Source organism: Danio rerio, chromosome 20 (genome assembly GCF_049306965.1).
Source record: "Danio rerio strain Tuebingen ecotype United States chromosome 20, GRCz12tu, whole genome shotgun sequence".
Classification (NCBI taxonomy): domain Eukaryota; kingdom Metazoa; phylum Chordata; class Actinopteri; order Cypriniformes; family Danionidae; genus Danio; species Danio rerio.
The window spans coordinates 54545813-54617901 of record NC_133195.1 but is presented as its reverse complement, the minus strand read 5'-3'; the positions used below and the strand labels follow the sequence as shown (position 1 = coordinate 54617901).

Genomic DNA, 72089 nt, shown 5'->3' with positions numbered 1-72089 from the left:
GCGAAAATAATTACAACCTACAAAACTTCAACTAAATATTTTATTATTTTTGCTTCTCTTGATTTTTCCTCTTTTTAAATTTGTATTTAATATTTTTCTATAACATACATTTGGCTGTACTAGTTTTTGGAACATTACTGTAAGTTATTTTGTTAGAAAAGCTCCAGATTTGGTTTCAGTACTGACTAATCTAATGTATATGCACAAATGCAATATTGTATGGCTTCCTATTACAAATAGGAATTTAAAAGGGGTGTTTATATCAACAAAGGCTCATTCTGAAAACGTACCTCTACATTTCAAGAGCCTGCAAAATACGTCTCAGGAGTTATGTATTTTTGCAGTTTTTGTTTTCGGGAATCCATGTAATCCATGCCGCTGTGTAAGCTTTTTCATATCTCAAATTTCTCTCGCGAGTGCCATTCACACCTGCTGTTCATAAACCCACCAGAGGCCGCTGTTGACTTACTGTTTGACTGACTGACTAACTGACCGAACTATCGACCGACCCACCCTCCTCCTTCCCTAAACCCAACCAATTTTACCGATTCTCAGGTTTCTCGCCTTCAGCTGGTCCAAAACGCTGCTGCTAGATTTATTTGTAAAAGCAGAAAATATGACCACATTACCCCTCTTCTAAGAAGCCTTCATTGGCTGCCTGTGCAATTCAGAAATGATTTTAAAGTGCTTTTACTGGTTTATAAATCCCTCCATAATCTTGCCCCATCCTATTTCTCAGAGCTGCTTCATCCTTACACTCCTGTTAGATCTCTTAGGTCGAGTGAGCAGAATCTTCTTTCAGTTCCACAGTTTAGGCTGAAACGTTGAGGAGACAGAGCTTTCTCTGTGGCAGGTCCTCGCTTGTTGAACACCTTGCCCCTTGAGATCAGAATGGCTCCATCATTATCCATTTTTAAATCACTTCTTAAAACCTGCCTTTTTAGCTTGGCTTTTTAAGATTATTTTAATAGTTCATTCTATCGCAATTTTTTTTACATTTTTGCAGATGTCTCTCTTGCTTTATTTCCATGTTTTTATATTCTGTCTTTTTATTTTTTACCTTGTCTTATGTACAGCACTTTGGTCAGTCTTGTGACTGCTTTTAAATGTGCTTTATAAATAAATGAACTTAAACTTGAACTTTATTGACCCGCCCACTCACTTCTCTAAACCCAACCAACAATTTTCAAAGGCAATCTTAAAAAAGAAAAGCCTTCGCCTGATTTTTACCACGTTTTCAGATTTCATCACTTTTTTCACCCTGTTATTTACTTGTTTACTTAATTTTTTTGGATTCTGTTTTTGTCTCGCCTGCTTTCTGGAACTGTTTTTCATCGGACTCTAATTCTGTTGTCGTGGTCAACTCCTCTCTGTGTCTCAAGTCTGCCGACGTGCATGACGAGGACAAACTGGTTACAGCCTTAAAGCTGTCCAAACGGAAGTAAGAAGTCAGCTGCTAAGCGCAAAAAGGAACGACATCATACCGCCACGTAGCGTTAATTTAAAAAATGAAATGCAGCCACAGGGTTTAACGCTAAGGATTTTTTCTACTGGCCTGATCGGACCAGTGGTTTAGATTTTTACTTGCCCTGCAAATATTTTCACTGGCCCTACCGAAAAAAAAAAGTTAATAGCTATTTCTTAGCCACAAATAAAAAAAAAATGTGTCAAAATGTTTGTTAATTGAGAATTTAAATATTTAAAAAAGTTAATAAATGCATAATAAGCAAAATTCAAAGTTATTTGCAAACAAAAGTAGTAAAATGTGCAGGTATTTTATTGCAAAACAAAAGATGGCTGACCTGCCAAACTGACGACAAACATTTTTTAGTCGTGGTGTATTCTCGTAAATGTCTGCTTCCATGACGTTAGAAACAAAAGTTTTCCATTAGCATCATCACTTGATGTTGCCGCCATGTTGCTGTCTCTACGCTGTACTGGTTGTTAAGAAAAAATAACGTTCTCACAACATCCAATCAGATAAGAGGAACTGAGAAAGTAGCATTTGACGGCTTAAAAACACAAACTGTTTCTCCATTCTGACTGTATTTGCACGCAATTGACAAATAGTCACAGGCAAATTAAACTTTAGTGACCGGGCATCAGTGGCCCGATTGGGTCAGTAATGATCCTGTCTACTGTCCCGAGAATCTCACATGCTGGCTCCGGGACATCGGGCAGTCCTCATTGTTGAGCCCTGAGCCATACGTACTTCTGGCTGCATTATTTGCGATCTCCAGAGATGTATATAGGGCTTCGTTTTCAGAATGAGCCTATGTTGGTTTATATATGTCAAGCACTGTATTTGTGAATTATTAAAGTACAAGATGTGATAACCTGGAAAGTCCTCTGTTTATAGCGTACATTTTTACTTAGTTGGTTGTTGTACATAATAAGAGTTTCTTGAAATGTATGAAGAAAGACTTTCTGGTTTTATTTCATCAATAAAACATAAAAATGAACCCCAAATTAGTGTTTTAAATAATTATTTTGTATTATTTTCATTTTCTTTTTACTTCTATTGAATGCACTCAAAAGAAAAACATGAATGTTTCTGCGTGCAACATAGAATTTATTTTTCCTCCTCTTGTGTGGAAAATGATCCAGGTTTAAAAAATAAATCTCATAATTGTGACCTCGAACCACAAAACCAATATTATGTTGCATGGGTTTGTTATTGGAAATAGCCGAAAAATACATTGTATACACTACCTGACAAAAGTCTTGTCATCGATCTAAAAGCAACAAATAATAACTTGACGTCTGGTTGATCATTTGGAAAAGTGTCAGAAGGAGGATTTCTCTGATGAATCATCTGTTGAGCTGCATCCCAATCATCACAAACACTGCAGGAGACCTGCTGGAACCAGCATGGAGCCAAGAATCTCACTGAAATCAGTCAAGCTTGGTGAAGGAAAAATCATGGTTTGGGGTTGCATTCAGTATGGGGGCGTGTGAGAGATCTGCAGAGTGGATGATCAACATCAACAGCCTGAGGCATTTGTGCTGCCCATTACATTACAAACCACAGGAGAGGGACAATTCTCCAGCAGGATAGCGCTCCTTCTCATACTTCAGCCTCCACATCAAAGCTCCTGAAAGCAAAGAAGGTCAAGCTGCTCCAGGATTGGCCAGCCCAGTCACCAGATATGAACATTATTGAGCATGATGGAGGAGGAGGCGTTGAAGATGAACACAAAGACTCTTGATGAACTCTGGGAGTCCTGCAGGAACACTTTCTTCTTCATTCCAGATGACTTTATTAATCAGTGATTTGAGTCATGTCAGAGATGTATGGATGCAGTCCTCCAAGCTCATGATGGAGTCAGACACAATATTCATTCTGTCTCCACTGCAGCAGGACTTTATATTCTACACTGGACATTATTTCTGTTCTGACTTTTTTAATCATGATCATATTTTATTTTGCCAAAATAAGCGTAATCTAGAGGCCTTTGCCTTTCATATAAGACACTTCTGATACCAAATTATCAACTAGAAGTCAAGATATTATTTGCTGTTCCTAAAACTTGCATAGGCGACTTTTGTCAGGTTATGTAATTCAAAATTATTGATTTTTCTTCTATGCCAAAAATCATTAGAGTGTTAATTGTGCTTCAATAATTAAATTTTGCTCCATTAAGCCATTCAGTAAATTTCCTAATATAAATATTTATTTTTAGCACTAATATGAACTAATTAATACAGATTTAAGAGCATTTTTCTCAGTATTTAGACTTTTATGAACCCTCAGATTCCAGATTTTCAATAGGCAAGTTTATTTATATAGCATGTTTCATACACACTGGCAATTTAAAGAGTTTTGCTCAAACCAAGAATAAAAGAAATCTAAAATACAAGTATAAGAAATAAAAATGATAATAGTTGTATCTTGGCTAAATATTGTCGCATCCTAACAAACATAAATCAACAGAACGCTTTCAGATGATTAAAATTTGACTCTTATTATTGGTTTTGTGGTCAGTGGTCACATTTGACAACCTCAGTTTACCAAATTAGATCTCCACTTAGACCATATTAATTTATTATTTAACTTTATTCTGTCACTTTCTGTCCACTCTGATATTTACAGGATGTTTATATGTCAGAGGTCATGCAGAAGAAGTCAAGTGGGGCTTTTATAGATTATTCACCAATGCTTTATACAAATGACTTTTAATACTATGAAACGGCTATAAACGTTTTAGAGAAGATGTATTCATAAACTGAAGCAAACATGTTTCCTTCAACTTGCTGTTTCATGATTTGACAGCACAGGAACATCTATATTTATATTTCAGATTCATTTTGAACATCCAGGGTGTTATTTTTTTTCTTGCAGGGGTTGATCTCATGCACAAAACTTCTATTACATTTCTTTCACAGTAACTTGAGAAACATATACAAGTGCAATGTCAACACATAAGCTTTATAAATAATTAAACAGGGGCACTAAAATAACACTGAGGCACTTACATTCCTATAAAAAGAAGAGGTAGTTGTAGACAAATGTAAAATCAGAATAACTGGAATGATTTATTCGATGCGAAACGTACAGATGACATATTTTCTGAAATGAAAGATGATGCTCATTTCTTATCTAGCAGGATTTTCAAAGATGATGTGTTTTGTGTGAGGTTTTTAGGTCCTTCAGTCTGCATGATTTCAATTATTTATAGCACCGACTCTGTTTCTGTAAATAGACCAAAGTGTTTGGAAATAGTTTTATAGATCATTTCTGTTGTAAAGCATCTTTTTTTATTAAAAGTAATGTAGGAAAAACAGGACCAAAGCCATTTTTTCAGATGCAAAAACCTTTACGTGCCATCTGATTTTTATGTCTAAAATATAGATTTTTCTCTGCCTATATGTTTATGATCAGTTATCATTTATTACCAACCCAGGATCATTCTGATTAGGTACCCTTATATACATTTCTGGAGAGTGCCAAATACATCCCAGGCGGTATGTTTTTTTTTGTTTTTTTTTTGGCAGTTTTTGTTTTTGCAAATCCACCAGAGGCAGTTGTGTACGCTTTTTGACACCTCAAATTTCTCTCGAGAGTGCCATTTGCACCTGCCCATCTCACATAAATCCACCAGAGGACGCTGTCGACTGACTGATCAACTGACCCACCCCCCTCCTTCCCTAACCCCAACCAATAGTGTTTTCAAAAGCACCGATCGACAAGCTCACTCCCTTCCCTAAACCCAACCGACAGTTTTTTTTAAAAACACCAATTGACAATCCCGCTTTTCCCTAAACCCAACCGCTAGTGTTTTCAGAAGCACTGATTGACCAGTGCCCACCCACTATCCTAAACCCAACCGACAGTGTTTTCAGAAGCAGCGATCGACAAGCCCACCCATGATCCTAAACCCAACCGCTAGTGTTCTCAGAAGCACTGATTGACCAGCACCCACCGACTATCCTAAACCCAACCAGTAGTGTTTTCAGAAGCACCAATTGACCAGTGCCCACCCACTTCCCAGAACCCAATCGATTGTGTTTTTAAAAGCACAGATTGACCAGCGCCCATCCACTTCCCTAAATCCATCCGGTAGAGTTTTCAGAAGCACCGATTGACCAGCGCCCACCCACTTCTCCAAACCCAACCGATGGTGTTTTCAAAAGCACCGATTGACCAGCGCCCATCCACTTCTCTAAACCCAACCGATAGTGTTTTCAAAAGCACCGATTGACCAGCGCCCATCCACTTCTCTAAACCCAACCGATAGTGTTTTCAAAAGCACCGATTGACCAGCGCCCATCCACTTCTCTAAACCCAACCGATAGTGTTTTCAGAAGCACCAATTGACCAGCGCCCATCCACTTCCCTAAACCCAACCGATGGTGTTTTCAGAAGCACCGATTGACCAGCGCCTATACACTTCCCTAAACCCAACCGACAGTGTTTTCAGAAGCACGGATCGACCAGCGATCACTAACTTCCCTTACCCCAACTGGTAGAGTTTTCAGAAGCACTGATTGACCAGCATTTTCACAATGAACCTGTGTTGGTTATTACACATTAAAGGCAACGAAAATAATAATAATCTTTGCCATAAAAGTAAAATTACTGAACCTACACACAGGAGCTTGAAAAAAAAAATGTTATATGGCAGTGAGAGGTTTTTGCATCAGGCCTCTTTATAAATATTTGATCTGGTTTCTGTTAAATATTGGGATATTTTCTACTTTTTTCTACTGTTTTTAAATACATTTTAATTGTATATAATAGCCCTGCTTCTTCTTTAACGTATTTTAATGTGAACGATTTGTTGCTGCATGTTACTGCAATAAAAAGAGTGGTTTTGATGTCTTTTCTATCAGTTTGTGCCATGGATCCAAAATGTTATATTTTTGCAACAATCATTTAATAAATTTTTCTTTGAATAATTAATTGAGAGTCATCAAGGTCATCAAAAATGGCATTTGGTTTGAAGCTTATGTAGGCCTACAGTTCAACATTCATGTTATTGAATAAACAGTAAGTAAACACAAGCACATCTTATTGAACATCATTTATTTTCATCACCAATTATCACAGTAGAACAGCTTCTCAAGCAGTTTGTGATGCTTTTTGGAGACAGGAGATGAGCCCCTGGTCTAATGCGCCACCTGGTTTGATAAACCCGTTCTCAAAGACTTACTTTTAGTCATTATTTAGGTAGCACACATATTCTGAATGCCTTCAGCAGAATTCAAATGAGCCATTTTAATCTAGATTAATTCCAAAATTACAGGGAGATTAATCTTGATTTAAAAAATTAATCTATGCCCACCTATAGTTTTAATACATTTATAATGGTGTTCGCGTTTTACGTTCATGCTTTTTCAAAAAACCATATAAAAGAACAAAACACTAAATTTGGCTATTCATAATCCCTAATAATAACCCCTGTATAGCAGTCCCACAACATACCTTCACATGTGTCACTCGATGACACTCAAGGTCTAGTGACTGGCAATGATAGCCTAGTGTCAATCAAATCAAGCCTAGTGAATGGTTAATGTTGTTTTGGTGTGTTTACATTGATGAATATGGCCACAGTGTAAATGCACAGTACAGTTACCATCTTATTGCCACATTATATCGTTACGATAACCTGATATCGCTAACTCCAGTGATTTCCTGAAGATAAATACCAAAAAATTACACAACTGGAATAACTACAGCAGTCGCCGTCATCGATCTTATATGAAGTATGATGACGTGTGCAGCTGTTGTAGTGCTGTCCCATTCCTTAGGGGTAAATTTGAAGCCCTTCCTACTCTGTTTCAAGGGCCAAAAAAAGGATAAAAAATAGAATTGGGATTGGGCCCAAGTTTGTATTATGTTCTCTTTTGCGAATGCTATAACGAAGTCTCCACACAGGACCCGTTGCGATGCAGTGAATGGTGATCATGAGCAATGCAGCCCTCGTTTCGATGTATAATCAGCACTGGGAAATACAGCGCGTCCTGATAGGCTGGTGGAGAAGGCGGGCTCTCCTCATTGGCTAGACATCTTGTGCTTTCCGTTGGACATCCAGGATCATTTAGGCTACTACTGCGACTTTGCCACAGACAGCTGCGCCGCGAGCCATACAAGCGGCCTAGGGAAAACCGGCTGCTGCTAAATGCTAATCGTGGATTGCTACTATTGCAGATGCTCAACGCGCTGCGCGAGAATATCGACGAGCTGCTGATGGAGCGATGACATCGCTCGCAGTTTTGTCGGTATCCACCAAAACCATTTCCGCCCGCTGCACCAATCCCACGAGCCGAGAATGTGTTGCAACTTGACTGTTGCGTTAAATTCATTAGCACTGCTTCAGAGTAACTAGGAACTAGCTGTTGGTTTGAGCGAATATGCCACTCGAGCTCTGTGCTATCGATTGTGTTCACACGCGGGATGTGTCGACAAAATGGCCGCTCTTGATCCAGCGGCGTAACTGAGACATAATCAAACCCAAAAAGCTTCTCCACGTGATAATGAAGATACGCCGTACGATACTCCGTCAACACCCTCAACGGCCACGATAACGTAAACGCCGCCGCCAACCAAAAGCTACATGTTGATGCATACCAAGGAAGACGATTCGGGTCAGCAAACGCAACCATGTACTCCTTAAATTCCACATTTTTAAGATGCATTCCTTCACGCGCCTCCATGTAATCGTCCAATCCTTCGTTCTCAGTGAAAAAGCGAGCTCGCTGCGTTAGGTAGGAGTTCTCGGATTCGACGTTGGCGAAGCTAAAGCACTTTGTGAAGCGTAGCTTGGTCACTGGGAAGCCATCCAAACCTGCGAGGTGTTTCGAAATATCCTTCACACCGCAGTTACCGTAATCGAACTCCGCTTCAGCGACGTGCGTGTTTACGCGTTCATGGTAAACCTGCGTGCTTGTGTACGCATCTCCATTTCGGTAGCGCGTTACTTGTCTCGTCCGTCGTATGTAATGATAACTTATAGCCTTCCACCAGATGCATGGCGTAGCTTGTTGCATGCGCTGCACACGTTCGGTGACGCTCTCCAGGTCCACTTTAAATTGAAGTTCGTTGCGTGAGTAGCACTGCCAACATTCGACGAGGTAAACCACGTAGAGCATGACGAGAAAGGCCACTGGGATGTAGATGTAGCCGTTGGAGCAGGGGCTGTCGTGGTATATCATGGACTTTACCTTGAATGTGCTGTCGAAGCTGAGACGCGTGACTTTCGTGACTTGGCACCAGGTCATTGCGATCACACAGCAGTACATTAGCAGAGACAGAAGCAGACATTTCCAGTGCGACTCGCGACACAGGGACTTGCTCAGGGACTGCTTCAGGGGCCGCTGCTGTAACGATATAAAGGATAAAAAGAGAACAAATATGACTCAGGGTTCTTACGGGTGCTGAAAATCCTGGAAAATGCTTGATTTTTAATATAGTGTTTTCAAGGTTAGAAAAGTGCTTGGATTTTGGACAAAGTGTTTGAACCTGATTAAATTTGAAATTGCAAGGCTCAAAATTGTGACTGTTTTCTTGGTTGCATATGCGCAGTTTAATCTATGTAACCTTAAAATATATTTGCGAGCATATGTGCGAGTGCATAAATTGTTGTCGTGCGTGTTTTTAATGCAAAATGTTCAGCGCATGCGCGTATTTATGGAGCTAATAATAAGCCAAAACAATCTGAATTTGAATTGTGTTCAAAGTTAATAATACTGATTATGTCCTATTAGAAATGTTTTGAATTTGTATTTCTTAACTTTATTATTGAACTGAAACTTTATTTTTTATGTCAGATTTTTATAAACATTTTTAAACTTCAGTTGTTGTTTTTTTTGGTTCTGAATTCAAAGACTGCAGATATTCGGGATGTTAAAATACAGTTTTAAGTTTTTAAGAATTCAAATTAACACGATTTAAATTCAGATTGTTTTGGTACTATTAGCTTCATATGTATTTAGTAGACATTCACCCAGAATGCATCTTTAGACCTGAAACGTCAATCTAATGACTGTAAAAAATAACGACTGGTCAGGAAAGTTTGGTACAACACCCAAACAAAATCTGACTGTAAGCTCAGTTCTTGAGATATTAACTTTAGGTAGAAAGAGACCAAACTTAAAAATATACTTCATCCATTAACTGAACTGAAGTCTAAAATACTCAACGATTTAAGTTGAAATGTCATATTGTTACTTAAAATAGCACAATGGATTTAAATGTGAAAAAGTACATACAACATATATAAACATAATTAACCGTGGTTATTAGGTGCTATAAAAGCATACAAATGCACCTCGAAAGTGCTTGAAAAGTGCTGGACTTTGAAGTTGGAAAAGGTGTAAAAACCCTGATGACTGTTGTGTGCTAAATACAAGTGAATTATTTTTCAAACATTTTCCAAATGATGTTTAACAGAGCAAGACATTTTTCACAGTATGTCTGATAATATTTTTTCTCTTCTGGAGAAAGTCTTACTTGTTTTATTTTAGCCAGAATAAAAGCTTTTTTAAACCATTTTAGGGTCAACATTATTAGGCTTCTTAAGTAATATTTTTTTTGACTGTCTCCAGAGCAAACCACTGTTATACAATGACTTGCCTAATTACCCTAACTTTACCCTAATTAACCTAGTTAAGCCTTTAAGGGTGCTTTCACACTAGCACTTTTGATCCGCACCTAGGTTCGTTTGACGTCGTAGTATGGTACGTTTAGCTGGTGTGAACGTGTCTTCTGAACTCGGCTGCGCACCTGTGAACCGTACCCGAGTCCGCCTGAAAGAGGTGGTCTGTGGTATGGTTCATGCAAACTCTCTTCTGATGTGAATGCAATCGTACCAAATCACGGAAGTGAACAGCCAACTGTACAACAAACTATCATTTTCATAACATTTGTTCGTGTGTGTCTGTGTCACGTTTCGTACCTTGGTGACACGCGCGGGACTGAGCCAGGGCAAACACAGTGATACACAGTGATGTCTGCTTGTCTCCTCCAAAAACAGCCTCTGCTGGCACTCTGTGATGTTCTGAATGTTTAAAACATTTTTGCGGCAGATGGACACATGTCGCTTTCTGTATGTACAAAAGCTTCAGTTTAAGCAGAATGACTGTGATGTGCGCTTGCTTTTGTGACCGTCACCTAGCAACAGCCGTAAACAAAACAGCAGCTGGATGATGCAAGTGTACCGGGGTTCAGAAGGAAAAAAGACAGTGTGAACACAAACCAACCGAGGAGGTGGCAGGGGGAGACAATCGCACTTGGGTACGCTCCAGGCAAATGAACCAAGTGTGAAAGCACCCTAAATGTCACTTTAAGCTGATTACTAGTATCTTGGAGAATATCTAGTCAAATATTATGTGTTGTCATCATGGCAAAGAGAAACGAATCAGTTTCTAGAAACGAGTTAGTTAAAACTATTATGATTAGAAATGGTCATAACCCAATATTTCAACACAGGCTCATTCTGAAAATACATTTCTGGAGAGCGCCAAATACTACCCAGGAGGTATGCTTTTTTTTTTTTGGAGTTTTTTAAGCCACCAGAGACCGCTGTGTACCCTTTTTGAGATCTCAAATTTCTCTCGAGAGTGCCAATCGCGCCTGCTGTTCTCGCGTAAATCCACCAGAGGCCGCTGTCGACAGACTGACTGATCAATAACCTTACCCAATCCCTTCCCAAAACCAAACCAACAGTGTTTTCAAAAGCAATCCAAAAAAGAAGAAAAACCCTCGCGGCTGCCTGATTTTTACCATGTTTTCAGATTTTACCATATTCTCACCCTGTTTTTTGCTTATTTAATTTTTTTGCCTTTTTTTACCTGCTTTCTGGAACTGTTCTTCATCGGATTTGTACCTTGTCATCAAGGTCCACGTCACAAGTCCACTGATGTACGGGGCGAGCCACTGAGCAAACTGGTAACAGTGGGAAAGCCGTCTATGTGGAGGTAGACGGTCAGCTGATAAGCGCAAAAAGGAATGGCATCATACCACCCTGTACCATTCATTTTAAAATCGAAATGCAGCCATACGTAGCTCTGGCTAGATAATTCACACTCTCCAGGATTGTGTATAGAGCCACGTTTTCAGAATGAGCCTGAGTTGCAACGTTTGGTTCAGTTTTAATTAATGCTGTCAAAATTTGTGCGTTAACGCATGCGATTAATTTGAAATAATTAACACGATAAAAAAAATATTACGCAATTAACGCAGTTGCAGTTTTTTTTTTCCTGTTGTGGCCGTGGTTGTTTCAACATACAAAGAAATGTAGATAAGACCACGGAGGCACTTTTTGAAGGCAAGTTTCAGTATACAACAATTATTGTCGCATCACCAGACTCTCCAGCGTTTCCTCCAGAGTTTCATGCAATTTCAGGTGTGTCATTTTTAACTTTCGACTTCTGTTCAAATGGAATTTGATACCGCATGGCGAATGGAAAGAAAAACCTCAGCATTTCTTGACTAGGTGGTCCTTTAAGGTAATTAAAAATTGCTGCTTACATGGTAGACTGTTATTAAGAGTATTATCTTAATCATATTAAAATCGGAATAGTCGAGAGCTGTCAAAGTCAGTCTTTCAGCATGCGCCCTCCAATGTTTCATTAAGTTTGCCGTGTTTCATGCTTTAACGCAAGTTTTGTAAAGTGTCTGCTTCGCAATTAATTTTCAAAAAATGTATTAAAAAATGTGATTAATTAGTTAATTTTTTTAATCGATTGACAGCGCTAGTTTTAATATAAAATGTATTATTATTTTGGTAACACTTTAGAATAACTATCCATTATAACTAGGTAATATACCATTAATAAACTGGTAGTTAACAAGTTATAAATGACTTATTAAATAAAAGTTAAAGGTTTGTTAATTATTTTCAACTGTGCCTTATAGGTGGCTAATAGATAACTTACAAGCTGTTAGTTAACAAGTTGTAAATGACTTCTTAACTGTATTTTAATGATTTAAAAATATAACTAATAAATTAGTAATAGATCATGAACAAGCGCTTAATAAATAACTTAATAAGACTTGTTAAGTATCAGTTAATAGTGTATATATGTTATTGGGACGTTATTCTAACGTTGCAGCTGTTTTTAATTTATTAACTGTTAGTAAATGAGGAATAGTTGCAACTTTAGAATAACGTCCCCATAACATACGTAAGCTATTAACAAACGCTTAACTAATATATTTACTCACACTTTACAGAAAAAATTCCATTTCATTTCATTTTCCTTCGGCTTAGTCTCTATTTCTGAGGTCGCCACAGCGGAATGAACCGCCATCTATTCCAGGATATGTTTTACACAGCGGATGCCCTTCCAGCTGCAACCCAGTACTGGGAAACACTTATACACCCTCATTCTCTCTCACACACACTCATTAAATAAGGCTAATTTAGTTCATCAGTTCCCCCATACCACATGTGTTTGGACTGTGGGGGAAACCGGAGCACCAGGAGGAAACCCACGCCAACACAGGGTGAACATGCAAACTCCACACAGAAATGCCATCTGACCCAGCAACCTTCTTGCTGTGAGGCCACAGGGTTAACCACTAAGCCACCGTGCCGCCCAAAATTAAATACATAAACTATAATAATAACGAGACTAAACTTGCAGCATGTTTTTGCATATGCTTTACAGATCAGAATGACTGAAACAAAACCAGCCATTTCATGCTGAGAAATGTCTATATGCTCCTGAGCATGCAACCTCATGCCTGTCTTATATATGCCCTTAACATGGCAGCTGGCATTAAATAATTGATGATGCTCTTCCATAATTATCCGCTCTGCCTTTTTAACCGCGGCCCCTGAAGCTCTCAGAGAGAGCCGGAGCACTTATGACAAGCAGCCCTTATGAAGTATTTCTCAGCCATTAAAACGCAACGCATAATACTGTCAGCATGCTTTTATAGCCGAATTTCTTTGTTGGTTATTTCAGGGGATTCAATTCTAGGGGATCCTAAAGAGCTAAAATTGTATATTTTATACATTTATTTATATGACTTGTGAGTCAGCAGGCATCTCTTGTTTTCACAAGTCTTCTATGAGGAAAAAGTATGCGAATAAGAGATTATTTTAGCCAGAATTACATGACTTTTCAGGAATTGATGAACTAAATTGGTCGTAGTGTATGACTGTGTGTGTGAATGCGAAAGTTTATGGGTATTTCCCAGTGCTGGGTATCTAAAAGAGCATCCACGGCGTAAAACATAAGCTGGAAAAGTTGGCGGTTCATTCCGCTGTGGCGACCCCTGATAAATCAGAGATGAATGAATGAACATGACTTGTCTTTAAAAAAATTAATACATTTGATTTTTAATAATATTGAGAGTTAAATAAATCACAAAAAAATCCTGCACAGGGAGATTTTAGATATAAATGTTTGTCCATGAACCACAATTATGTTTACCAAACACCAAAGAATAATATTTGAATGTTCTGAAGTGTATTTGAAATAATTATAATAATAAATAAATAATATTAATAATTATGAAGTTTTTGAACAATACATTATCTTGCATAGTGCATTAAACCAAAATACTCCCTAAATACTATTATTATTGTTCATTAAAACTGTGAACTTTGTAAATTATTTATAGCTATAGCTAGCTGTTCTTTATTTTATGCACAAATATTGAACGTATTAAAAACCAATAGACAAAAAAGATAATAATAAAATCTAAATAAAGCAAAAAAATCAAACTGCAACCATTTTTCTAAAAGTTTAATGAACAACAAAAACTTTTTTATTTACTTATTTTAAAATAATAAATGTGAAATTCATATTTCTGTAAATAAAGATTAAAAAGAATAATAAATGCAAAAATAATCATAATATATTTGCAAAATCAGATTAGAAAAGAATAAAAAGAATAATAAATGCAAAAATAATAATAAATAATAATAAACTTTATATAATACAAACTAAATTGAACTGCAACCACATTTCTAAAACTTGAATGAAAATTACAACAAAAACTGATTTTAAAAAGAATAATAAATGTGAAAATAATCATAAATAATAAAATTTAAATAATACTAAAAAAATAAAACTGCAACAAAACTTCATGAAAGTTGCAACAAAAACTGATTAAAAAGAATAATAAATGTAAAAATGTGCATATATTCATAATAAAATCATAATATTTCTTCAAAAACTGATTAAAAAAGATTAATAAATGTATAAATAATCATAAATAATAAAATGTAAATAATACTTAAAAATAGATCTGCAACCGAATTTTAAACGTTTAATGAAAATTACAGCAAAAAACGATTTAAAAAGAATAAAAAATATTAAAATAATCATAACTAATAACATTTTAATAATAGAAAAGAATATAACTACAACAAATTTTCTAAAACTTTAATGCAAATTACAACAAAAACTGATTTAAAAAAGAATAATAAATGTAAAAATAATCATAAATAATACTGAAAAATTATAATAAACTTTAAATAATACAAACAAAATCGAACTGCAGCCACATTTCTAAAACTTTAATGAAAATACAACAAAACTGATTTAAAAAAGAATACATGTAAAAATGTGCATATATTCAAAATATAATTATAATATTTCCTGCAAAAACAGATTAAAAAGATTAATAAATGTATAAATAATCATAAATAATAAAATGTAAATAATACTAAAAAAGATCTGCAGCCGAATTTCTAAACGTTTTATGAAAATTAAAACAAAAACAGATTAAAAAAGAATAATAAATGTAAAAATAATCATAAATTCATAATATTTCTGCAAAAACAAACTAAAAATAATAATAAACATAAAGATAATCATAAATACTTCATTAAAAAAATGTAAAGAATGCTAAAATATAGAACTGCAACCACATTTCTAAACTTTTAATGAAAATTACAATAAAAACAGATGTCAAATGTCCAAAATATTTTACAATTGATACTAAAATAACAGCACATCCAATTTATTCTGCTACCAACTGATGCATTTGTGCTTAATACAATAAAATAAGATGAAAACCATGCGTCAGCTGCTTACTAAACATCAGGGACCTCCTTTTGTCTTTAAGAAAGAAACGCTGTTTGATTTTGTAAACACTAATCACTTTCTTTGACTACACAAGTGCTCCAGCCAGTAATTTCTTGTCACTTTGAAGCGTAATTACCCAATAAAGAGCTTTCATTGACCCAGAGGGGTTTTTATGCACGAGGAAATAATGATCAAAGCGGTTAATCAGCATCTTTCAGCAGCCAGATGATGTGTAGAGAGAAGAATAAGAAGCTCTTTGCTAACAATCTGTCTTTGCAATGGGAGATGAAGTGTATTAAAGGGGATCGCTCACCCAAAAATTAAAAATGACCCCATAATTTACTCATCCTCATGCCACTAGATATGAACACGACTTTTTTCTTTAGTAGAACAATAAAGGGGGCAGCGCAGTGGTGCCTGGGTAGCAGTGCAGTGTCGCCTCACAGTAAGAAGGTGGCTAGTTCGTGTCCCGGCTGGTCAGTTAGTATTTCTTCACTTTTACTCGAGAGCTTTTTGCGTCTGGAAATGGTTCGCCGCTCGTCTCCTTTTAAAAAAGACGTGGCTCCAGTTGGTGTTGATTGTCCTGCCTCTACAGATTTAGTAACCGATCAGTGCTGTTTGTTTGTTTATTCAGAGGCAAAGTTAGTCTGTATCGTCAGCAGTACTCTTTCAGTGTTTAAAGACAGACCTTAGTCACAATGATTGAGTTACTACGTTTACAGTACGTTAATATGACTACAATATTATGGACTGAAAGATCCGCGGTAAATGCTGCTCTGCGAGTGTAAACATGTAAACATCTAAATTAAACTACTACCGTTGTGTAGGATTTTCGCTGCATTTTGTGACAGGAATAACACACACGGCTTTCTCACGCTACCTACCGAGTGCATCTAAGGTATCGAGAAATGCGGAGGGTTTTATTTTTCTCCCATTCGCCGTGCTGTATTAAAACTACTCTACCAGCAGTTCCTCACATCCAATATCTCGTTTGTTATATAAAAACATCTTTACTGCTTGGTACAAAAGACGGCTTTGGTGCATATAGCCATGATTAACCTTCATGACAACTGTGAGGGGGAAGAATTTTCATCCGTTTCGTTTTTATTAAGTTATATTAAGTGTGCATAATTAAGGGCGTGGCCACTTGAGTGACAGCTAGGTCTCGCTGCTCGCTGTCTGATCACCTCAGCTGATTCCGGCTGATTGTTAGCTGAACTCGGCATATACATCGTATTTTTGTGTTGGTTAGTGTTTCTTCACGCAGTCAGTCGCCATTTGGGGTTATTTCCAACAATTATCAGATGATATGGCCTGCTGAGTGCACTTAATTGTGCTCACAAACCATTCACGTGGCCTCTGTTTCCCTGGTGAGTGAAATTATATACTTGTATACCATCTCTATACGTGTATTCATTTTATTTAAGATAATTCATAATGTTCTTTAGAGCTGTAATACTCTCTAGAATCTGTCAGATTGATTAGCTGTAGGCTCTAGATCAGTCATCTGAAGTGTTGTCATACAGTGTTATGCTGGATTTCATCAATAGTCCTGCATTTACCAACACAGACTATATCTGAAGTGTTTGGACCAAGCGGCAACCTCCCGCTCTCCCTCAGGAAGCCAATACGGAAGTAACTAAAACTGCAATTCATCCGAAATTCCGCTAGTCCTGGCCACTCCTGGCTCCAAAACAGAGCAAATTTCAATTGAGCCCACTGTTAGAATGGCCAACTTTACAGCAGAAAAAAAGGTGTTTACAGCCTGGTACAAAAAAGATTTTGGTTAATACAGCTAATATCACCCTTCATGACAACTGTGAGGGGGTGATTTTTTTTATAACTCATCCGTTTCCTTTATATTAGGTTATATTAAGTTTGCATAATTAAGGGAGTGGCCACTTGAGTGACAGTTAGGTCTCGTTGGTCGCCGTCACGTCACCTCAGCTGAATCCTGCAGTTTAGCCACTGAACTCTGCATATTTATCGTATTTCTGTGTTGTTTTATGTGGCTTTACACAGTTGACTGTCTTTTGGACTTGTTTCCTACATTTATTAGATGGCATGGCATGCTGAGTGCACTTAATTGTGCTCACAAACCATTCACGTGGCCTCCGTTTCCCATGTGAGTAAAGTTATATACTTGTAACAACTACTTTTTTTTGAAGTTACGGTAAAGAAATTGAGAGACCACAAAACAACTTTCAGAGATTCATGTGTATTTAGAAATGTATATGACAGCAGGTATGAATAATTATTGTTACACACTGGGGATATGAAATGATCAGCAGTCAACTCATTAATGATCACTATTAGACAGAAATAAGCATTCGATAAGTGTCTTTCTCATTGAATCTAGTATTTATAGCAATCCAAAAAAGATACCAACAGTCCTTAAGTGAATCACATGAAAGATCAAGTTCAGCAAACAGTTCATCAATGGCTGGCCACAGAATCAGTAGGAAAGTGGATGGAAAAAGTCTGTGGATATGAGGATGGATTGTCCAGGTCCTGTTTTGATGACTTAAAGTGGATACCAAAAAACCCTATCTGAGATAAGAACAAAAATGTTCCTCAAATAAGTGCAACAAACAACAGCGCAGTGAAGAAGCCTTTCCATGTGCTAGGCACCATACTTCCTACCTACTGCTTCTTCTCTACCTCCTTTTAAGCAGATTGGAGACTTACTACCTAGATCGCCCTCTAATGGGTGAGATAGCTACTACAGGTAGAATTTTCAAATAGTAACAGGAAAACTGTTACATACTTATATACCATCTCTATACATGTATTTGTTTTATTTAAGATCATTTATCGTTTATATTTATATTTAGAGCTGTAATGCACTTCAGAATCTGTCAGATTGATTAGCTGTAGACTCTAGATCAGTCGTCTAAAGCGTTGTCATACAGTGTTATGCTGGATTTCATCAATAGTCTTACATTAACTAACACAGACTATATCTGAAGTGTTTGGAAGTAATTTGCGTTTTCCTCCTGTTAAAAAAAGTCATAAGAACAATGTTTAGTGGCTCAATGTATTACAGCAGTGTTTTTAAAAGACTAAACACTTTATTGATATAGTGTACAACCAAGCACAAGTGGTCAGAACACAAACGAGTCGCAGGTGATGAAGTATTAAGCGTTCTCCCAAAGTAAAATGTGTCTGAACCAGGTCCAAGCTAAATGCCAGCAGGTGTCTGTAGCTCCGCCCACTCTCCGCCTCTTTGCCCTTGTTTGTATCCCACCGTGGGTGTAATGACGCGCGAACATAATGGCGACGGTTGGCCACGCCTACTTGTAGCTTCATTTGCGCTCTTCAGAAACCTATGGGTGACGTCACCGATACTACGTCCATATATTTTACAGTCTATTATTTGAATCAAGTCTTACTCATTAATCAATGCAGCACACTCAGAAACGTAATACGGGACTCTCAGGTACAGACGTCCAGTCTACACCCTGGAATACACGCTAAGATCTCATGACCGTGATGCAGCTTCAAAAATTTGTTTCAAACCGGAAGTACGAACTTGCTAGAAATAACGCAAAAACAACCAATTTTCACCTTTTAGTGAGATATATTTATCCTAATAGTGTTTTTAGCAGTGTGGGACACATATACGACAGCTCAAAACATGTGTTTAGGTGTTTCGTGACCCTTTAAAGCCTTTATTCGTGTTTTTAAGAGCACGAAAGAGAGTTTGTGCTATACATGCAATATAGGGATGTGTGTTCCCACCAATGTCAAGAGCAAATTATTATTATTATAATTATTTTTATTATTATTATTATTATTATTATCATAACCTTTATTTTGCCAGGAAAGACACATTGAGATTAAAAATCTCTTTTACAAGGGCGTCCTGGCCAACATTAGGTAGTAAACAAGTCACATGAGTCCACCAGACAACAAACAAATAACAATTACCAGTTAACATGAATCACACTGACAAACTATTCAAAACATCTACAAAGCTGTGTTTCAACGTCTAAATCTTTCATAGTCTTTTTAAAAGCATGTAGTGAAATCAATTCTTCAAACTGCAACTGTGTTTGCAGATTAATCCATGCAAAAGGTGCTGCATACTTAAAAGCCTTTTTCCCATCTCAGTCCGCACTGTAGGAACAGACAGTATACAAACATCCTGTGACCGAAGGCCATAGTTAAGAACAGGCTTTGTACAAATGTAATTCTGTAGATACTGTATGATGGGAGTAAACCCAGTATAGATTTGTAAACGAGGATATGCCGATGCTTGAGCCTACGAATGGACAAAGCAGACCAACCTACCCTAGTATACAGCACACAACAATGAGTAAGGGATTTTACATTAGTTATAAATCTTAGTGCACCATGGTAAACAGTATCCAATGCATGCAGACTTTGAGATGAAGCATGCATATGTAACGGAGGCCAGCTAGTGAGTGCTGTGCAGGTAAACTCACTCCTCTGACCTCTAATGGTGCTCTAGCGACCTATGCAAGAGACCATGGTCTTTAGCCTCCTTGTTAGAGCGACCGACTCCCATGCGGAAGGTCACTGGTTCTTCAATACTAGCTCGGGGCAGGATGGGCGGTGTTAAACTGGCGGGGTTACACATATAGATAACATCACTGTAGTCCAATATCGACATGAATGTTGCATCAACCAGCTTCTTTTTAGCATCAAAAGGCAGATCTTAATTCTAAAATAGAAACCTAAATCACTTTTAATTTGTTCACCAATTGCTGAATGTAAGAACCAAAAGAAAGTGTATCATCAATTGAAATTCCAAGATATTTGTACTGGGACACCAATTCAATCTCTGCACCATGGGTAGTAGCGATAGGACCTAGCTTTTGCTTGGCTTGTTGTGAATTTGAACATGACATGAGTTTTGTTTTATCGGCATTTAAAAGCAGTTTTCACTCAGCTAGATTTTGTTGAAGTACATTGAAAGTGATCTGTAGTTGAGAAAGGGCCAGATTAGGTGTAGATGCAGCCGTGTTTATAACCGTATCATTCGCATAATAATGAAAATTGGCATTTATGATATTTTGACCAATATTATTTATATATAGTATAGTAAAAAGAAGAGGCCCCAATACTGAACCCTGTAGAACACCTTTAATTACATTTAAAGTACTAGAAACAAGGCCATCTAAATCTACCAACCCAAGCTCATTCTGGAAACGTAGCCCCGCAGACGTTTCTGGAGACCGCGATTTACGTGGTCGGAGGTACGTACGGCCGCGTTTAGTTTTTTTTTTTTTCGAGCGAACGCTACGGGGCGGTGTGATGCCGCTCCACTCCTCCTCTTTGCGCTCGCCGGCTGACGGCTCGCCTCCATGTGGAGGGCTTTCCCGCTGCAACCAGTTTGTCCGCTTAGCTCGCAGCGTTACGTCGGCGGAGCGGAGGCCTGGAGGAGGAGGAGCCAGCCACGGGTACAACAGGGATTGAGTCGGGGGAAGAGTGGTTCCAGAAATCAGGTAAGATGAAAAACAGAATCCAAAAAATAAGGGTGAGAACGCGGCGAGATCCGAAAATGCGGTCGAAATCAAAGACAAGGGCTTTTGCTTTTTTTTTCTGGACGGCTTTTGCAAACCGTCGATTGGGTTTAGGGAAGGAGGAGGAAGAGGAGGGCGGCCGAGTCGGCTGATTGGCCGGCTGCCCGGTTGATCGTTCAGCCAGTCAGTCGGACGGACGGTCGCTCCACAGCGGCCTCCGGCGGCTTTTCACGCGAGAACAGCGCGGGCACGAACGGCGCGCGCTCCTGAGAGGCGTTCGAGACACGAAAAATCACGCACAGCGGCCTCTCGCGGATCCGCAAAAACAAAAACTGCTCGAATCCGCTTGTTAAGTCATGACGTGTTTGTGACGTATGTAATACTGTTTCCGGGTCCAAGTGGCCATTCACTTGAGTGGAGAAATCCTTCGTTTATGATCACTTTTTATTCCTATCACACATTAAAGTTAATTTTATATAAAGTCATAGTGTACACAACAATCTCTGGGCTTGCTGCATAACAAATACCAATATTTTAACAATTTATAAAACAATGAATCACTTTCTGGCCATTTGATATTAGGCATGGACATATATATTGCGATCGTGACTTTCGAAAGTATTAAATCGCTTTGTAAACGTTTATTATTACCATTTCGTCAGTCTCCCCATTCAGTTAAATAGAGCGCTTGGACCCGGAAGCCGCTCCGCATGACGTCACACTTAACAAGCGGGTACGTACCTCCCGGGACGTATTTCGTGGTCTGCAGAAACGTCCGCGGGGCTACGTTTCCACAATGAGCCCGGGTTCAAATCTACACAATTGCCTTTAATACAAATAAAAGATGCTGTATGTTTATTTTTGACTCTTCTAAAGCATGAAAATATCATAATCTGTTTGCAGACAATTAGGAGACATGCTGAACACATCTGAAAAATGATGCTAAAGTATGAAGCCAGATCGGTCTCATTTACAAAACTAAATTTACAAAATAAAATTCATAGACTAGCAACCTGATTCACAAAATCTAATTTCATAAATCCATAACACGTATGACAGCACATTATATTAGACTAGATATTCTTCAAGACACTAGTATTCAGCCTAAAGTGACATTTAAAGACTTAACTAGGGTAATTAGGGTAAAGTTAGGGTAATTAGGCAAGTCTTTGTATAACAGTGGTTTGTTCTGGAGACAATCCAAAACTAATATTGCTTAAGCGGGCGAATAATTTTGACCTTAAAATGGTTATAAAATAATTAAGAACTGCTGATATAAAACAAATAAGACTTTCTCCAGAAGAAAAAAATATTGTAGGAAATACTGTGAATAACTCCTGAATCTGTCAAACATCATTTGGGAAATATTGGAAAAAGAAAACAAAAATTCACCAGGAGGGCTTATAATTTTGACTTGCACAGCCATAATGACGTACATCTTCAATAGTCTGAGGCTGAGTAAATCAACTGTGCATTTACACTTCTGGATGAACTCTCCCTTTAATGCGAGTTCAGACTGCGTGATTTTAGCCTTGATTTTGGCTCGCCGACAGGTTTTGAGAAATCGCAGACAAATGCCTGAAATCACAGGCAAATCGCTGCTCGTGCACGTGAGTGACAATCACACAGTATGAACGATCAAAGACGCGATCTGAGAGAATCGCCGATGAGTCGCCGATGCCTGTGAGATATTTGGCGTGCTGAATATCTGGAGCTGTCGGCGATTCAAATCATGCTGTGTGAATTGAGTTTTGACTGAAAATAACATCAGCGATCGCCTACAGCCAATGAGAGAGCGGCATTCACTTGTGTGTGTGTGTGTATACCTGCTGCAGGCCAGCGGGAGGCTGGGGGAGAAGTTAAAAGCGATCATTTTCGTTTTTTTTGGATCCACGAAATGGAGGAAAAACTAGTGAAGGTTTGACAGGACTCAGGAGCAACCGTGTCTGTTTGACGTTTCACACAGAAAGAAATTAGTTTATTATCAACGTTGAGGAGAAATGGCTAATTCCCTTTAAACCCAGGTGAGCAAACATGTACATGTTCTACCCTATTAAACGATTCTTTCTCATTATGTAGTTAATAACAAAAGATATACGACATGTTTTTGGCTGTGAGACGTAGTTTGGAGGAAGTTGTCGGCGATTCTTCCTATAGTAAAGTCATGCAATGTGAAAGTCCCTGTCGTGTAAACAAAGCAGTGACGAAACGCTGGCAGAGATAGTCATGCAGTGTGAACACATCGGTGACACGACTACTCTGAACATCATGCAGTCTGAACTCGGCATAAGACTGAAGCTCGAGCACTGGGGATGAATCTGTCCTCTTAACCCTTAAAGACCGAGACAGCCGCCCGCGGCTAAAAATAAGTATTGCTCTTAAATGTTTAATAACTTTTGATCCGCTGATCCGATTCATACAATTCAAAGATTGGCATAAAGAAGAGAATCTCAGCTTTCCAGCGCTGTAACATAGTACATTCGCGGACTTTCAGAGGCTCCGGAATCAGTGCGGTTACGTCATCAAAATTTGACAACGCTGATTTGACAAAGAAACGCTCGTCACTGTGTCTCCGGACAAACCAGACATGAAACATTGATGCATTGTCCCTCCTCCATGCCCAGATTGGTTCAAACTCACAATCTCTCAACCAATAAGCATAGGTTTCGCTTTCTGGACCAACAATGAGCTTTTTGAACAACACGGAATGAGAGATAGGCTGTACATTTACGCGCGGCTAAATAAAACGCAAAAAAAAAGTTTTGCATGAAATAATTCTCATACTAAGTACTTTTGCATGCACAGCAGCACAGAAACATGACAAAACAGTGACACAGCAAAGACGAACTGCTGTTTTTGCCGTTTTCAAAAGACGCAAATGAAGGTGCGGCTGTTTGTCTGCATTGCAGACAGCCATATCCATATCCATAGACAATCATGTCCATGCTGGCACATAAAACCTAAGGATGGTCCATATTGAATCTAGTTTAGTTATGTAACTATTTATAGTATAGTAAATATTTATATCCATTTTTTTACTGAGGATTTGCACCATGTTTATTTGGACTTTGACGCATTATTTATTATTTTCTTATTTTTTTATTTGTTCATTGTAAGTGGTGTTGTTTATAGTAACTGAGAATATATTATTTGGAAAAAGTCAAAATTGCTTCACTGTTCTGTTATTTTGTAACATTTTTTTTTCTGTTTAGTTCATTCCCAAAACTTTTGGGCAAATACATTGTCAGTAAATAAATGCATTTTTTCCCCCATTGAAAAACGCCTTGGAATAACATTGAAATAAATTGCTATAACTTGCTCAGGGAATGGTGGATGTAGACAAAATTTATTTTGGAAGTATAAAACATCATAGCATGTATTTCTAAAGAAAGAAAAACAAACTTCATAAGGTTTTGTTTGTAACAACTAGAAAATGCCACTTTTTTAAAAATCGTTTCTGGAAAATTCTGGAATATTTTCTGTCTGTTCATATGTTTTTGGACCAAAAAATTTTTTAGACTGGACCTTTAAATGATACAGATTAAAACTTCAGGTTCTCCTGTTTAAAATGATATATGACACTTGAGGTTGACTGCTAAAATAAAAATAAAAACTGCTTTTAAAAAAATAATAATATAGGCCTATTAGGTGCCCACAAAATACCTCTAGGTCTTTAAGGGTTAAGCCCTTCAGCGGTGAAGTAAAGCCAGTGTAAAGTGCTGAAGGCCGAACCCCGAGGCTCTTCCAATATACTGATATACTGAGAATTTTCTCTGCTGCTGTCAGCCTGTGTGTTTGGGGACGTGAGCGCGAGGCGGCCCACTTTCATTCTGACTAATTTTAGTGCTCAGGAGCTTGTCATTTTAGTAACGTGACATAACAGACTGACCTCACCATCACTTCAGTGGCTTTTTAGCTACGCAGCGGGTCTGTAACATGCACTTTGACTTTACTGTATACATATAAGCATGTGAAAAAGTTTGGACACCCTAATAAATGACAGATTTTACAGACCCAGCCATTAGTTAAAATGTGACATTTAATTTAGTTGAGAGGCAACATGGTGGCTCAGTGGTTAGCACTGTCACCTCAAAGCAAGAAGATCGCTGGTTCGAGTCCTGGCTGGGTCAGTTGGCATTTCAGTATGGAGTTTGCATGTTCTCCCAGTGTTGGCGTGGGTTTCCTCCGGGTGCTCCGGTTTCCCCCACAGTCCAAACTCATGCGCTATAGTTGAATTGGGTAAGCTGAATTGGCCGTGCGTGTATGTGTGTGTGTGTGTGTGTGTGTGTGTGTGTGTGTGTGTGTGAACGAGCATCTATGGGTGTTTCCCAGTACTGGGTTGCAGCTAGGTGGACATCTGCTGTGTAAAACATATGCTGGAATAGTTGGCGGTTCATTCCACTGTGGCGACCCCTGATAAATAAGGGACTAAGCCAGGGTTGTCCAAACTCGGTCCTGGAGGGCCGGTGTCCTGCAGATTTTAGCTTCAACTTGCCTCAACACACCTGCAAGGATGGTTCTAGTAAGCCTTGTAAGAGCTTGATTAGCTAGTCCAGCTAATCAAAACAAATTAAGCCTATAGGCAAATGACAAACTGGCCAGCGCATTAAGCTTTCTTCAGTCAGAATTTGGTCATTTGAATAATAAGAAAAATCTAAAATAATAACAATCCAACGTTTGGTGTTTCGAACCACCAGAACTCTCTTGGCTACGAAACTTAATAAAAACTGAAACTTAATAAATTGTATGAAGAGAGGATTAATTATTAATATATATGCATATATATACAGTTGAAGAATTATAGCCCCCCTTTGAATTTTACATTTTTTTATATATTTTCTAAATGATGTTTAACAGAGCAAGGAAATTTTCACAGTATGTCTGATAATATTTTTTCTTCTGGAGAAAGTCTTATTTGTTTTATTTTGGCTATAATAAAGGCAAATTATTATTTTTTTAAACAAGATTTTAAGGACAAAATTATTAGCCTCTTTAAGCTATATTTTTCTTCCGATAGAGTCCAGAACAAACCATCGTTATACAATAACTTGTCTAATTACCTTAACATGTCTAGTTACCCTAATTACCCTAGTTAAGCCTTTAAATGTCACTTTAAGCTGTGTCTTGAAAATATCTAGTCAAATATTATTCACTGTCATCAAGGCAAAGATAAAATAAATCAGTTATAAGAAATTAGTTATTAAAACTATTATGTTTAGAAATGTGCTGAAAAAAATCTGCTCTCAGTGAAACAGAAAGTAGAGAAAAAAAATAAACGAGGGGTCTAATAATTCAGGGGGGCTAATAATTCTGACTTCAACTGTATATATATATATATATATACCCCCATGTTTGATTCACCCGTCCCTACGAATTTCAAGTGCAAACCTACGCCCCTGTATGCAACGTTGCATTTCTGCATATTCGAACCAATGTTGGGTCACGAAAACATTTTTTAACCATTTTTAGAGTGAATTAATCTTGTTATCTCCTCACACTCTTGTACACACACACACACACACACACACTGGGATATAAAAACAAATACTCTCTCACTCTAAAAGGTGCTTGTTGTAACCCAACGTTGGGTCAGATAATAAAGACAAACCCAACCATTGGTTAAATAGTGTAATTAAAATTTAATTCCCCACCGGGATATAAAAACAAGTACACACTCTTTCTCTCTCTAAAAAATGCTTGTCGTAACCCAAAAATGGGGTCAGATAACATAGACAAACCCAACAACTGAGTTAAATAGTGTCATTAAAATTTAACTGGAAAAAAATAACACTGTTTCTCCAACACAATCTCACGACAATTCGTATCTTTTTCATTTAGTGGCTAATTCATACGAATTTGTACGATCTAATTCGTACAATTTAGTACGATTTGCTAATCCCCCAATGACGGTTGGGTTTAGGGGTGGGGTTAGGTGCCACGCCTCCTTTTTAAAATCGTACTATGTTGTACGACTGAACTCGTACGAATTAGCCACTAAACTGCCAAAACGTAAAATACTTACATTTTCTCATGAGATCAGGCTGGTTTCTCCATATTCGAACCAAAGTTGAGTTACGACAATAATGTTTATCCATTTTTAGTAAGATTTTATCTTTCTGAGTAGCACAGTGGCTTAGTGGTTAGCACTGTCGCCTTACAGCAAGAAAGTTGCTGGTTCGAGTGCCGACAGGGTCAGTTGGCATTTCTGTTTGGAGTTTGCATGTTCTCTCTTTGTTGGCGTGGGTTTCCTCCGGGTGCACCCCAATCCAAAGACATGCGCTATTAGTAAATTAAATTGTCCATAGTGTGTGTGTGTGTGAATGAGAGTGTATGGGTGTTTCCCAGTGATGGGTTGCAGCTTGAAGGGCATCTGCTGTGTAAAACATATGCGGAAATAGTTAGCAGTTCGTTCCGCTGTGGCGACCCCTAATAAAAAAGGGACTAAGCCAAAGAAAAATTTATTAATTTCTTTTTTCTCCTCTCATTCTTAACACACACACACACCATAAAGCATCTATATCTTTCTCTCGCTCTCTCTCTCTCTCTAAAAAATGCTCATTGTAACCCAAAATTGGGTCAGATAATATGGACAAACCCAACCATTGGGTTAAATAGTGTAGTTTAAATTTAATTGAGAATAAATAAACAAATAAAACTACGCAGCGTTGCGTTTCTCCGGTGTGTTTTAGAGTTAAACCATTGTTAATGTGAATTAATCTTGTTAACTCCACACACACACACACACACACACTCAATCCATCCTCTAATATTCCAATATAAGCATAAATCTAAAATGCATTCATCAGGCTTTCTGTGTGATCGTCTGTTAAGCACACGCATCAACGCCGTTCATTCTGCTTATTCGTGGTTTGCAACAAAGCGTCGTCAGATCGACTCACCGGTTCCCGCGGCGCGTCCGTCTGCTCGCGGTGCACTTCAGCGGCACTGCTCTCGGTAACCGGAGCCGCTGGAGACATGCTGGATCAACAAGAAGAAGATCCTGGAGACATACTGGATCAACAAGAAGGAGATCCTGAAGACCTACTGGATCAACAACAAGAAGAAGATGATGAAGATGATCCCGGAGCATCATCCATGTGTCATCCATGAATGAAAACAGACCGTCAGCGAGGCAGCATCCTCAAAATCACAGTCCGATAACAGATACAAGGAGGGAGTACGAGGAGCATCCTCTCCTTCAGGACCAGTGTTTCTGTCAACAAAACTGAGAATCCGACCCGCGTCCTGATGCAGAAGACGTATGCTAATGAAGCGCGTTCACGAGAGCACGTGAACGCGGAGTGAATGACAATGAGAGAGAGGTAGGCTGGCTATCACACACACTGACACGCTGAATTGTAAATTGTGTTTAAAATTTTGATTAATAAATATTCTGTTTAATTATTGTTGTATCCTCAAATGTTGATTGTTAAATGTACTGTTAATTATTGTTTTTGTTATTTTATGTATCAGTATTACGTCATTTGTCTTCTTATGTTGTGTTTAATGTATAATGAAAGTGAATGAAAGCTAGTGTGTGTGTGAGAGAGAGAGATATCACACACACACACACACCGCGGAAAAGTACTGTATATAAAACCAACTAAAGCATAACTGTAAAAATCAAAGTTGTGCATCATACAGTATAATATTTAGACAATTTTAGAGTTGATTTGAATATTTAATCTCAAATGGTGTCAGAGTTTAATTCATTTAAGTGTTTATTGTGTATCTGAGAGACTGGAAATATGGATTCATTACTGTATATAAAATCAGCAAAGGCACAACTGTAAAAAGCAAAGCTTGTGCATCATAGAGAATAATATTTAGACACTTTTTAGAGTTGATTTGATAATTTTATCTCAAATGGTGTTAGAGTTAAAGTCATTTACAGTAAGTGTTTACAGTGTATTCGACTTAATAAAAATATGGATTTAGTTCTGTATATAAAATCAACAAAGGCAAAACAGTCAAATACAGAGCTTGCACATCATACAGAATAATATTTAGATAATTTCAGAGTTGATTTGAATGTTCTATCTTAAGAGTTTAATCCGTTTAAGTGTTTACATTGTATCCGATATACTGAAAATATAAACTTATTACTGTAAATAAAATCAGCAAAAGCAAAACTGTTAAACACAAAACTAGTGCATCATAGAGAATAATATTTAGAATTTTTTCAGAGTTGATTTAAATATTTAGTCTTAAATAGAGTCAGAGTTTAATTCATTTAGGTGTTTATGGTGTATCCGATATACTGAAAATATCGATTTATTACTGTATATAAAATCAACAAAGACATAACTGTAAAAAACAAAGCTAGTGCATCATAGAGAATAATATTTTAATAATTTTAGAGTTGATTTTAATATTTTATCTGAAATGGTGTCAGAGTTTAATTCGTTTAAGTGTTTATTGTGTATCTGGTATACTGAAAATACAGATTTAATAATGTATATAAAATCAACAAAGGCAAAACTGTAAAAAAACAAAAAAAACAAAGCTTGTGCATCATACAGTATAATATTTAGACAATTTTAGAGTTGATTTAAATATTTTATCTGAAATGGTGTCAGAGTTTAATTTGTTTAACTGTTTATTGTGTATCTGGTATACTGAAAATATAGATTTAATAATGTATATAAAATCAACAAAGGCAAAACTGTAAAAACCAAAGCTTGTGCATGATAGAGAATAATATTTAGATTTTTTTTAGAGTTGATTTTAATATTTTATCTCAAACGGTGTCAGAGTTTAATTTATTTAAGTGTTTGCAGTGTATTTGATATATTAAAAAATATGGATTTATTAATGTATATAAAATCAACAAAGGCAAAACAGTAAAAAACAAAGCTTGTGCATCGTAGAGGATAATATTTATAGATTTTTACAGTTGATTTAAATCTTTTATCACATATGGTGTCAACATCTCATTGACTTTTACCATTTTTACATTAAAAGCTATTTTAAAATAATTATAAAATAAATAAAGTGATATAATTCCAAGAACAGAGGCTTGTGCAATAATCAGGACGTTTTTCTGAACATTGTGGTCCTGGTATTATCGTACAATTACATGGTTGAACTGTTTAATTTATTCGTATGGTTAATTCTTTTTAAATCGAGAAATTAAGCCTTGTGCAACATAAAGGGCACATTTTTATGGCTATCTGACTTATTTTTGGCTTAAACTATAAACAGGAGCAAAGAATGTCTAATGAATGTCAAACTAACTTTACCGCGGTATCACACACACTGACACACTGAATTCTAAATTGTTATAAATGAATACTAAAAACATTCATTTTAATTTCGGCTTAGTCTCTTTATTAATCTAGGGTCGCCACAATGGAATGAACCGCCAACTTAATCAGCATTTGTTTTACGCAGCAGATGCCCTTCCAGCTGCAACCCATCTCCGGGAAACATCCCAATCATTCACACATTCGCTACGGACAATTTAGCCTACCCAATTCACCTTACGCAATTCACCCATAGATATTGGAAACATCTGACCATTGACTTTCATAGTATTTGTTTTTCCTACTATGGAAGTCAATAGTTACAGGTTTTCAGCATTCTTCAAATCATCTTATTCAGTGTTCAACAGAAGAAAGGAACTCATATTATAACCACCTGAGGGAGAGTAAATATGTACGTTTTCATCTTGGGGTGAACTGTCCCTTTAAGGCAATGGTCTCAAACTCAACTCCTGGAGGGCCGCAGCTCTACACAGTTTAGCTCCAACTCGACCCGCTTAATATTCTGCAGTAGTCTTGAATGCTTTGATTAGTTGAATCAGCTGTGTTTGATTAGGGTTGAAGCACAACTATGCAGAGCTGCAGCCCACCTGGAGTCTAGTTTGAGACCACTGCTTTAAGAGAATGTGTGATATCTCCTCAGATTACGGATGTAAACACAGACTGTAGCACCACCTGCAGGACATTTGTGGCACTGTTCCTTTTGTTTAATCAACATTTAATCGTGTACTTTAAAAAAAAAAAGCTAAATCTGCACTTTAATACGTATCTGTGAGGAATATTTGTTGCTGGTTCGAGTCCCGGCTGGGTCGGTTGGCATTTCTGTGTGGAGTTTGCATGTTCTTCCCGTGTTGGCGTGGGTTTCCTCCGGTTTCCCCCACAGTCCAAACACATGCGCTATAGGGGAGTTGATTAACTACACTGGCCAGAGTGTGTGTTTGAACGTGAGAGTTTATGGGTGTTTCCCAGTACTGGGTTGCAGCTAGAAAGGCATTCGCTGTGTAAAACATATGCCGGAATAGTCGGTGGTTCATTCCGCTGTGTCGACCCCTGATGAATAAAGTGACTAAGCTGAAGGAAAATGAATGAATGAAACTGTGGTGATATATTATGCCCTAAATCTGTAGAAAACAACATTTTTGGTAAGTTATTTATGCTAATGTAATTGTTGCATCGCCATACCAATTAAAACTACTGAAAAATAGCCTATTAATTCAGGTACTTTCCTATAGTATGGTTCAAAAACACTATTAATTACTATGGTATTTCTTCATGTGGGCATGTCCCTCTGAACGTCATACAAGCAAACAAACAATCACAGAACAGACACAGAATCACACCATACACCAGAATAAAAAAATAATTGCATCTAAAATAAATGTTTGTTTTGACATTTGTGTGTGCCGGCCACTTTATTAGGTACAACGTACTAGTTCCGGGTTGGACCCCCTTTTGCCTTCAGAGCTGCTTTAATCCTTCGTGTCAGAGATTCAACAAGCTACTGGAAATATTCCTCAGAGATTTTGCTCCATATTGACATGATAGCATCACGCAGTTGCTGCAGATTTGTCGGCTGCACATTCATGATGCCAAACCCCCGTTTCGCCACATTCCAAAGGTGCTCTATTGGATTGAAATCTGGGCACTGTGGAGGCCATTTGAGTACAGTGAACTTATTGTCATGTTTAAGAAACCAGTCTGAGATGATTCACGCTTTATGACATGGTGTGTTATCCTGCTGGAAGTAGCCATCAGAAGATGAGTACACTGTAGTCATAAAGGGATGGACATGGTCAGCAGCAATACTCAGGTGTGCCAAGAAAATATGCCCCACACCATTACACCACCACCACCAGCCTAAATTGTTGATACTAGGCAGGATGTATCCATGCTTTCATGTTGTTGAAGCCAAATTCTGACCCGACTATCAGAATGTGTCAGCAGAAATGGAGACTCATCAGAGCAGGCAACGTTTCTCCAATCTTCTATTGTCCAGTTTTGGTGAGTATGTGTGAAAAGTAGCCTCAGTTTCCTGTTCTTGGCTGACAGGAGTGACACCCGGTGTGGTCTTCTGCTGCTGTAGCCCATCCGCCTCAAGGTTGGACGTGTTGTGTATTCAGAGATGCTCTTCTGCAGACCTCGATTGTAGCTTATTTGAGTTACTGTCGCCTTTCTATCAGCTGGAACCAGTCTGGCCATTCTCCTCTGACCTCTGGCATCAACAAGGCATTTGCGCCCACAGAACTGCCGCTCACTGGATATTTCCTCTTTGTCGGACCATTCTCTGTAAACCCTAGAGATGGTTGTGCGTGAAAACTTAAATCCCCTTTCTTCCCCATTCTGATGCTCGGTTTGACCTGCAGCAGATCGTCTTGACCATGTCTACATGCCTAAATGCATTGAGTTTAGAAAATTGTGTTAACGAGCGGTTGGACAGATGTCCCTAATAAAGGGGCCAGTGTGTTTGTATTTTATATAAATATACATAAACATTTTCTCAAATATATGCAAATAGTTATTAAATATATGCATAAATATATAGTACATCTTCTTAAATTATGTCAAAACAAACTTTTTTTTTGGATTTCTGCCCAACACAAATATATATATATATATATATATATATATATATATATATATATATATATATATATATATATATATATATATATATATATATATATATATATAAACAACGTGATTCTGTGCAATCTGGGGAAATCCAGTCCATTTAAAGTACTGTCGCAATTCAGGGTTTGTGAAGGCTTTAGAACCAGTCAGGTCAAGTCACAGGTGCTTAAAGGAAGTGACTGGGATCCCAAAATCAAGAGTCTACGGTCTTTCAGGAGATTCCATGGGGTTGTCATGTGTACTTGCACTGGAATCTGGATCTCTCATGAAAGTTTTGCCACTCCCAGTGGGGAATTCCCACTGTAGAATTAAAAGCCGCTTTGACTCCGCCTACAGCATCGCTTCCCCATGCTCTTCACATTACCGTCTGCTCTTTTGGCATAAGTTTCATTACTAAGTCTGCTAGTCTACACTTTAGCTCAAACTCGCGCGTAAATAAACCAAGCAATCATATAAAATACATCTGTAATTGGACTATTTGAGGATTCATCAGTGGTGGGATGAGAAACAAAAGCGAGTGTCTCTGGTGTCATAATGTCACGGTGATTTCTTTACGTGCTTTTATTGTTTTTCTGCTAAATTGACGATACGCATCGAAGCTTCGAAATGTCGCGGAGCGGCGGCGGCGACCAAGATGGCAAACCCGATCTCGACGAAAATCGGATCGACTCCGGAATCGACTATGCACCCAGAGAACCCAGAGAACAGTTTCCGAGTCTGGCCAACTCTGAGGAGAAGGATAAACACAGTACAGATGAGCGACTGGACTCTGCTTACGGCTCTTCGTCTCTAACAGTGGACAGTTTGGGGGATTTTATCGAAGAATGCCGCATTTCTAAATGTGAAAGCGCGACGGAATGTCAATACACTGAAGAGGAAGTGAATTTCTTAACCACTGTCACTGAAGATGGAGACACGTACGTTAAATCTTCATTGATACGTTCAAATGTATCGCCTGGGTGCACTTTAAATGAGTTTGAATGTCTAAACATTGAGTTTTATTTACAGTTTTAAGTGAGGTGCTTACGTTAGGTGTTGATTCGTTGCGCGCCGCGGAGTGATATTGAGAATAGATCTTCATTGACATGTTGAAATATATAACCGGCGTTATATATTGTTAATTATTAAATTAAATTAATTTTAATGTGTAAATATGGGTTGTTGTGAGTTTTGTAAACTAGTTTTAAGCAATAAGGTCCTACTAATATTAAGTTTTGATCATGCCGCGGAGAAATTTTATTTATTTTGTAAACGCATCCTATTCGTTTTTTATGTATTTATTCATTTATTTACATAAAAATGCACGCATTCTGTATTACAACAATATGAAATACACAATTTTGTGGTTAATCTCAAGTGTGTAAATTCTTCACTGCAATATAGTGCGTGTTGTTGCTACACTTAATAATATTTGATCAGTGATAACAGGTGTTTGGTTAATAATTAATTCCGATGTTGTTTCAGTGTTGAGAAACTACTGAAATATTGTGACAGTTATGTCATTAGATACATATTCTCTGTTTACATGCAGCACTACTTGCATCACTATTTTATGCATGTTATATTAGGGACTATATTTTCCAGCGGAAGGATTGTGTTTATTCAATAAGTATTTTGCTGATCCTTATTTTAAAGACGCATTCATGTTCATATACAAACCAACAAGGGACTTTACAGTGTTTTATTGTGAGTGGGTTGCGGTCTGTTTTTTGGACTCAATGGGTTAATTTTAATCCCCAACAAAGCAAGACTAAGAATATGCTAAACGAAGAAAGATGGCTTTACACTCTACAAATGTCCACTGTGGCATGATTATAAAGTCTTAACACGATCAAACAAGTTTCATTTTAATTTAACATGCCTTAAACATTTAATAAATGTTATATTAAGCTGATTAGAAAGGCTTTGTGCATGAAAAGAAGTTAGAATACTGTAAAAAAAAATGTAAGTGAATATTTTTTTCTATGTTGCTTTAACTTATTTTAATAGGTTTGAAGTACATTTTTAAAGTTATACACAGTTATATTTTTATTCAATTTAATTGATGTAAATTCAGATGACTAGACAAGTTATTGTGATTCAACTTAAAAAATGAAGACAGCAAGACTTTTTTTATTTACAGTGACATAACTTTAATAATAAGGGTAAAGTTTTAAATTATGATGGCAGGACTATATCATCATCCTTTTTTAAGTGCAAGAAAACAAATAAGCTCTCCTTTCAATGCATGCACATTCATTTGTATGCATTTTTTAAAATTCATTCCAATTGAAACATGATTTAAAATAGCTCATTCTTCCTTTTTATTTCAGTAAGCGTCAAGAATTTTGCTAGTGCATTCTTTAAAACAACGTTGAGTGATTTGTTTAAGTTGGCTGAGTGACACATGCTCATATGACAGATGCAGGTTTGATCACAGTAGCAGGCTTTTCTGTGTTAACACTGCAGTCAGTTAACAGACGTCTAGAAACTGGATCTGCCGTTTATGGCGCATGAGAAGCAGAAAGCAGAAGTATGCAGACAAGCGTGGAATTCCCCCTCATTGAGTCAGAAAACACGCTCTGATGGCAGCGCTTTTGAAAAGTGCAACGCTTTAAACGCGCACATTCATGTGATTTTTAATGCTTTTAGAGCACGTGTCGTGTAATAAACATGTTTATGCAAGCACTGACCTTTACACCAGTTAGTGGTTGGGTCTGTAACGTATGTGTTCAAAAACAAGTGGGCACGCACACACGCATTCTGGTTAATGTCAGCCTGCTTTCAATTCAATTCTGCACTGTTTTCATAGTGAAGGTGGTGGTATGATTGTATTTTGAGAACGTCTTGATTCACTTTGAGTCATGCTATTGGTTTTAGGTGCTGTTGCAAGAACAAAACTCCATTGTCTTTTTTTTTTCCTGAGTGTCATCAGAGTAAAGAAAAGTCACAGGCCGTATAAAATCCCCAGGAAGTGTCTAGAACTGAGTGTTGTCCCGCTCCAGCAATGCACTTTCATTATTGGGGTTGAAGGTAGTGGTTTTATAAGCATTGCAAACATCGTAAATATGAGCCTTTCAGAGTATAGTTGACGTAACAAATGAAGTGTTTATAATGGGATGCATGCATTTCTGATTATACAGCTACTTTAATGTTGGTAATTGTTACTTGCATGTTTTAAACAGTTATATCCTGTGCTTAAAGGCACTCTATGTCAGATTTTTTTATCTTTGGCATGATGAGAGTACATAATATTTGACTAGATATTATTCAAGATACTAGTATAATGGATTTTAAAGGCTTACCTTAGTTGATTAGGGTAATATTAGGGTAATTAGGCAAGTCATTCTATAACAGTGGTTTGTTCTGGAGACAATCCAAAACAAATATAGCTTAAGGGGGCTAATAATATTGACCTTAAATAGTTTTTAATAAATAAAAAAAACTGCTTTTATTCTAGCCGAAATTAAACGAATAAGACTTTCTCCAGAAGAAAGAATATTATAGTTAATACTGTGAATAATTCCTGAATCTGTTATACATCATTTAGGAAATATTGGAAAAAGAACAAATAATTCAGAGGACGAATAATTCTGACTTCAGCTGTATGTGCGTACATTATACCAAATCAGAGTTTGTACGTATGCCAATTTTAACGACCGTGCATGTGGTGTGTGTTCATGCTAAAGACGTCACACACCCTTTATTTCCATTTTTTTAAAAGTATTTTGGGCTGCCCAATTCCAGAAGAGAACTGGTCCTCTTTAAAAACCGCAACGCTTTCGTATTTCAGCTTCGCGCTCAAGAAAACACACAACAGTTTTAATCCAAGTTTATTATGCTGTCCTGGCGCCATCTTGTGGATAGACAACATCAACCGTCTTTGGTCTACTACACAATGGCAGGCTAATGGCGGCCGACGAGCTCTCTTAGAAATTGTAAATATTTTAAAATAGGCACTATTCTTGCAAATAAACCGCATAGTTGTAATCTAAACAACTACATTCTCGACTAAAAAAGCCTCAAAAGTACATTTGGTTGTCTAACAGCAGTAGTATTTGTCAAGCTGTAGCGTCTCTGTGCTTGTTGCTGGCTGTATGTGGGCGGAGTATTACACACAGGTGCATGCACAAGCCCCGCCCGTAATAGCAAAAGTGGGCGGTGCTCACGGAGTAATCCTCTTTAAACTTTGTGAAAACCGTTATTTGAATATTATTTATTCACGATGTAGTCATTTGCTCATTTCTTTTAAGAAAACGAACTGCTCGAAACCAAAATAATTTTATCGAACACATCTGGGGTCCGTACGTGGATTACTCAATTAGCTGTATTTGGTTATTGACGATTTGACATGATCCAGGATCAGTTCGTTCTTTAAAACTCATCCGAGAGTTGTTGTCATAGCATCAGTGCTGGTAGCTCAAACTTGCTCGGGAGCAGCAGCTTATTTCATATAAACTGGATAAGATTGGGTCATTTCAAGCATAGGTAATAGACTGATTTCACACGGCCGCCAATTTTAAAAGCGAAATCGAGGCTGCGGTGGGAAGAAACCTGAAAGTATCGTTGGGAGTTTCATAGGAACGTTGTGTAGCTGGCTGTATATCTTATCAGCGAAGAGAAAGTGACACAAATTTATAATTTCACTGCCCTCCGAGAGACCCGAAGGTCCGTTCTGAATGAATGGTGAAAATGAAAAGGGATATCAGAGCTCATTTAAAGCTAAGTTACGGGAAATGGCACTAGTTTGCTAACGTTTTCTAACCCAAACACACGTTTTAGATGCCATTTATCAAACTTAAGTTAATGAACTGATGCTTTCACTATATTAGACTCGCCACGATACTGAATTAAAAGAAAAACTGTCAATTCCCCACTAACATTTAAAGCACTGTTAATGGCTTTCTTAAAACAGCGCTGATTTGCCATTGTGTTCATGTGCTCAACAGAAATGACTGTGATTGGCCGAGAAGATCATCAGTTCACCCTCTGCTGTTTACCGAGTGCAAACACAGACGAGCGATCTGCTTGATGACTCGACTGATCTTCACAGCTGCTTCACACTCCAGTGTCCGTGTATCTGTGTTTGCACTGGGTGAAGAGCGGTAATCTGATGAGTACTGGGGAATACTATGGTAAATCAGCGCTGTTTATGAACGCGCTCAGTGGCACTTGAATGTTAACAGGAAATGGACGTTTTTAAAACTTCAGTACTGGGACAACACTATAACAGACAACACGAGGGTGTGCTGCAGATGACTACATTGTTTTATTGCTCACCGAGTTACATAGGCTGAAGCAGGAAAGCGTCCTCACGGTGTTTAACTAGTGCCATGAACTGAAGCCTAGGAGGACACTTCAGCATATTACTCTTAAAGAGATCTTGTTTGATTCTAATTTGCTTTTAATTGTTTAAATTTAAACTTACTGAATGATATTAAAGTGATGTTTACACCATTTCTGCATTTTAAAGTCTCTGCAACAGCTGGCGGTTTGTAGTGCACAGCATGTTACTGCAATGTTTACAGTGCTGGTCCTATACTTCTAGGTTTCTTCCCACCGCAGCCTCGCTTTGGTTCTTTAAAATGGCGGCCGCGTGAAATAGGCGTATACTAAAAATCTGTACCGAATGCTGACATTTTCTTACCGTACGTTCACACCGGAAGCGGCGAGAGCGTCCAAGGTCACTCTGACCACCCTGGCGACAACGCTGTCTGCCTTCAGCTCCAGAGCGTCAAAACTCGCTACATTGATCTCGTATTTAAAGGAGCCGTTGCAGCATATCAGTTAAATTCCTGCATAAAGCATGTTTCTAGCATGAGAATGTTGCGCACTTCATATCAAATTCATTTAACAATGGAAGATCAAGTTGCGTGTGGTGTGGCTTTGCTCTATTTATCCAATATGTGTCCATATGTCTGAAATATCCTGAAGCAGCAGTACTGTTTTGTACTGTTTTGTTTCCCGCTTTTTTAAGATTAATTTATATAACATTAATGAACATCAGTAACTCGCCAGTAACTTATTTAATGCATCTTCCTGTAAGACAACATTGTAAATCCGGCGACCGCAATCATCAAACCCTTGGGAATAACTGTGGTCGGAACCAAAGTTCACAGGTCTGTGTTCTCTGAACTGCTATCAAGCGGAGGACGTCTTCATTCTGATTGGTTGCCGCCGAACCGCACCATAGCTCATTACCATAAAGTTGACTTGATTTCAACTCTCCTCGACGCCCACGCCGGAGATGACGCGCCGCGCTGCTCCTCGCCGCTTATCGCCGCCGGCTCTCATTGAAAATGAATGACTTCCGGCTACTTTGACGCTCTCGCCGCTTTCGGTGTGAACGTACGGTTACAGTAGTAACCTATAGATTATATACACTTAAGAATAGTAAAATAGTAAAAAAAACATATATAATAATTACGTATTATATCGAACGAACCGTTTATTGCTAGTTTTAATGTAATTTAGCTCACATGGATAATTGAATAATAATCAGATGATGTCATTACGCTGCTGTGCCGTCAGCCAATCGTTGCATTGCTAATCATGATTTCGAGGATCGATAGGTCTGTCCTTTATAACACATGCAGCGGTCTCAGATCAGTTCATCCTGACATTTCAGTCTGATTCGCAAACTTGTGTGAAGAACCAAATTAGCGAGATTCTGGATCTGTTAATCGTGATAACTGATCTCTGTTTAGATCATTTAAGCGAGATATGAAAAACAGACCCAAGGTCTTTTTTAAATACTGTGGCTTTTCCTCGTTTCCCTTCTTTCCGTCTTCCTCTGCTTCATACTAGAATGATAATAGGTGTTGAATGCTTTACTCATCCATCAACATGATTTCTGCTGGAGTCCTGTTGGATGATGAAGACTACAACCCCCATCGTTCCACACTCAGGGCCCTATTATATACCCGGCGCAGTGTGGCGCAAGGCGTGGCGCAGTAGTCTTTTGGTAGTTTCAGCTTGGCGCAAGAGTCGTTTTGAGGCGTTGCGCTACGCTGTTTAAATAGCAAATGCATTTGCGCTCAGATGTGCGCCCATAGGCGTTCTGGTCTAAAAAGGGAGGCGTTCTGAGGCGGACCGCTGGCGCGTTGCTATATTAAGAAACTATAATAGATTTTTCATTAGACCAAAACTAACCCGGTCTAAACTCCAGCGCAGAGTTGCGCCTCGCTTACACACTGCTTAATACACACAAGAGAGCAATAGGCAAATATCTTTACATATGAAAAAAATGTAAATATTAAGGATATATATAGGATAAAATAAGAATAGATAAAGGATATAAATATAAAGGATTAAAATATTACAAAACATATTATTTTCTAGCCTACATAAATATGAAAAAACACTGCTTTTATGTCTTCTTCATCTCGGGAGGCTTTTTCAGTTCATTCATAACAATTTGTTTTTGTATAATGTTATTATTATTAGCAGTATTAGTTATTATATCCATATTTATATTTGTTTTATTAAAAACAAGCTTAGATTTGTTCACCTGTCAGGTTTTAGACCATATGGGGCACAGCATGTGTTTTAGGATATAACTCAGGTTTTTGAGCACATTTTGTTATTATTGTTCATTTATTCATTTGCTGGAAATTAGAACTGAATTTAGAAATAGTTTTGAAACGAATATTTTCGCTTAACAAACAAAAGTATTTATTTCTAGACTAATTGATGTCTGTGCGTAAAGGTTTCCCTATCCAAGAGCGAAAGTGAAAGTAGATCATTTATCTCTCATTCTCACGCAGTAGATGCTCTGTTTAACAGTTTTCTGTTAAAAAAAACTGTTAACTGTTTGCTTGTGAAATGCTCATTTTTTCCACTTAGACTTACTTTACGTCCTGTAAATAGCGAATGCGCTCTTGGCGCGACGCAGCTAACTCTTAAAGGGAATGGGAGATGAGACTCTAATTGGTTTATTCTTTAAACACACCTATAACTCATTAAGAAAATAAACTCAACCCTTTTAGACCATGCGCTGAAGCGCAAGGCAGATTTCCCGTCCTTAAATTAGCAAAAACGCGTCCTGACACGCCCTGAAAGCGTTTGCGCCCTGCGTTTTGGGCTTTGCGCATGGACCGTCAAAATAGAGCATTCAGTCACTCAAAATATGTCTTTGTTTGTTGTGAACACATGCCCTCTAGTGGAGAAACTGTGCTTTTAACCCCATCTATAACTGACAAACTATATATTTTAAGTGTGTGCATATTTGACCAGCAGGAAATATTATATAAATATTATATATAATAATTTAGTAATATGCAACCAAATAGTTATTTTCACTTTCATGAAATGGTGAAAAAAGCAGGGTAAACGCTCACTTTGTTTGTGTTTCACGAAGCAAGGTCATGAAGTGGAATAAACAATGACCGAATGTGCATGTTTTGGTGAGAAAATCCTGCAAATTTCACACACACAAAGTGAATCATGCTTCATTTTCCACAGTCAGATTGATCACACCGAAGCCCTCTCACAATATTTACATGCTGAAACCGCTGGCTTCTACCTGTTTCCTCCTGGTTTACTGTAAAAGGTTATCGCATGTGGGGAAAGTAGGTGAGAAATTACACACCTGAGAGGAAATATTGCAGCTAGAGGATTGGAAAAAAAAAGACAATGAGTATGTATTAATTTATTTTCCTGCACGCATCATTTACCGGTTATTTGTGACTCAGATCGAACATTTTTATGCAACCAGTTCAGGCCATATTTGAATTCTTAAATCAGTTTTGTTTCCCCCTCACAGAGTCTGCATTTGTTTGATCAAAACTACACTGTAAAAAATTCTAATCTGTCTCAATGCAAATCAATCAAGTTAACTTAATGTTTTTTTTTTTTTGTTTTTTTTTTTTTTTACAATTTTAAGTTGATTGAACATAAAACAATTAAGTTTTCCATAAAAATAACTCAATAACTCATTTTAGGTACGAAGTTTGAACAACCAGCAACATTGTGTTGAGTGTACAGTAAAATCCTCAAAATACGCCTTTGTTTGTTTTAAATACACGCCCTCTAGTGGAGGAAATCACACACTGTGTGTTTAATCTGATCTAAAACTGACAGATGTATTGTTGGAAGGCGTTAAGTAAGTGCTTTTTATATTTAACCACTGTTTAGCAGGAAATATTAACAATAATTTATTCATTTGTGACTAAAAATGTAGAAAAAGTGAATATAAACACATTTGCAATAATTTCAAGTTCAGTTTTTGTTAATAATTGAAGCAATATTTTCTCTTATTCGTCTAAAAATGTTGAGAATGTAACTGAAAATGCATTGACTTGTCATGGATGATGTAGGAAGTCTCCAGGGAAAATATTGCATGTCAAGTTGAAAGGATGTAAATAATTATGCATAGTGATGTCCAGGGGCCTCATGTATCAACGCTGCGTACGCACAAAAACTTTGCGTACGCCAGGTTTCACGCTCAGAATCGCTCACGTTTGGATTTACTAACAATGAACTGAACGTGGGAATGTGCGCAGCTTCACGGCAGCTTTCTGGCTGGCGTACGCACATTTTTTGTGCGTGTCTGTATTATTTCCATTGGCGACTCCTAGAGGCAGTTGTGTTAAATTCCTCTCTACAAAGTGTCTGAGCCTTGCAATGGCAGCTGTATGAGACGGGTTCATATAGTAGGTATGTAAGATTTCCATACCATACAGTTGACCAGCCAAACATTAAAGCACAATTTGCAGCGGTCGCCTGTTTTCCCAATGTAATCTGAGCAATCTACTGCACGCACATTGCTATAAAGACACTATCTGAAGATGAATTTGCATGCGTGAATCAGAAACATTTCCATTCAATAAATGTGCAAATAAAATATGATGCACAAACTTATTGATGATTCCTACTTGTCTTTCTCGTGATAAATAGTAGGCAAAATATGATATGTAGCGGGGGAAAAAACAAGAATGAGTTCATCAGACGCTGGATTCGAACCGAGTTCATGCTCGAACGTGTCAGTACATGAATATATGCGTCTTACGAGCTGCGCCACTAAGTCTGCTAAGGGTACTGCAACATTTTACAGATATAAACCACACTATTTCTTTTTTTAATTCACTCAGTGCGATGTTCAGACCCAACTGTGTCAACCGCATCAGCTAAACTCTCCCACTCTATTTTTTTCTTTTGTTGTTAATTCCGGAGAACAAACTTGCAAATAACACCGCTTTTCTCCGGTCTACCTCCGAAAGCAGCACCTCCAATTCACATTCTGTTCAAAGTTTCTCTTTTTGCTTAATTTTGCCATTGCTTTTTCGTTGGGTTTTGACATTAGCATAGTCATTAGCATATTCATACGGGGGAGGAGGCAGGGAGGGGTTTTGTGCTCGTGCATGTTGCGCTCAGTTTCACGTTCATTCAGATGTACAAAAGAATATGCGTGAGATTCGGCGTACGCAGTGTTTCATACATCTGAATTTTTTTCTGCGTACGCACATTCACAGCTTTGTGCGTACGCAATGTTTTAGTAAGATTTCCACGCAAGTCTTCGTACATGAGGCCCCAGATGTATGAATAGTTATTCATATTAGTGCCAGTAGTTATTTCGATAGTATAATTGATATTCAAAAATGTTATACTTAAAAATAACTGAAAAACTGTGTTGAGTCAGCTCATTTTAAGTAAGAAGTTTGAACAAGCAGCAAAAATATCTATAATTTATTTGAGTGTGCAGTAAAATCTGCAGTGTTGTGTAACGACATTAATGGAAAGTTTTAATCACAGTAGATCTCTGAATAACCAGAGACAAATCATGCACACACTCAAAATGGGTCAAACAAAACACAAACAGGACGATGTTGATGATCGTAAAAACAATACACTGTAAAAATGCTGGCTTCCACACAATTCCAATATGTTGACCCGGCACAAATCGATCAAGTTAACTTGAACTTTTTTACAAATTTAAGTTGATTGAACATTAAACAAGTAAGTTTCCTTTTTTATAATTATACTTCTAGGGGTTTTTACCTTTATTATATAGGACAGTGAAGTTGAGACAGGAATACATAGGGAGCAGAGAAAAGGGATCAGGATGAACTCGGGTCGTCATGAACACCTTAGGACTATACAGTATGTCGGCACACTTTTTTTTTTTTTTAAGATTTATTTTTGGCCTTTTTTTGCCTTTATTATTAGATAGGACAGTATTGAGACAGGAAGCTAAGTGGGAAAGAGAGAGGTTAGGGAAATGTCGTCGAGCCGGGATTTGAACTCGCGACGCCTTGACGTGCTATTGCCCCATATGTCGGCGCACTAACCACTAGGCTATTGCAGTATGTCGGCACACTTTACCACTAGGGTCTTAAAATCAAAACCTTGATTAATTAAACATTTTAACTCGATTACAATTCATGAGAGATTATTTATTTATATAAATTTTCGCCCTCTAGTTCACTGACAGGTTTCGTACAGTAAATATGCTCACAAATTACAAGTGAGAGATTTGTGAATGAAGGGTGCGTCACTTCATTTGAAAATAATTGAAGGAAACGCACACCATCTACTATCATTGATTATTTATTGAACATCAATGCTGTACAATTGTAATTAAAAACACATCTCTGCACCGCCCACTACCAACCCGACCAACTACAAAGCTTGCGCTACGTGTCGTTGTGGCGTTTAGTTAAATATTTTTGAGAGGTGTGCAGGTATGCTCATATTATAAAGAAAGATAATATAAATGCTCATATTACCAAGACATGGCGGGGGAAATGTAATGTAATGCAGTGCTTCTTGTACAATCTGAGACCCACTTTAAATCGGATATCACTCAGCCAGTGGAGATCGCTGATTTTTAAAGAAAACAGACCTTAAACGCACCGGATTTTGCATTGGCATTCAATTTGCCGGAAGCGCTTAACCCAGGTTTCTGGCAAATTAAAAGTCCTCTTAGCATGCTTCAGCATATACCCCATTGTCTTCAGATGACCCCAAAGATAAAAGTCTAAGAGGATCAGATTAGGAGACCTTGGGGGCCATTTAACTGGCCCACGATGACCAATCCACTTTTGTGGATGATTTGTGAAAAGATTTGTGAAAAGATTTGTGAATGAAGGGTGCGTCACTTCATTTGAAAATAATTGAAGGAAACGCACACCATCTACTATCATTGATTATTTATTGAACATCAATGCTGAACAATTGTAATTAAAAACACATTGGCGGCTTTCTGCACCGCCCACTACCAACCCGACCAACTACAAAGCTTGCGCTACGTGTCGTTGTGGCGTGTAGTTAAATATTTTTGAGAGGTGTGCAGGTATGCGAAGACTGCGCCGGACCGTACGCATGAGCTTGGCAGAAGTATATCAGAATAATATAATGAGTATAAATAATAATACAGATACATATCCATTTATATGGATACACCTTAATAAAATGGGAATGGTTGGTGATATTAACGTCCTGTTTGTGGCACATTAGTATATGTGAGGGGGCAAACTTTTCAAGATGGGTGGTGGCCATTTTGAAGTCGGCCATCTTGGATCTAACTTTTGTTTTGTCAATAGGAAGAAGGTCATGTGACACATCAAACTTATTGGGAATTTCACAAGAAAATCAATGGTGTGCTTGGTTTTAACGTAACTTTATTAATTCAAGAGTTATTTACAAGTTTCTGACCACTTCTAAAATGTGTTCAATGTGCTGGATGTGTCCATTGTGTTGGATTGTAAATGCAACCCTCTTCTCTCACTCTTCACACACTGATAGCAACACCGCAGGTGAAAGGCTTCAGACTTCCAGAATCTGTAGTTTCATGTGCTGCACATCTTGTATCTTCACACCATAGAAAATAGGGTATATGCCGAGCTAGTGCTGTTCCCATGCTGATACACTTCCGGTGACCTGTTATTGTGAACTTTTTACGATTTTATACGGTTGCTTATACAGCATCGATGTTGTAATGTCATTAAAATACACTCAGTTAAATAAACTTTAGCATTTATTTAGTTGCTAAAGCGTAAAACAAGAGAAAAAGCCGTTTACTCGCACGCACCCGTCAGAATCGGCAGGCTAACGATGAAACTCCATTGAATATACTGGGGTAAAATAAATGCTCATATTATAAAGACATGGCGGGGGAAATGTAGTTTAATGCAGTGCTTCTTGTACAATCTGAGACCCACTTTAAATCGGATATCACTCAGCTAGTGGAGATCGCTGATTTTTAAAGAAAACAGACCTTAAACGCACCGGATTTTGCATTGGGATACAGCTCACCGAAAGCGCTTAACCCAGGTTACTGGCAAATTAAAAGTCCTATTAGCATGCTTCGGCATATACCCCATTGTCTTCAGATGACCCCAAAGATAAAAGTCTAAGAGGGTCAGATCAGGAGACCTTGGGGGCCATTTAACAGGCCCACGATGACCAATCCACTTTTCAGGAATCTGTTGATCTAGGAATGCTCGGACCTGACACCCATAATGTGGTGATGCACCGTCTTGCTGGAAAACTCAGGGAACGTGTCAGCTTCAGTGCATAAAGAGGGAAACACATCATCATGTAGCAATCTTAAATTGAGAGAGTGGCCTTGAGGTTTCCGTTGATGAAGAACGGCCCTGCTGTCTTTGTTGTCTATGGTGTGAAGATACAAGATGTGCAGCACCTGAGGCCCCGTTTACACTAATGCGTTTTAGTTTGAAAGCGCATAAGTTTTGCTACGGTTACGCCATTCATCCACACTACGCTGGAGTTTTCGAACACCGAAAACGGAGCGTTTTGTAAACGCTGGAGAGGCCGTTTTCATTCTGAAACGCTGCTGCTCCGTCTCAGTGTGGATGGGGGAAAACGGAGACATCTGAAAAAGGAGATTCGCTACCTGATTGGGGCTTTTGTATCATTGCGTATCCTTCCCTTATTCGTCAAGCCCCTATCACATGACTATACACATGGCTACCGGAAGACAGCAGACCAGCCTTCACTGTAAACAACAACACGGACACAGAAATGAGAGCGTTGTTTGCACTGTTGTCTGTTTTAGGCGCCATTGTGCAGTTATTCATTTGTCACGTTTAGTAACAACTCGCCCTCGTCGTCTGTCCACAAAAATACCTCTCTTGCTTTCTCTGCCATCGCGTTCATTGTTCAACCGGCGTTTGTTGACAAGCAATAACCAAAGGCTGTGCGAGACACATGCTTCCTGTTTATACTAGAACGCGCATGCCCAGAGTGCGCGAATAGTCACGTGATACACGTTTTTGGTGGCGTAGTAATGTGTTTAGAAACGCTGGTGTGGATCATTTTTGATCTTAAATGGCAATTTAAAACTAAAACGCACTAGTGTAAACGGGGCCTGAAACTACGGATACTGGAAGCCTGTGCTGGCCTTTCTCCTGCGGTGCTGCTATCAGTGTGTGAAGAGTGGGAGAAGAGGCTTGCATTGACAATCCAACACAATGGACAGCACATTGAACACATTTTATAAGTGCTCAGTAAATGTTTTTAAATGTTCAATCATTCAGAAAGTTATTAAGTGGAGGAAATCAGGCTTTACTTTTCTGTTTCTTTGGTTGTATGTAATAAGCAATAAAATCCATGTGGGGTGGTTTGCAATGGCAGTACTCCACTATTCAGAGCAGGGTAGGGCCCTTATTCAGCTTGTACAGGGCCGGCCCTGGCTACCACACAAGTTAGACACTAAAATGTGAATTTTAAATGTCAATGTATGGAACGTTTTACAATCAAATTCAATGTGAAAATGTCTTTGCATATTTCCTCGACCCCACAACCGGCTTTGTTCTTGTAAGTGCGAGGTTTTCAGTAACCCATGCAGTTTTTAATCATTAGATAGCAAGACGAGCTCTGAGGTGGATGCGTTTATAATAAAGTTCCATCGTTGCGCAATGCTTGAATGCAAGCCGCTGCCATTCGCTTTACTCTGACATATTTCTCAGTATCATTCAACCTAATTATTTTTTTTTTCCATCACACATAGAGCTGCTTTTAGACTGCGGTTTGCATGACAGTTCCTTCCCTTTACCGTCGCCGGCTCTACTTCAGCTTTTAACCATCAGCTTTTCTTGTTTTTGTGTTTCCAGGATTCTCCACTTGGCCATCATTCACGAAGAGCTGAAGTTTGCACAGTATTTGGTAGACCTGTTCCCTCCGGAGCTGATGGATATCCAGAACAACTTGTATCAGGTATCGGGTTATGATTGCATAACAGAATGAGCATGCGTTCAAAGAACTGCACACGTCGCGCTCATGTTTCATGAATAAGACCCTGCAGGAACAGGAAAAAAGAAACTTGAGGGAAATCTTGCATGAAAGTTGCAATGAGTTTGGTTATTTTTGTTTCCCCTTTGAGGGGAAACTCCCTGAATGTGTATCAAAGAACGATGGGGGTTTATTACACTCGTTTGGCAGCCTCCGGTTTCAATTGTTATTTTGAAATTTGGGGTTTATCCGGTGACAACAGATGAGGGGCTTTCTGAAGAAACCCCCCTCATAACTGTTGTACTTAAGAAGCCTAAATTGAGTGTTTATTGACTCTTTGTTGGCATTTTGGTTGAGGGAAGCTGCAGTGTGGGCAATTCAGCATTCACAGTTTCAATTAAATAGCAGTGAATAACCTTTAAAGGGGGATGGTTCCCTTAAAAATATAGGTTTGATGGCTATTCACTGTATCTGAAGTGTTTCAGAACATGTATGAGTTATTCTGTTGAATACAAAAAAATATTTTGTAACAATATTGGAAACCGGTAACCATTGACTTCCATTTAAAAAAAAATAATCATATGGAAGTCAATGGTTACCGGTTATCAGCATTCTTCAAAGTATCTCCTTTTGTGTTCAACCGAAATTTTAACCGCTGTTTACTCTCCCTTAAGTGTTTCTGAACATTTATAAGGTATTCTGTTGAACGCACAAAAATATATATTTAACAGTGTTGTAAACCGGTAACCATTGACTTCCATAAAAAATACAACACAATGGAAGTCAGTAGTTTTCAGCATTTTTCAAATTATCTTATTTTGTGTTTAACAGAAAGTTTAATCACTGTTTACTCTCCCGCAAGTGTTCCAGAACATGTATGAGTTACTCTGTTGAACACACGAAAATATATTTTTAACAATATTGAAAACCGGTAACCATTGACTTCCATAACGTTTATTCCACAGAAAGTTTAATCGTTATTTACTCTTCCTCAAGCAGGGCTTAATTTGTGCCGGAACATGCCTGATCCGGATCCGGCACCTCTGCAATCTGATCTGGCACCTCATTTTACCGATCCCCTATACTCCCCCGTCCGCTGTTCACTTTCTTCAGCGACTCCTTAACCCTCTTCAAGTTCGAGTAGTTTATAATCTGTCAATAAACCTACACAGTAAAACATGCTGGGTTGTTTTGACCCAACATTTGGGTCAGACATTGACAAACCCAATGTTGGATTAATTTTCTAGATTAAATTTAAATGACACTTCTAAATCTAATGGTTTGTTGTGTTTGTCCATATTTAACCAAACATTGGGTTAAAACAATGCAGCTTTTTCTAGAGTCTAAAAACTTGCCTTTTCGTTTCTAGAAAGTAAAGCTCCTTCATCCACTCCATTCCAAATGGATACGGCCTCGATTAATAACCCCAAAAGAGTCACATCATTGAGCTAAAATAAGTTCACAAACACTGTTTTCTGCATTAAATGAGTTTAAAATCTTCAATGAGTCACTTTTCATCTTAAATTAAACCCAAATAGTTTATAATATGTCATTAACTGTACAAACTAAAACATGATGGGTTGTTTTGACCTAACATTTGGGTCAGACATTGACAAACCCAATGTTGGATTAATTTTCTCGATTAAACTTAAATCACACTTTTCACACCTTCACCCCCTACATTCCCAATGGATACGACCTCGATTAACAACCCCAAAGGTGTCTCATCATTGAGCTAAAATGAGTTCACAAACACTGTTTTCTGCATTAAATGAGTTTAAAATCTGTCTATCTTCAATAATCCACCAGTTTCATGTTCAATTAAACCCAAAAAGTTTATAATCTGTCAATAAACTTACACACTTAAACAGGCTGGGTTATTCTGACCCAACATTTGAGTCAAATATTGATAAACCCAATGTTGAATTAATTTTCTCGATTAAATTTAAATGACAAGTTGAACACAATAGTTAATCCATGTTTGACCAAACACTGGGCTAAAACAAACCAGCATTTTCTTGCACAGCCTTTTCTAGAAAGTAAAACTCCTTCATCCCCTACATTCCCAATGGATACTGCCATGATTAACATTCCCAAAAGAGTCACATCACTAAACTAAAATCAGTTACAAACAATATTTCATGCATTAAATGAGTATAAAATCTGTTTATCTTCAATGAGTCACTTTTCATCTTAAATTAAACCCAAATAGTTTATAATCTGTCATTAAATATGCAAACTAAAACATGCTGGGTTATTTTGGCGCAACATTTGGGTCAGACATTGACAAACCCAATGTTGGATTAATTTTCTAGATTAAATTTAAATCACACTTTTAAACCTAATGGTCGGTTGAGTTTGTCCATATTTGGCCAAACAATGGGTAAAACAATGCAGCTTTTCTAGAGTCTAAAACTTGCACCGTCTTTTCTTTTCTGGAAAGGAAAACCCCTTCATCCCCTACATTCCCAATGGATACGACCTCGATTAACAACCCCAAAAGAGTCACATCATTGAACTAAAATCAGTTTACAAACAATATTTCATGCATTAAATGAGTTTAAAATCTGTTTATCTTCAATGAGTCACTTTTCATCCTAAATTAAACCCAAATAGTTTATAATTTTACATTAAATGTGCACACTAAAACATGCTGGAATGTTTCAACCCATCGTTTCGTCAAACATTGACAAACCCAACATTGAATTAATTTCCTCAATTCAATTTAAATGACACTTTTAAACCCAAATGTTGGTTGGGTTTGTCCATATTTTACCAAACATTGGGTTAATACAACCCAGCATTTTTTAGAGTCTAAAAACTCGTCTTTTCTTTACTGGAAAGGAAAATCCCTTCGTCTACTCCACGAATAACCCAAAAAGTATCAAATCAATAAACTAAAATCAGTTTACAAACACTGTTTTCTGCATTAAATGAGTTTAAAATCTGTTTATCTTCAATAATCCACCAGTTTCATGTTCAATTAAACCCAAAAAGTTTATAATCTGTCATTAAACTTACACACTTAAACAAGCTGGGTTGTTTTGACCCAACATTTGGGTCAAACATTGACAAACCCAATGTTGGATTAATTTTCTAGATTAAATTTAAATCACACTTTAAAACCTAATGGTCGGTTGAGTTTGTCCATATTTGGCCAAACAATGGGTAAAACAATGCAGCTTTTCTAGAGTCTAAAACTTGCACCGTCTTTTCTTTTCTGGAAAGGAAAACCCCTTCATCCACTCCATTCCCAATGAATACGACCTTGAATAACAACCCCAAAAGAGTCACATCATTGAACTAAAATCAGTTTACAAACAATATTTCATGCATTAAATGAGTTTAAAATCTGTTTATCTTCAATGAGTCACTTTTCATCCTAAATTAAACACAATAGTTTCTGATTTTACATTAAATGTGCACACTAAAACATGCTGGAATGTTTCAACCCATCGTTTCGTCAAACATTGACAAACCCAACATTGAATTAATTTCCTCAATTCAATTTAAATGACACTTTTAAACCCAAATGTTGGTTGGGTTTGTCCATATTTTACCAAACATTGGGTTAATACAACCCAGCATTTTTTAGAGTCTAAAAACTCGTCTTTTCTTTACTGGAAAGGAAAATCTCTTCGTCTACTGCACGAATAACCCAAAAAGTATCAAATCAATAAACTAAAATCAGTTTACAAACACTGTTTTTTGCATTAAATGAGTTTAAAATCTGTTTATCTTCAATAATCCACCAGTTTCATGTTCAATTAAACCCAAAAAGTTTATAATCTGTCATTAAACTTACACACTTAAACAAGCTGGGTTGTTTTGACCCAACATTTGAGTCAAATATCGATAAACCCAATGTTGAATTAATCTCGGTTAAATTTAAATGACACTTTTGAACACAATAGTTGATCCATGTTTGACCAAACACTGGGCTAAAACAACCCAGCATTTTCTAGAGTGTAATAACTTGCACAGCCTTTTCTAGAAAGTAAAACTCCTTCATCCCCTACATTCCCAATGGATACTGCCACGATTAACATTCCCAAAAGAGTCACATCACTAAACTAAAACCAGTTACAAACAATATTTCATGCATTAAATGAGTTTAAAATCTGTTTATCTTCAATGAGTCACTTTTCATCCTAAATTAAACCCAAATAGTTTATAATCTGTCATTAAATGTGCAAACTAAAACATGCTGGGTTGTTTTGACGCAACATTTAGGTCAGACATTGACAAACCCAATGTTGGATTAATTTTCTAGATTAAATTTAAATCACATTTTTAAACCTAATGGTCGGTTGGGTTTGTCCATATTTGGCCAAACATTGGGTACTTAAAACAATGCAGCTTTTCTAGAGTCTAAAACTTGCACCGTCTTTTCTTTTCTGTAGTAAAACCCCTTTATCCCCTACATTCCCAATGGATTCGACCTCGATTAACAACCCCAAAAGAGTCACATCATTGAACTAAAATCAGTTTACAAACAATATTTGATGCATTAAATGAGTTTAAAATCTGTTTATCTTCAATGAGTCACTTTTCATCCTGAATTAAACACAAATAGTTTCTGATTTTACATTAACTGTGCACACTAAAACATGCTGGAATGTTTCAACCCATCGTTTCGTCAAACATTGACAAACCCAACATTGAATTAATTTCCTCAATTCAATTTAAATGACACTTTTAAACCCAAATGTTGGTTGGGTTTGTCCATATTTTACCAAACATTGGGTTAATACAACCCAGCATTTTTTAGAGTCTAAAAACTCGTCTTTTCTTTTCTGGAAAGGAAAATCCCTTCGTCTACTCCACGAATAACCCAAAAAGTATCAAATCAATAAACTAAAATCAGTTTACAAACACTGTTTTCTGCATCAAATGAGATTAAAATCTGTTTATCTTCAATAATCCACTAGTTTCATGTTCAATTAAACCCAAAAAGTTTATAATCTGTCATTAAACTTACACACTTAAACAAGCTGGGTTGTTTTGACCCAACATTTGAGTCAAATATCGATAAACCCAATGTTGGATTAATTTTCTAGATTAAATTTAAACCACACTTTAAAACCTAATGGTCGGTTGAGTTTGTCCATATTTGGCCAAGCATTGGGTTAAAACAATGCAGCTTTTCTAGAGTCTAAAACTTGCACAGCCTTTTCTTTTCTGGAAAGGAAAACCCCTTCATCCACTCCATTCCCAATGAATACGACCTTGATTAACAACCCCAAAAGAGTCACATCATTGAACTAAAATCAGTTTACAAACAATATTTCATGCATTAAATGAGTTTAAAATCTGTTTATCTTCAATGAGTCACTTTTCATCCTAAATTAAACACAATAGTTTCTGATTTTACATTAAATGTGCACTCTAAAACATGCTGGAATGTTTCAACCCGTCGTTTCATCAAACATTGACAAACCCAGCATTGAATTAATTTCCTCAATTCAATTTAAATGACACTTTTAAACCCAAATGTTGGTTGGGTTTGTCCATATTTTACCAAACATTGGGTTAATACAACCCAGCATTTTTTAGAGTCTAAAAACTCGTCTTTTCTTTACTGGAAAGGAAAATCTCTTCGTCTACTCCACGAATAACCCAAAAAGTATCAAATCAATAAACTAAAATCAGTTTACAAACACTGTTTTTTGCATTAAATGAGTTTAAAATCTGTTTATCTTCAATAATCCACCAGTTTCATGTTCAATTAAACCCAAAAAGTTTATAATCTGTCATTAAACTTACACACTTAAACAAGCTGGGTTGTTTTGACCCAACATTTGAGTCAAATATCGATAAACCCAATGTTGAATTAATCTCGGTTAAATTTAAATGACACTTTTGAACACAATAGTTGATCCATGTTTGACCAAACACTGGGCTAAAACAAACCAGCATTTTCTAGAGTCTAAAAACTTGCACAGCCTTTTCTGGAAAGGAAAACTCCTTCATCCACTCCATTACCAATGGATACTGCCACGATTAACAACCCCAAAAGAGTCACATCACTAAACTCTCAAATGAGTCTGCAAACCCAGTCTTCTGCATTAAATGAGTGGATACCAGATTTGGGTCAGACGGGCTGTGAAGTTTAAAGGAAACACGGGACAAATCTGACAGTCAGCACTTAACACTGTGAGTAATACTGGCCTGCTGTACTTTTACCAAAAGCCACGTAATCGGCTAACGCCAGGCCATCGGGCGAATTACTCACATGTTTCCCTTTTACACAGTCAGTGTGTTACTCCCAGATTGAGTAAACCCTCCTCGTATGTGGAATAAATGTCTTGATGTCATTCAGTCAAAAGGCTCGGTGGATTCATGTCGTTATTATGCAATGCTCCTGCTAGCCCACACAGGCTAACTCTTCAAGCTGAGTGTCTGTCTGAAGCGCTCGGGCTGTAAACTTCTCATTTGAGGCATGGGGACGGCCCCCGTACTATAGACAAACCAATATATCCGGTTGAATAAAAAAGGGGGGGAAATGGTTAGATGTGCTTCTCTGAAGTGTGTTTTTGACTTGCTAATTAAATTAAAGAGCAAAATGCACATTTAAAGGGGATTTAATATGCAAAATTCACTTTTTAAGAGGTTTAAATGCGGTTGCATGTCAATAATGTGTGAATATAACCAGCCTCTAATGGTAAACATTAATTAATTCTATTTGTTATGATCACACTTGATTAAAAGCAGTCTGCAGAAACACTTTGATTGACATTCTTCCTTTGTAGGTGTCATCAGAGAGAGAAAGCTCTGCCTATTAGTAATATACAATAAAAACAGCCCTGAGTGAGAAGCAGCCGTCCGTCATTAGAGTTTTGCGCTAATAAACACAGTAGTCCAGGGCTATTCAATTAGTTTGTCATGGGGTCGGTGTCATGAAAAGCATCCCAAACGAAGGGCCGGAAAGATTTAACTTACTATATGAGTGATGACACAACAGCATAAGAGTCCATATGCTGTATAGTTTTGCTTCTTAAGACACCCGCGTTAGCTTTTTCTACATTAAGATGTTAATATATTGTATTTTGAAACTACTAAAACTCTTTTTTATTTTTTTTTTTTTTCTCAAACATTCAAATGTTGTATTTCAGAGCACAACAAAAGCAGTGCAGTGCTGAAGTAGGCTTCTACATTCAGGGTGCTTTCACACCTACACTTTTGTTTCGGAACATGTCTCGTTTGCCCAGTTAGCGCGGTTCGATTGGCATATGTGAACAGGGCAATCGCGCTCTGTTCCGCGCCAAAGTAATCGCTCCGAGATCGCTTGAATGAGGTGGTCTCGGCTCGATTGAAACGAATTCTGGAGCGGTTCGATTGCAGTGAGAAAGCGATCTGATCCGAGCGCGGTTATATCACAGTGTTTTATGGATATGTAATAGGCTTACGGCTATATGAAGAGAGAATTATGAGTAGGGCGGGAAGTTTCGCGATTCTCCGGATGCCCGCAAACGAGTGATGATCTCCCGGTAATCTCGCGTCTCCCCCCCGGTCTTCAAATAGGCATCGTCCCGCACCCTTCTCACCCCTCCCCACCGCGTCTCTCCTCAGACACGTCACGCGCGAGGACCCTGTCAATCACCACCTCTCCTGACAGCTGAGCGGGACGCTGCAAAATAAACCCTGACACTCTGACCAATGTAAGGAGAGTTTACTCGCACGTGACTTGTTTTAGCTCTTTTGGTCCGATTAGAAACTTTGCCGTGTAAAAGCAAACCGCTCCAAGAGCAAAGAGCAACAACGTAACAATTGTAATCTCTGTTTCAGAACAACTGAATCGATTCACAGGTGTGAAAGCACTCTCAGACACATTCACATGTTGTGTTTTGAACTGCATAACAATTATGGATGCAACAATTATAGATTTTGGTTGTACGATTATATAGTCTGAAAAATAATCATTATTTCACGGTTATCACGTCTAATTTAAATTCAAGCTTTATATTAGGTAAGTAGCTATTTAGATTAACTGTTGTTGCCATCTGCGTTCATGCATACATAATCATTTTAATAATAACTCGTCTAACATATCTTTTGTTTACATTGCACTGAAAGGTGCGCACAACTCTCACCATGAGATGTTTTCTACTGCGTGCGCCCGGAAAGACGCAAGCACGTCGCTCCGCTGGTGCCCGCATATTGTCATAAATTCTTACATTAGAAATAACAAACTTGCAAGTGGAAAAGACATGATATGGAAACGGCCGCTGCTATAGTTAATCCTGTGTGCGTGCGTATTAGCCTCGGTGTACTTCAAACTTAAAACTAGCGCACAGGCAACTTGGCATTTCGCAGCGGTTTCGTTTCGTTCCTTGCAACAGAAATGCGGCTTAGAGAAGACTTCACGATTAATAAACTGTGACGAATTACAGCGCAGTTAATAGTGAAATCGGCTAATCGTTGCATAACGATATCAGTGCATTGTACAAATAGCCTTTTCTACAAACGTGTTTTCAGCTGCCCGCACCACTCGCTTATGATGACTCGCGCTCTGTACAGCCTTTAACTGCAGCTCGTGCTGTTATTAAACAGACGCACGTCACTTCATAACCATAGCCGACGTTTGTCGACTGAACTAAATTTATTTTTGATGTTTTGGTCATACTGTTTAGAGGGCCGGAACAAAGTGCCTTGGGGGCTGGATTCAGCCAGCGGGCCGCCAATTGAATAGCCCTGCAGTAGTCTCTTTACCTGAGACACTTCTTTATTACGGCGGATAATATTAGTTTTGTTTTGAATCTGCCACTATGCTGACACACAGGCATCTGTAGCCCCACCTTCTTTTGAAAAGAGCACGATCTCATTTGAATTTAAAGCGACAGTCACCAAAGTGACCCCATTTAGGATCTAAGTCTTTGTTACAATCTTGAAGACGGTCTGTAGCCCCACCCTCTTTTAAAAAGAGCACGATCTCATTTGAATTTAAAGCGACAGTCACCAAAGTGACCCCATTTAGGATCAAAGTCTTTGTTACAATCTTGAAGATGGTCTGTAGCCCCACCCTTTTTTAAAAAGAGCACGATCTCATTTGAATTTAAAGCGACAATTACCAAAGTGACCCCATTTAGGATCAAAGTCTTTGTTACAATCTTGAAGATGGTCTGTAGCCCCACCCTCTTTTAAAAAGAGCACGATCTCATTTGAATTTAAAGCGACAGTCACCAAAGTGACCCCATTTAGGATCAAAGTCTTTGTTACAATCTTGAAGATGGTCTGTAGCCCCACCCTCTTTTAAAAAGAGCACGATCTCATTTGAATTTAAAGCGACAATTACCAAAGTGACCCCATTTAGGATCAAAGTCTTTGTTACAATCTTCAAGATGGTCAGTTAAGGGAGAGGAGAGCAACATTAATTTTACATGAAACACATAAGCAAACACATAATATCAACGAGTGAGGGCCAAAATACCACAACTAACTAAATGCAATAAAGTGAGTTTTATTTACATAAAGATAGTAATTAATAAGTGTGAAAATATGTATATAAAAGCACAATAAATATTTACAACATTATATTGAAAATCACACACAGCAAACGGGACACAAAATGTTTAAACCGGTCGATGGGTGAGTTGGAGAGATGAGACGCGGGCATGTTAATTGTGGAATTATTTTTAAGTGAATTTAATTATTGGTGAGGACAATAGTGGATACAGAGTGGAGGAACTATGACGTCAATTTGTATGCAAAAACCCGAAAGCAAGTTAGCATTTAAGCAGTTCCCTTGTCCCAAAGTCAATGGGTTTTTTGTTTCAGTAAAATGGCTTAAATAAGGTTCGTGGCTAACAGAAACTCATGATACTTTCATGTTTTACTCTACGACATAAAACACATCAGTTACACCACACTCTTGAGTTTTTAAATTGGCCATGCTTCTTTAAAAAGACGGTTGCTATCAAGTTGCTAAATGGGACTACAGGCGGTGTCGGAGACATTATACGTCATCGAGCTGAACTGGTCTGAAGCGCAGCTCGCTTGTGTTGGCCATTTGGATTTGTCTGTGATTTAAGAATTTTCATGAATAGTATTTTATAGTTTGTAGTGTTTTTCTAATTGGGAATTCATAGTGTCTAGATCAGGGATCACCAAACTTGTTCCTGAAGGGCTGGTGTCCTGCAGATTTTAGCTCTAACACTAATCAAACACACCTGAACAAGCTGATCAAAGTCTTACTAGGTATACTTGAAACACCCTGGTGTGTTAAGGCAAGTAGGAGCTGAACCCTGCAGGGACACCGGCCCTCCGTGACCCTCCATGACCCAGAGTGGTCTAGATAATGCCTTCACATGTAGAGACATCAAGACGGATTCATTTGTTGATCATTTATTTTAATTAAACGATATTATGAAGATCCTGCTCACCAGTGCAGCCTGCCTCTCTCCTGCTCTCAGTAATACAAACCCGTGAATAAATGTGTAAAAATACAGACATATTAACTGTCATTTTACATGATCAAGGGATTTTTCGTCATTTTTTCCCCTCATCTTAACACAATTAACTCTGTCATAACTGCAATATTTTCACTCCTCCATAAATGTAAAGCAGATGTGACTGTATGGGCTGCTTTTCGCTGTACTTCGTGACATAAAAGGAATATTGAATGTTGCTCTGTGTCCATGATGGAAGTTGCAGGCATTTGGTAGACTTGTCCCTAACGCGTCATTTCTGTCATCTGTTAATGTAAGCAGGCTGTGTGCACACCAGCGATACACTTATTTAAGTATGTCTTATGATAATACTATGTTGGCACATTTTTATACATGCAGTTTTAAAACTTTTACAACAACCCTAAAGCAAAACAAAGTGTATCTCCCACGTAAAAACGATCTAAAAGGCACGTAGGTCTATGTGTAATTGCGTATTTATTTGTTCAGAATATATAGCGTGCATTATAATATAATAAACTGAGAGATAAAATCTTTGTCATGAAGCATATTTCTAAAAATAAGCTTGATAAGTCGTCTGTAGCAGGGCGGTGCTGCATTACAGGCGAGCGCCTCGAGAGCGCTGTAGTCTGTTTATAGCCTAACGTTAGCTTTTCTATTGTTGCGTTTGCATTTAAGATCTAAAAGTGCTCAAAGTTGTATTTTCGTGTGAGGATTATCCGGCTGGACAAAACGTGTAGGTGAAATGAACAGTGTTTGAACACAGAGCAATCTTCGAAAAGCCTATGGGAAAATCCTATAGGGATTTTATCGAGGGAACCAGTTTTAAGCTAGCAGCCGATACGATGACGTCATAGTTCCTCCACTCTATTGGTGAGGACACAAGGCTAATTCCATGCTAATTCTACACAATTGTTTTTTAATGCTGATTTTGTTGTCGAATTCACAGACTCCATTGCATTTGGCCACTTACCTGAACCTGCCGATCGCAGTGAAGATCCTGGTAGAGAAGGGTGTGTCGCTGGAGCTCCAGGACCAGGATGGAAACACTCCTCTGCATGTGGCGTGTGAGCATGGCTTCTGGGAGTGTGCCAATGAGATGATCCAAAACACCTCGCCCGGCAAACTCGCCAACGTGCTTGAAGCGCAGAACTGGAGAGGTAAGAGACTGATGAGAAGTCGTTATACGTGGGGTTATTGATTTGATAAAGCTTTACTATTAATTATTACACGGCTGACTGGTATACTGGATTCTGATTGGTCATTTGCAATATATTCCAAGGTATGTTATTTCTAGATAACCACCGCTAAATAAAGCAGACTTATCACATCAATATACTTACATTCACAATCATATGTATCTGCTTGTTTTTGATTGTTTAGCGCCATCTTGTGTCTGAATATTGCGCAGGTTAGTGTATACTCCATCAGCTGTTTTCATTTCTGTCAGCTTTGTGTTTTTGATTGTTTAGCGCCATCTTGCGTCTGAACAATGCGCAGGATAGTGTATACTCCGTCAGCTGTTTTCGTTTCTGTCAGCTTTGTGTTTTTGATTGTTTAGCGCCATCTTGTGTCTGAATAATGCGCAGGTTAGTGTATACTCCATCAGCTGTTATCGTTTCTGTTAGCTTTGTGTTTTTGATTGTTGAGCGCCATCTTGTGTCTGAAAAATGCGCAGGTTAGTGTATACTCCATCAGCTGTTTTAGTTTCTGTCAGCTTTGTGTTTTTGACTGTTTGGCGCCATCTTGTGTCTGAATATTGAGCAGGTTAGTGTATACTCCATCAGCTGTTTTCGTTTCTGTAGGCTTTGCTTTTTTGACTGTTTGGCGCCATCTTGTGTCTGAATAATGCACAGGTTAGTGTATACTCCATCAGCTGTTTTCGTTTCTGTAGGCTTTGCTTTTTTGATTGTTTAGCGCCATCTTGTGTCTGAATAATGCGCAGGTTAGTGTATACTCCCTCAGCTGTTTTTGTTTCTGTCAGCTTTGTGTTTTTGACTGTTTGGCGCCATCTTGCGTCTGAATAATGCGCAGGTTAGTGTATACTCCATCAGCTGTTTTCATTTCTGTCGGCTTTGTTTAATTAAATTTTAAATAAATTAAATATTTAAAAACTATTACAGCTTAGAACAATGTTTTGTATGTAATTTTAATGTTTAGTTGCAAGTAGTTATGCAATAAGCTGGATGAAGTAAATCTAGGATAATAGTTTTCGCAGAATAAAACCCTTCAGTGCCCCGCCTTATGTTATGCTGCTGATAAGCCTGTCGGACTTTAATCTGCAATAACAACCTCTTAAATGTACTTTATCCCTAACATATTAAACGAATCAGGGTGTTAAAAATGACCTGAAAAGCATAGCAACATTGCATTGCTCAAAACCATTAACAACACCCTAACAACTGCATAGAAATATAAACACCCATAGAAATATAAACACCCTAGTAACATGGCATTAGCGTTGACTCATTTTAAGGAATAATAAGTCTAAATTAAGTGAGTTTTTCCTTAAAACATGCAAAATAATCCTGTCTTTTCTTTGAAATAGGATTACTTTGCTTACACTGTAGCCAGATTATTGTCAATGGGAAACACAGTCAGTCATCTGTGATGTTTATGAGGTTGTTGATCATGAGGGTTTTAGTGAACAGAAACAACCATGCCAGAACAGGGAAGTTGGCAGCGATAATGTGCCCTGGAGTTTTTTTATTTTTCATGTTGTCATGGACTTCCAGTATCCATGTTTCATAACACCATGTTCATTCAGTTTTATTTTCATGTCAGCCACCGTCATTCCAGATAATAATAGTTTGGTTATCCTGAATGATCATGTACTGCTCACCACAGTTGTTATAGTTTTGCATTTTGACCTTTTGATACTATTTTAAGTTGGATTTGCTGTATATTTCAGTTTAGTTTTAGGTCGTTTCATTAATGGTTTCATTAGTTTTAGTTTAGTTTTTATTTTGTGAACACATTTCTATTTCATTTTTATGTCGTTTCTGTTTTAGTTTTAGTATTACTAGTTTAGCTGAACACATCTAGAGTCAGCCTGAGGAAAGTTTAGAGTTTTGTATAGATTTAATCAGGAGTGCCCAAAGTATTTCTTTATAAAGGGCCAAAAACCAAACTTGATTGAGGGACGTGGACTGAATATATATAGAACCCATTATTCATTCATTCATTCATTTTCTTTTCGGCTTAGACACTTTATTCATCAGAGATCACCCCAGCGAAATGAACCGCCAACTTATCCAGCATATGTTCCAGCTATCACTGGGAAACACCCATACACTCCCTTTCACACACATACAATAGGGACAATTTAGCTTACACTGTTCACCTGTACCACATGTGTTTGGACTGTGGGGGAAACCGGAGCACCCGGAGGAAACCCACTCGAACATGGGGAGAACATGCAAACTCCACACGAAAATGCCAACTGACCCAGTGCTCTTGCTGTTAGGCGAACGTGCTACCCACTGCATCACCATGCAGACCATTATTATAAATATATATTTCTAAATTAAATCTTTATATCTAATTCAATATATATATATATATATATATATATATATATATATATATATATATATATATATATATATATATATATATATATATATATATACACACACATTTATATGTAAATATTTTCATTTTTTATGTTTATCTATGTATGTTTATACACAGAGTACACACAGATTATGTAAATACAAGCTTTTATTTTTGATGGAATAAATCACGATAATACATGTGATGGCACAAATCAAAATGTATTAATAAAATGTGCGCGATCTGCTTTTTCAGGTATGACGTGTCTCCATGTGGCCACACTACACAAGCGGCCTCGTCTCATGCGGCTGCTGATGAAGAACGGTGTGCATCTGAACATAAAGGTGAGCTTTGCTAGGCTAACCGTTTTCCGTTAGTGAAAATCTGTCTTTCATTCATTCATTTTCTTGTCGGCTTAGTCCCTGTATTAATCCGGGGTCGCCACAGCGGAATGAACCGCCAACTTATCCAGCAGGTTTTTACGCAGCGGGTGCCCTTCCGGCCGCAACCCATCTCTGGGAAACATCCACACACACACTCATACACTAGGGACAATTTAGCCTACCCAATTCACCTGTACCGCATGTCTTTAGACTGTGGGGGAAACCGGAGCACCCGGAGGAAACCCACACGAACGCAGGGAGAACATGCAAACTCCACACAGAAACGCCAACTGAGCCGAGGTTCGAACCAGCGACCTTCTTGCTGTGAGGCGACAGCACTACCTACTGCGCCACTAACCCGTGAAAATCTGTGCGAAATTTAATATTACCCATTATACACTGCACGCTGGACTGGAATTTGATTAGAACTACAAACACAAGTAAAAAATATTAACAAACTACAAACATGGCGGATAAATGAGAACAATGCTTAAGTGGAGAGGCTTTGGTAAAGATGTTTGAATAATTCTTAATTAATATCTAACCTTCTGGAATATAATTGTTTCCCTTTTCGACATTTCGCCAACATGACCACTTTAGCACCAGCAACAGCTCGAACTTTTTAGTCGAGTCTTTTCTGAAATGATGTGCGATTCATTAGCAAGCATCTTTCAGCATTTCTAAGAGTTCCTCATTAGATTTAGCATGTTATATCCTTTTCCCTCCAGTTGAATCTCATATAATATTGCCTATACATACTGTATAATGTTCAGGTCTGGACTCTGCTGAGGCCATTTCATGTCTGTCTAATGTAGGGTTGGGCATCTAAGCTATAATGCCGATCCGATACGCATCTCGATACAAAGAATACGATCCGATATATTAGCGATACATTTATGACATATTGCGATGCGACACGATACGATTCACACCCATATCACGATACAATGCGATAATTCAGCACTAACTAATTAAATCAAGTTTATGAGATGATGTGAAAGAGGATGCTGTGCCATTGAATGAGTTTGATTATTTATTAACCAAGCAAAACCAAGACTTTTTTTACAAACTGGCTTTTCTCTCAGAGCCAGAGTGTCAGTTTACAGTAGAGGGCCATTTTAGAACATATAGCACATATTATTTAAGTATTTTCAAGATAAACAGAATGTATAAGTGCAATATATATTAAAATATATATATTTGCACTCTTTCAACATAAAGGTTGAGCATTGCACAACAAGAATTGTGATTTAACTTTTCAACTATGAAAACAAGTTTTACAAAGATATATTTTGCCACTGATTATTCAAAACTTAAGGTGGTGAACTAGCAGTGTTATGCTGCTTTGAAACATCACTGTCACTGTAAACAACAGGCTAATAAAAATATAACAAACCAGCAATCTTCTTGCTGTGAGGTGGTCAAACTACCCACTGTGCCACCGTGACACCCAATTATTTTTATCATTATTATTATTAATATTATTATTATCATTATAATTACATAAAAATTAACAGGAGGAGGTGTTTAAAACCGCCTAGTGCGGCAGTATAGAGAGGGCGGCGTCCGCAACACCCAGTTATATCCGCGCATAGGGTGGCAGAATAGAGGTCCGCGACACCCGCGCGTCCTCAGTTATATCCGCGCGTAGGGCGGAAGAATAGAGGTCCGCGACACCCGCGCGTCCTCAGTTTTATCCGCGCATAAGGCGGCAGAATAGAGGTCCGCGACACGTCACTTTATTTTCATTACCGGTCACTTTCGTTTTCACATTGGGGTTGAGGGCCGCGTGATCGTCTTTTGCGCATGGAAAAAAAATTTGCAATGCTTTTCTCACCACTTTTGGAGCTGGTAGCTACGGTTCAAGCAGTGCGAAAGCCGGAGATGTAGGAACACTGGAAGATGCTTTCACAACAACACCGTGGCGCCACTTCAAGTGAGATTTCAGATTACTCGTACTGCCCGCGTATTTTATAGATGCGCGGCACATTTTGCAAATTGCATCTGTCCTGTCAAGTCGTCCATCCTTAAATCTATAATGTTGCCATACTTTAGATTTAAAACTCAGTGGGGAATAAAATGTTTGTTTTGCTTCTCGTGCTTTCTGAGGGCGCACCACTAGCTTCATCCGCACACCTGATACACTGAGTTGTAGTGTGTGCACATCCGCAAGTCCGTTGCTAAGGCTTACTTTATGTAGGTCGATTAAATTATGCGCCAAAAACAGGTTGACAACACTTAATAAATAAAAAATACATTCTATATAAAAAAAAATAAGCTGTATCTCGGAAAAACCGATGCATCTCGCAAAAACCGATGCATCTCGATTTGCTTCCAAAATTTCATTCATCCTCTGCTGCTCAACCGATGCACTCGCATCGTGCACGCGCATGACCGCGTATCGATACATATCGATTAATCTTCCCATCCCTAGTCTAGTCTAGTTCATCCCTGAACTAGTCCCTAGTTCAGACTGCGTGATTTTAGCCCCGATTTTGGCTCGCCGACAGGTTTTGAGAAATCGCCGACAGATGCCTGAAATCACAGGCAGATCGCTGCTCGTGCACGTGAGTGACAATCACACAGTATGAACGATCAAAGACGCGATCTGAGAGAATCACCCATGAGTCGCCGATGCCTGCGAGATATTTGGCGTGCTGAATATCTGGAGCTGTCGGCGATTCAAATCATGCTGTGTGAATTGAGTTTTGACTGAAAATAACATCAGCGATCGCCTACAGCCAATGAGAGAGCGGCATTCACTTGTGTGTGCGTGTGTGTGTGTATACCTGCTGCAGGCCAGCGGGAGGCTGGGGGAGAAGTTAAAAGCGATCATTTTCGGTTTATTTGGACCCACGAAATGGAGGAAAAACTAGTGAAGGTTTGACAGGACTCAGGAGCAACCGTGTCTGTTTGACGTTTCATAAAGAAAGAAATTAGTTTATTATTAACGTTGAGGAGAAATGGCTAATTCCCTTTAAACCCAGGTGAGCAAACATGTACATGTTCTACCCCATTAAAGGCTTCTTTCTCATTATGTAGTTAATAACAAAAGATATACGACGTGTTTTTGGCTGTGAGACGTAGTTTAGACGAAGTTGTCGGCGATTCTCCCTATAGTAAAGTCATGCAATGTGAAAGTCCCTGTCGCCGAACCATCTTGCAGTGTAAACAAAGCAGCGACGAAACTCTAGCCCAGATAGTCATGCAGTGTGAACACATCTGTTACACGACTACTCTGAACATCATGCAGTCTGAACTCGGCATTAGTTTCATCAGCTGTTTTTCTCTCCAAATATGATTCATTACATTAGCAGTGTGTTTGGGATCATTGTCCTGCCGAAAAGCAAAACTATTACAAATTAGGCGCTTTCTAGTAGGAATTCCATGACGAACTAAAACCAGTCTGTACTTTCAGCTTTTACAATCCCATCAATTCAGGCAATACTGACAACAGCAAATGCAGATCAAACCAAGACAGACACTCCAGTCCTGTTCGTTCATTCTTCCATCTTTCTCCAACCTCTCTCTTTCATATGCCTTAAACATCCATTCAATCATTTTCCTTCAGCTAAATCCCTGATTTATCAGGGATTGCCACAGAGGAATGAACCGCCAACTATTCCGGCATATGTTTTACACAGCGGATGCTCTTCCAGTCACATCCCAGTACTGGGAAACACCCATACACACACTCATTCACACACTACGGCCAATTAGTTAATTCAATTCACCTATAATGCATGTGTTTGGACTGTGGGGCAAACCAGAGCAACCCATGCCAACACGGTGAGAGCATGCAAACTCCACACAGAAATGTCTTAAATAATTAGACCCAAAACATCCAACTAGATCCTGCATTCTCTGGTTATATTTTAATAAAGAGAATGAGAAGTAATATATAGTGTCATTACACCCTCGCAACAACTGTAACTGGGGGTCTAAGACTTTTGCACAGTGCTGTTTATAAGTTATCTTCACTTCAATACGTAGGTGAATTAAAACACAGCATTTATGACCAGATATCTGTTTGTTTCCTCATTCAGGAAGGTACGAGCGGGAAGACGGCGTTACATATTGCCGTAGAGCAGCGTGATGTGGCTGCCGTTAAACTGCTTCTGAATAAAGGAGCGAATGTGGACGCCAGCATGTTTAACGGCTGCACTGCGCTGCATTTGGCCGTGGGCCGTCAGGACGCCGCCATCGCCCACCTTCTGTGTCAGGCCGGAGCCGACAAGATGATCAAAAACATGGAGGACGAGACTGCTCTGGATCTAGCTGATGGCAATGATGATGTGAGGAGATGCACATTTTCTTATTTTCAAACTAGTTTAGGCCTTGTGTACTGTTCAAATTGACTCCCCTTTCGTTATGTTGGGGGCTGTTTTTGCCCCATTGACTTCCATTATAATCACATTTTTTGATTGCCAAGCCTTGACAGCATATAACCATGCGTTCTTGATATATTTCCCTGTTGGGTAGAGGTAAAATGTATAGTTTTTACTGTTGATCATCAATTGGCAGCATTGATCAGGGACTAAGCCGAATGAATCATGCTTTTAATTTACACTACCCAAAGTGCTTGTTACGTGCCGGCTCAAGCACGCAACAAAATGAAGGGAACCCAAACCAAGTTGAATGTAATAATGCAAAAAGATATTTATTTAAAGGTTACAAAAAGACAAAAATGATAAAACAAAATAATGTGCAAAAGGAGTTTCAAAGTAAACAAATTAAATGCCTAACATAACAATATTCAATACAACAAATTACATAGGAGCCAAGTTCAAATAAACAAAATTAGTATAAGCGGTGGGTAAGGCAAAGGAAGTCAAACGAAAAAACGGTCCTCCAAAGCAGTCTCTCCAACACAGTTTGGAAGCTCCTTTTATAAAGCCTGAAGATTAGCCGCACCTGCTGCATCATAACGAGTCACCTGTTTAGAAACAGAAAGCAAAACCCAGGAAACAGAACGAACCAATCACAAACCCATAACAGTGCTACATAAAGCATAATGCAGAAGAGACATATGCTTACAGTTGAAAGCAGAAGTGTACATACTAGGGTTGTAACGGTATGAATTTTTCACGGTATGATAATCGTCTAAAACAATACCACGGTTTGACGGTTTCGCGGTATACGGTATGTTACAAATGTTACAAAATAATAGAACAGTGAAGCAAATTTGACTTTTTCCAAAAAATATATTTTTAGTTACTATAAACAACACCACTTACAATGAACAAATAAAAATAAGAAAATAATAAATAATGTGTCAAAGTCCAAATAAAGTCCAAATAAACATGGTGCAAATCCTCAGTAAAAAATAGATATAAATATTTACTATACTATAGTTACATAACGAAACTAGATTCAATATGGAACATCCTTAGGTTTTATGTGCCAGCATGGATATGGTTGTCTATCGATATGGATTTGGATATGGTTGTCTGCACTTGGAGAGACCATTTTTTTCTGAGGTGGTACTTGATGGGAAAAGTTTGAGAATCACTGCCCTAGCGGACCAAAAATAGTAAACGTTTAGTATGATTTAACATCAAACATCTTTTTAAAAATGGTTATGTCTCTTTTTTTAGAGTGCATGTACACTTCTGGTTTCAACTGTAAAAAGTTTGCAACCTGTTACCTTAAAGCATTGAGTAATTAGCAGTTAATGACTTATTTGAAGCGTTTACATTTGCTCTGTTAGCTTGACGTCAGAGCGGGGATGATGTGGTAACCGTTTCTCCTTTTGGTTTTGCAGATTTTGGCCTTGTTCCCCTTCGATGACATTCAGTTCATGGGCAGGACTGTGATCAATTACTCGATGTAAACTAAACGAGAGTAAACTCCGAACCGGACTTTCCTTATTGCTGTACAGCTTTTTTGAAAACTACTTGTTTGCCTGAAACCTCAATCGGAAATTATTTATGCTGCTGCAACTCCTGGAAGAACGTCATTGGGTGATTTATGTTGTGCAACCATCATGTCGGACAACACAAATCCATTTTATTTTCATCTCTCAGTAGCAGTAATAATGTTTTGTAGCAATGCTGTGAGGTTGTTATCTGTTTGAGCAAATGTGACACTGCTTTGCAAACCTTTTTTTTTTTTTTTTTGACGGGTCATCGTACCAATAAATGTAATTTTTAAGTGCAGCTTTTCTTTCTGCTAAATTGACATGCTTGGTAATTATTGACTCGGGTCTGTTCTCACCTCAGTATGAGTGAGTTTGAGCTACTTTCAGAAAAAACAAAACACCCATGAAGAAACTCGACACAAGGGAATAAAAAAGCCTACTGCCAGCTAGCGTTTGGGAAGTGTTATTGCAGAGCAACACAAACAGCATGCAGACGTAATAATGCACGTGCATATCGTGGCAGATCAGTCTCAAAAATAAGAGATTTACAAAATAAAATTCATGCATGCACAGCACAATACTCATTTACAAAATACAAATCGTAAATTTCTAAACACACAATTCGTTAATTCACAAGTAAAAATCATAAATATTTTTGCCAAATAAATTGGATTTGTGTATTTTATAAATTGTTTTACATTTCTGAATTGAATTTGCATATTTATAAATCGTGTTTTGGATTTTACGAATTGGATTTGCATATTTCTGAATCGTGTTTTGATTTTTCAAATTGGATTTGTGTATTTTTAAATCATGTTTTGAATTTACGAATTAGATTTGTGTATTTTTGAATCGTGCTTTGAATTTTCAAGTTGGATTTGCATATTTATAAATCGTGTTTAAAATTTATGATTGAATTTGCATATTTTTGAATCGGGTTTTAAATTTACGAATTGAATTTGCGTATTTTTAAATCGTGTTTTAAATTTACTAATTGGATTTGCATATTTATGAATCATGTTTGGAATTTTCTAATTGGATTTGCATATTTATGAATAGTGTTTTGAATTTACGAATTTAATTTGCATATTTTGAATTCACATATTCATAAATATGCAGATTCAATTCGTAAATTTAAAACACAATTCATAAATATACAAATCCAATTCGGAAATTTAAAACGATTTGTAAATTCACAAATTTATTTATGAATCGTGTTTTAAATTTACGATTTGGATTTGAGTATTTTTGAATTGTGTTTTAAATTCACGAATTGGCTTCGCATATTTATGAATCATGTTTTAAATTTGCAAATAGGTTTAGCATATTCACGCATCGTGTTTTGAATTTACTAATTGGATTTGCATATTTATGAGTCGTGTTTTAAATTTACTAATTGAATTTGTGTATTTTTGATATGTGTTTAGAATTTACGAATTGGATTTGCGTATTTTTTTATTCTTTTTTTAATTTACAAATTGGATTTGTGTATTTACGAATCGTGTTTTAAATTTACGAATTGGTTTTGCATATTTATGAATCGTGTTTTAAATTTACGAATTGGATTTGCATATTTATAAATCGTGTTTAAAATTTATGATTGGATTTGCATATTTTTGAATCGGGTTTTAAATTTACGAATTGAATTTGCGTATTTTTAAATCGTGTTTTAAATTTACTAATTGGATTTGCATATTTATGAATCATGTTTGGAATTTTCTAATTGGATTTGCATATTTATGAATAGTGTTTTGAATTTACGAATTTAATTTGCATATTTTGAATTCACATATTCATAAATATGCAGATTCAATTCGTAAATTTAAAACACAATTCATAAATATGCAAATCCAATTCGGAAATTTAAAACGATTTGTAAATTCACAAATTTATTTATGAATCGTGTTTTAAATTTACGATTTGGATTTGAGTATTTTTTAATTGTGTTTTAAATTCACGAATTGGCTTTGCATATTTATGAATCATGTTTTAAATTTGCAAATAGGTTTAGCATATTCACGCATCGTGTTTTGAATTTACTAATTGGATTTGCATATTTATGAGTCGTGTTTTAAATTTACTAATTGAATTTGTGTATTTTTGATATGTGTTTTGAATTTACGAATTGGATTTGCGTATTTTTTTTATTCTTTTTTGAATTTACAAATTGGATTTGTGTATTTACGAATCGTGTTTTAAATTTACGAATTGGTTTTGCATATTTATGAATCGTGTTTTAAATTTACGAATTGGATTTGCATATTTATAAATCGTGTTTAAAATTTATGATTGGATTTGCATATTTTTGAATCGGGTTTTAAATTTACGAATTGAATTTGCGTATTTTTAAATCGTGTTTTAAATTTACTAATTGGATTTGCATATTTATGAATCATGTTTGGAATTTTCTAATTGGATTTGCATATTTATGAATAGTGTTTTGAATTTACGAATTTAATTTGCATATTTTGAATTCACATATTCATAAATATGCAGATTCAATTCGTAAATTTAAAACACAATTCATAAATATGCAAATCCAATTCGGAAATTTAAAACGATTTGTAAATTCACAAATTTATTTATGAATCGTGTTTTAAATTTACGATTTGGATTTGAGTATTTTTTAATTGTGTTTTAAATTCACGAATTGGCTTTGCATATTTATGAATCATGTTTTAAATTTGCAAATAGGTTTAGCATATTCACGCATCGTGTTTTGAATTTACTAATTGGATTTGCATATTTATGAGTCGTGTTTTAAATTTACTAATTGAATTTGTGTATTTTTGATATGTGTTTTGAATTTACGAATTGGATTTGCGTATTTTTTTTATTCTTTTTTGAATTTACAAATTGGATTTGTGTATTTACGAATCGTGTTTTAAATTTACGAATTGGTTTTGCATATTTATGAATCGTGTTTTAAATTTACGAATTGGATTTGCATATTTATAAATCGTGTTTAAAATTTATGATTGGATTTGCATATTTTTGAATCGAGTTTTAAATTTACGAATTGAATTTGCGTATTTTTAAATCGTGTTTTAAATTTACTAATTGGATTTGCATATTTATGAATCATGTTTTTAATTTACAAATTGGATTTGCATATTTATGAATCTTGTTTTAAATTTATGAAATGGATTTGTGTATTTTAAAATCGTGCTTTAAATTTACGAATTAGATTTATGTATTTACAAATCATGTTTTGAATTTACGAATTACATTTGTATATTTTTGAAACATGCTTTGTATTTTCAAGTTGAATTTACACATTTACAAATCATGTTTTGAATTTACGAATTGGTCTTGCATATTTATGAATCGTGTTTTGAATTTACGATTTGGATTTGCGTTTTTTTGAATCGTGTTTTAAATTTACGAATTGGATTTGAGTCTTTTTGAATTGGGTTTTAAATTCACAAATTGGATTTGTGTGTTTATAAATCATGTTTTGAATTTACAAATTAGATCTGTGTATTTACGAATAATGCTTTGAACTTACGAATTGGATTTTGTTCATGTGAATTGTGTTGTGGAGGTATGCATTTTATTTTGTAAATGTATTACTTTTGAGAGTGATCTGGCGTCATACGTGCAAGGCATGCGCTGTGGGTCATGCTGATCACTTGACGCAGAAGTATAAATCAGCCTTTAGGGTAATTAGGCAAGTCATTGTATAACAGTGGTTTGTTCTGTAGACAATCAAAAACAAATAATGCTCAAAGGGGCTAATAATATTGAGCTTAAAATGCTTTTTAAAAAATTAAAAACTTCCTGAATCTGTTAAACATCACTTGAGAAATATTTAAAGAAGAAAGTAGTGATGTAGAGCTGTAACC

General features: G+C 37.4%; 2 protein-coding genes across 7 annotated transcripts; one reads left to right on the top strand and one right to left on the bottom strand.

Moving 5' to 3' along the window:
- Window positions 1-6509: 6509 nt before the first annotated feature.
- Window positions 6510-28241, bottom strand: tmem151ba (transmembrane protein 151Ba). Of its 5 annotated transcripts, none has more exons than XM_073932004.1 (4): window positions 28098-28241; window positions 27875-28019; window positions 10398-10545; window positions 6510-8820 (listed from the first exon to the last, which is right to left on the bottom strand). In XM_073932004.1, exon 4 carries the CDS (start codon window positions 8740-8742, stop codon window positions 7357-7359), a length of 1386 nt encoding a protein of 461 aa, XP_073788105.1. In that variant the 5' UTR covers window positions 8743-8820; window positions 10398-10545; window positions 27875-28019; window positions 28098-28241; the 3' UTR covers window positions 6510-7356.
- A 4965-nt stretch (window positions 28242-33206) lies between these two features.
- Window positions 33207-68689, top strand: nfkbie (nuclear factor of kappa light polypeptide gene enhancer in B-cells inhibitor, epsilon). 2 transcript variants are annotated; one of them, XR_012395691.1, is made up of 6 exons: window positions 33207-33786; window positions 47923-48025; window positions 59396-59606; window positions 62257-62366; window positions 62477-63195; window positions 64845-66679. XR_012395691.1 is itself a non-coding variant. In NM_001080089.1 (6 exon segments), coding segments are annotated over 6 exon segments (1032 nt in total). In that variant the 5' UTR covers window positions 33224-33475; the 3' UTR covers window positions 68218-68689.
- Window positions 68690-72089: the final 3400 nt, after the last annotated feature.

Excerpts from the sequence above, each read along its gene's own strand:
- tmem151ba (XM_073932003.1), bottom strand. The coding sequence starts at position 28,083 with ATGGATGACACATGGATGATGCTCCGGGATCATCTTCATCATCTTCTT. Across the intron at positions 10,546-27,874 it reads CGGACGCGCCGCGGGAACCG|AAAGCGACATGTGTCCATCT; the intron begins GTGAGTCGATCT and ends TTGTACATACAG. Across the intron at positions 8,821-10,397 it reads GTCCCGCGCGTGTCACCAAG|CAGCGGCCCCTGAAGCAGTC; the intron begins GTACGAAACGTG and ends ATATCGTTACAG.